Source organism: Nesoenas mayeri (assembly GCF_963082525.1).
Source record: "Nesoenas mayeri genome assembly, chromosome: 5".
Taxonomy (NCBI): Eukaryota; Metazoa; Chordata; class Aves; order Columbiformes; family Columbidae; genus Nesoenas; species Nesoenas mayeri.
In genome coordinates this window covers 10732151-10783347 of record NC_137548.1, presented here as the reverse complement: position 1 = coordinate 10783347, position 51197 = coordinate 10732151, and the positions used below count along the sequence as shown (strand labels likewise).

The following is a 51197-nucleotide window of genomic DNA, read 5'->3' as shown; positions in this document are numbered from 1 at the left end:
TCCTACTCAAATTAAACTTCTGTTGTGTTAAAATGAAGACATGTTGTCTTCTTCCCTTCTAAGTCAGAGCTTTGATTTTTTGTTAATTGAGTCTCTTTGATCAGAGATCTGAAAGACAATATTACACGACATATACAGCTTACTTTCAACAATGTCCTGGTTCCTTTTGATTTAGATCTGATTGTCTACTGGACAGGCAAAAGCATATTCACCAGAAAGTCATAACTTCTCTCTGGAAGGAGTGTGCAGAACCTAAACAGTGGAAGTTCTCTCCAACCCAAGGAAGCTGGACAACCAAGGGCTTGCGTCAAGCACCTACAAACCAACACATGCAGCTTGGGAAACCAATTGGAGAAACGAGATGTCTGGGTGCAGCTGAAGAGTTGTGATGATAAATTAGAGCCAGTGCACAGACACAGGCTCCTTCACAAAGACAACGCAACTGGCGGCTGGGGTTGGTTTTCCAATCTATGTAAAGGACATAGATCTATGTAAAGTACAGAGTGCTACAGATTAAGGTTTACAGGCTTTTTGAGAGCCTTCTAGTCAGGATCACAGTGAGGGCTGCAATGGCAATGTCATAAGCAGTGCCTGCTCTAGCCCACCTCATTAAGGACAGGAGATGAGTGAAGCCCCTTCGTCTAGGGAGAAGTCATCTCTTCATTGCAGGTCTTGGTTCTCATGGGGTTCTCTACAAGCCCAACATCTGAGAGGGCAATATGGAGCCAGGACAAGCAATCCAAGAGATTTTATAGACATTGGGACAATTATTTTGACAAAGTTGCTGGACAGGCTGAATATAAGAGGTGCTCTCCTGGATCTGCTACTCACAAACAAGAAGGAGCTGGTCAGGGAGTGACAGTCAAGGGCTGTGGAGTCTGAGATGGCAGCACTTGGGATCCTCAAGGAAAAGGTGCAGCTGTTACTAGTGGGCAAGCAGGGACTGCCGCAATGTGGATTTTTCTGAGACAGCAGGTGAGTCTCAAATAAACAAGCATTGGTTTACACTGCAGCTACAAAGTAATCCATCTGTTCCTAACTAAAAAATAAGCATTACTCAAACATTAGTCAAGCCTTATTAGGTGTATAATATCATGAATCTGATGCTGAGGTGTTTGTTGGCTACAGTTGCTCTGTCTTTAGTTCTTGGTAATGTTACAACTAAGGGAAGCACACAGATACTACAAAATATTTCCCACTTCCAGTTAAGCAGTTCTGTAGTCTATCTGTGTGCAAGAAAAACAGGACGTTTCACAAACAGGCCTTCATATTACAGAAGTGAGGAAGAGCCAGAGTAGATGACAGGCTCTGACTCCAGGGGGGCAGACTTCGGCTTCTTCAGCCACCTAGTAGGCAAGATATCTTGGGAGGCCGTCCTGAAGTGCAAAGGAGCCCTGGACAGCTGGCAGATCTGATACATCTTCAGGGACAACCTGAAAGCAGAATAGTAGTCCAATCTGAAAGGCAAAGCAGGACCTCAGCAGGCTGGAGGGGCTGACAGGAACCTCCTAAAATTCAGCAAAGCCAAATGCACAATCCTGGACCTGAGATGGAAGAACTACATAAAAAGGTACAGGCTGGAGACTGAAAAATTAAATAGTAGTGGTGCCAAAAGGGCTTAGGGGTCCTATGGACAAGTCAAGTCAGAGTCAGCAAAGGGCGCCTGCAGCAATGAAAGCTGAAAGTATGCTGGCCTGCATTAGCAAGACTATCAAACCCAGCAGGCAATGATTATTCCCCTCAACTTGGTAATTGTGAGGCCATATCTAGAATTCCGGGCCAAGTTTTGGGCCACCCTTTATACGAGAGAGGTTGACAACCTGAAGGAGTGCATACAATTTACTTCTGTTGGAATAGTTAAGTCATAGATAGTGGAGTGGAAGAAATTGCTTGGACCATCCCATCATCCCCCTTGAAATTGCGTTAATGTCACTGAAAAGCTGCAACACGATTTACAATTTAAGTTCATATGACCTGGAGCCAAAAATTCCCACCACTTTCATACAGGAAGCATGTTCTTCCTTTGGCTTACTGAGTAACTACTCAGGCATTTAAGCTGCATGCTTTGCCTCACAGTAATTGCACAGCAGCTTATTCTCAGCTCACACAGACTGTGCTTCTCAGCAGTTACTGTCCTCAGGAACTGGCTCATTGTGTTTTAGCCAGCTACCCTGCTAATTTTGTGTTACTGTTGGCCATGAATAATAAATCTCATGACAGCAGCCCTCAAGATTGACCAGATATTCTTGAAATCAACTTCAGCCTCCTGATACTTAATCTCACATGATCCTCAAAAGAAACTACCATATATATCTTCCAAAGATGACTCTTAGAAGTAAAACCAGTATCTGAGATAAACACCAATACAGGGCTTAATACAGATTTTTTTTTTATGCCAGAGCTTAATCTGCCCCCATTCCCACAATTAACCTCTTTGAGTTCTAGAGTCTATAAGGTGCGTGTCTCTAGATTTTTCTGTAAAATACCTATAACATCACCTTTTTCACCACACCTCCCCACTTCCTTTACCTGCAAAATTGCCCTCTAATCCAGATGTATCAACTGTATTACCTAGACACTAAACCTTAAATTGGTATTTAGTTTTAAAGCTTAATGTTTCCATTTTGAAGCATTTGAGTTGAAGAAGGCCTTGTATGCCAGAAAATGTAGGAAGACTAACAGAAAGGGGGAGGAAAATTTTAGAAATTCCTACCCCATCGTTGTTAACAACCAGGTGAAATATAAATTGGAGCTCAGTTAAGCTTACAATCTAAAATAGGATGGAGCCGAGTCTTCTGTTTCACCACTCTTTCTATTACATATGACAGCTCTTTTCTCACCAGTTCAGCTTTGTAGGTACTAAAGGACTGGAGGAACTGCTGGTATTGTGAGACCAGAAGACATCGCTGTTTTCCATAGCCGTATAAATTTCAGCATTACCCCGTGTATTTTGATGACACTAGCAATTCTACTACAGCCTTACCATCACCAGGGCTATGGGCAATAATACTGCTGCCATTCCTTATGAAGCACTGAAATGAAGTAGATGTGTCACCATTTCCTAAACCTGTTCCCTCTGCATTCTTCACTGCATCAGCCGAGACTCTAAAGTAGCCCCAATGCGTGGAAAATGTCCATTTCGGGATCATGGTATTCAGCTCCTGGCAATCACCAGCTTTTTGCAGATATGGCCAACGACAGCAGAGATGATTATCAGGATAAAAGAGACAGATATTCAGAGCTTCTGAGGTTGAAGTATTAAGTTTCCCCATCCTCTTTATTCTCATTTCTTTTTCAGAGGTCCCAGCTACATGGATAGAGATGGCATCGCCATATGCCCAACCAGGAATCCCTGTTGACCGTTAGCTAGTTGTTTTCCTGAGCACTTTTGGCAAGACTGTTGAGAAACAGAAGCTATTTTTCACAATTCCATGTTGGATCTGGCTGTACCAAGAATCATTTGATGGTCACGGGTTCCTAGGAAATACCAGTGCTTGAGGGTGAACAACCTCAAAGGGACAGAACAGCTCAAATAAAGGAGTTCGTGGGCTAATACTACCATATAGTCTACATGAGAGGACTGTATATGGATGCTTGATTTAACTCAGAAACCAGCCAGGACAGGTTGTGGCTTTGCAGGCTGCTGTTCCTTATGGCACAACTCCCACCGGTCCCAAGACCTTCCCACCATAATCCTTATTTTCTGTATTTCAGTTGTTAGTATTGAACCAGACTCCCCCCATTTGGCCCAGGGCTTGATGTGCAGCCTTGAAGGTGGAAGCTTTTCTCTCTCTCTTAAGGAAACGATTAGGGGGCAGAAATGGAGGGCGCGGTGGGTGCCTGTACCATGCTGTCTGCTGTTGGAAACACTTGGTGGGAACGAATCACCTCAGGGGCCAGGCAAGTGGAGGAAGTTCCCACATTCTTCCCCACGAGCTTTCTGGAAAGAAGAGGGGAGGACGCTGCTCTCCTCGCCGGGCTGACCCCGCGCCCTGTCTACCCGCCTCTCCCTTCCGGGCCTAGAAAGCGCCGCTGCTCTCCGCTTCTCCTTCAGGCGTGAAGGACCATGATGCTTCCCCCGGGCGGGCGCTGCCCCGCGGCCGCAGCGGCGCAAAGTGCAAGGGGAGGTGCCGGGGCTCGGCCCCACCGCTCTGCCTCAGCTCCCCCGGGCTGAGGGCTCCACCGCGCCCCCGCTCCACCTCACACCCGCCCGCAGCGCTCCAGCCGCAGCCGCCGGCCCCTCGCTGCCCGCTGCGGAGGGCGGCACGGCGGTTCTCCCCGCCTCCGGGGGCAGCGCTGCGGGCCGGGCACGCTCCACCCCGCTGCCTGCCCGAGCTGGCGGGGCGGGAAGGGGCGGCCCCGCACCGCCCTCCAACTCCCCTTTGGCCGGTGGCGCGGGAGGTAGCGGTTCCTCAGGAGCGGGATGGAGGCGGCAGCGGTGGGGCAGCCCCTTGCGCTGAAGCGCTCCCTGTCCGCAGTCCTGGCCGGCTGCCCCCCGGCCTCCGCCGGCGGCGCGAAGGCCGAGGCGCGGGTGCTGGTCATCAACACGGGCGGCACCATCGGCATGGTGCAGGACGTGAAGGGTGAGGGGGAGCGGGGGGAAGCGGCTGGCGGGGCGCTGGGATGCGGCGTTGGCGAGCGGGGCTGGGGCGGCCGCGTCCTTCAACAGCCGCGCGTTGTGACCGCGGGCTGTGGTTCAGCATCCCCGGGTTCCTCGTACCGGTGTGAGCAGCGCCAGGAGGGTGTGTGCCGTCCTCTCACCCCCTGTGCCTACCGGCCGCTTGTTTCAGTAGCTCATTTGATAGGCATTCTTCTGACAAGCGTGCCTCACAGCTAGTGAGAGCAGGTTTTGGCAGAGGACAACATGTTTCCTGAACCATGAGGGTTTTTTCCTCCCCTCCTTTGCACGCTGAAAATGAAACCAGCTTAAATGTACTAGTCATACAGTCCTTTTTTAGCACCAAAAGAGCCGCTGTCTCAGGCTACCTGGAGAGCACGTGCCGGGCGTTCCCACTGGGCCAGCGTGGGCTGTCGCGGGTGGCGGCCACGTCAAGGGTTTAGAAGTGGTGGCCTGGCGGCTGCGGCTGATGTGAGTGCGGCAGCGCACGGCCCGCCAGGTGTCCTGAGCGGGGAGGGCAGATGGAGCACCTGTACTCTGCTGCCGCTGGGCAGGATCCTGCTGCTTTCCTACCAGCTCTTGGCTTCCTTCAAGAAATCACTGAAATCACTGCTTCACCTTACCAAGGGAGGGTGAGACTTGTGCTGATGAAGAAGTTAGATGTGCTAAACCCCCTCCCACCACCGTAAAAATGTTTAAAACCTGTGAGGTGTCTCAGTGCACTGCCTGCGTTTCACTTGAAAGCCTTTTAGGTACCTGCAGGTATATGCTCTGCATTTTCAGGTGCCCCTAAATGTCAACAGGTAGATGCCTAAACTCACCTAACACCCCCTCAGACCAGAAGCTGGTTGGAGTGGCACCTAGGCACCGCTAGACTCTCCCTCAGCAGGCACAGATCACAAGAGATGCCAGAAGCATCAGCCAACTAATGTGTCCAGGGAGAAGAATGGATTTCAGGCCGGGTCTGACTTGCTGCAGGGCTGTGCGTTTACCAGTGTAAAGGGAAACACGGTAATGTGAAGGGGGTTGGAGAGAGGGATGCAGTCCAATTTTGATAACATCTGTTCAGTTCCTTCCTCTTTCACTTGGGAGGCAGTGGAGCATCCCGGGATTTCCAGAGCTGGCGTGTGTCTGTGTTCAGAAGTGTGGGTGCTTGTGTTGGTTCAAGCCTGCCTGTGAAATACCCTCTCAGCTACTCATTTGTAGGATTAAAACCCTTGGGGCTGTATCTCAGAGTTTCCTAGGTTAGATTTTTTTTCTAATACATATCCCTCCTTCTCAGAAGATGGCAGCTGGCTGATCCTTATTATTGTAGGAAAGATGCTTTAAGGAATTGTTCTATTTTGCTTTTTATGCCTGTTATCTTTATGTTTAATCTCTCAAAGTTGTAAAAAAAATTCTATTTCAGATGATGTGCAGCAACATTCCCATTTGTCTGCATAGTTTATACAAAAATAACTTACTACTTGTATTATTTCAGCTTCCTAAATGCCTTTTTAAGGAAATAAATTGAAATCACAACTAATTCTTTATAAATTAATTCCACAACCTCTTCTCATCTTGTGTCTTTTTTTGCCTTTTGCTTAACAAATGTCACTTACTAAAGCATGTGCAAACAATGTAACAGTTATGATCCAATGCTGCTGGCTTGCTACATCCTGGTGAGAGTTTTAACCTGCTTTTCTGGCAGCAGAGCAGCCCAAGCACCTCTTTCAGAATATTTGGCAGTCGTTAGTATTCAGACAGAAGCTGGCGAAAGGGCATGGGAAAGGCAGTATGCTTAAAAGGAGGGGAAATAATGCTCACTTCTTTTATTAATCAATGGATAGAAAGTGCTTGTTTACAACCGTACCTGGAACTACAAATGTTTTATTTCAAGCAAGGTGAACAGAAGTAGCTTCCTTGAGCTGCATGGAACCTTTCATAGCAGCAACTGCTCAAATTGAAAGGATCAATTTAGGCTTCTACATGACTAATTTCTCTCTAGGCTTACAAGCTTTTCTGTGGCCTTTCCAGTTGCCAGTTTCATTTTTAAAATTGGACAGTTTTGATCGGCCTAATGTATTCTGCAGGGAATATGTTCCTGTGCAGAACTGCACTCATGTCCAAGACTGATAACAATCAATTCCCTGGGCTGACTGTGCACGTGTGGAGCGATTATTTATCATCACAAGGGCTGATTGTGAACTTCCCAGAGAGGTTCTGCGGTTGATCTGTGCACGTGTGGCAACTCCAGAATGTCGTGCACCTGTTGGACTTTCTGCACACCTACAGGTTGCCTGCACAGGAGTCATTTTCAGAGGATGGATAATCTGTTTCTGTAAGTGGGATGACAACCAGAGTCAGCTACAGACTCAGTGTTGACGGTTTTGCTGTCAAATAGGCCATTGCAGTGCATTTTTTAAATTCATTCCTTCTGCTTCCTCCTACTTATTTCATTCTGTAACAGCCTCTTTTGGCCTATCAGTAGCTCAGTTCCAAAAGAGAATCTTACTGCACTCCTTAGTGAGGCTTCTGTGATATTAATCTTTGCATCAACTTTGTGTTCATGTTGCTCCTGGTTGGTGCTTTCAGGAAGATCATTTCCTTGGGCTTGTAGGCTGAATCTCTTTCCTAGCTTTTACCTCAAATATTAAGGGAAGAAGCACCGAACAAATAGAAGTAGAGCTAAGCTAAATCCCCTTAGAAAGATTATGTAGCTTGCAATAGATTCTGCCTGGGTAACTTAGTTAATTACCTGTCTTTCCTAGGCACACTAGACTGACAAACAGTGGGCTGCTGTAGTCCAAACCTTTTTCTCTTTGAAACCTACACACCTCACTTCTGAAAGCCCAATTACTACAGCTGCGGAAATGAATATTTTGGAAAACACTTTCTGCTTCTCTGCCTTTGCAAAATGTAGTCGTTATCTGGGGATCTGGCACCATCAATGTATGTGCCATTTGTATTGATGTTCCTGTAGGTAAAATGTGGTTTAGTGAAGTCCTTTGTATTGCTCAGTGTGGAGAGTGAATTAGGACTGGGGATGATGACTTGAGTGTGCTGAGGTGCAGCACGTTCCTCCCCAGCTCTGGTTTCTCAGGTGCAGAGACCTATGGACACAGCTACATCGGACTTCTTCAACTCCTCATTCTCTGCTGCAGCATGGACTATAGGATATCTTGATTGATAAGTAGCTGTAACAGTGTGATCTATATCACTGGCATGAAAAGCAGAGCCTTTGAATGTAAATGAGACAGAACTGTGCTTGTTCTCCTCGGCCACCATTGCTTGTTTGCTGTTCTGCCCTGGTCCCTCTGCTCTGTGACGCAGAGAAAGGACAGAAGTTGGTGAGAGCTGCTGGGACAAGTTGCATGGCCTGGCTCTTCTCTGCAGGGGTGAAGTTGCTTCAAATACTTGGTTAGCAAGCTTGGCTTGCAAAAGATGTTTTCCGTGCATAATAAAGTAGAAGTGTTCTTAGAACTGTTGCACTTGTGTTCCCCAGTGTTTGCCTCTTGGAACCGTAAAGCAGAAAACACTACTAAACGTGGATGCATTTAGGGGACACACCGGTTGTAAGTGGATCATCTTGGATACATCTGCAAAATGTCTTCAAAAGAAGGTTGAAGTTCAGTGCAAGCAGTTAAAGAAAAATCCTAACAGATTCGTGATTAAGGGGAACTGCCGTTTGTAGAGAAGGGATTTAAGAATATTAATGCACAACAGCTCTCAAGTTCTTGGGGCAAATACACAAAATAAACAGTCTAGTTCATTGTCAGTATTCAGGGTGAGATGAGCATTGAGCAAACAGAAAAATAATCAGAAAGCAGACAGAAAACACTTGATACTGAGCTGCGCTTCAGAGCCAAACAACTCTATACCCAAGCACAGCGGAAGTGCCCATTTGTGACTAAGCTAGGAACATCATTAATAGGAAGAGCAGGGATTATAGCTGAATGAATGAAACATCCAAAGCTTGAGAGTATGTTAAGTATGTTTTGTAAAACAAAGTATTCTGGCAGAAATCCAAACAAATCCATTCAAATGCTGGTGCCATCCTGTGAGAAAGCTGGCTATGAAGGGGCCTGCTACTTCATTTAGGGCAAGCCAGGAAGGGAGATTAGGGGGTTCTTAAGGATTTTTCCATCAGTTTGGAAAGTAAATGGGAAAAAAAGAAATACTATTAAAAATATTCTTTGTGTTTTGGAGTGTTTTAAATAAACATTGCTCTTTGAAGACGAAACCAAAAAAAATACCTATACTAACTTAAATAAGAATTGTGTTTAAACAAACAGAAGAGCTAGGATGTAGGAACTACCTGCCCTTGAATTAGGAATAACTAGAACTAGCAGAAGTAGAATAATGAGGTTTGAGAGTTTGTTCACCATCTGAAGAGGTGGTATAAAACCATCACTGAGATTAAACTGAACTGCGCAGTAACGCCAGTAGAATCTTGAAGTCTAAGAGGGAAATATACCTCTGATGGAAGTTCCTTGAAGGAAAAACACCTCAAAAAGTCAGGCTTAACAAGAACAGGATGGCTTCTGACTGCAGACACCAGTACTGTTGCCATCCTTCCTGAACAGGGTGTTGGGAGAGGAGTTGCAGGTTGGATTCATGCGTGAGCTCAGTTCCATAATGCTGAGGATTTTAACATCAAAAACTTAGGTGCCGTTCTGGCTAACAGATTTCTCTGTATATTTGTGTGTATATATCTTTGGACCTGTCAGTGCTCAATACCTACTGTGGGCTTTGCTTTAGCTTTGTCTTACTTATTTTTTTCTCAGTGGAAATGCTATTGATATAACCTGCAGCTTTCCAGCATAGTCATACCAGTACCTTGCTGTTTGTGCCAATACTGCTACAGGCTAAGAAGCTCAGGTAAAAATATCCCAACTTTGTACTACAAATTGACGCTCCCTGTTTTGTAAGTTTTCTGCCAGTAGGTAGAAATAGCTATGGCAAATGTAAAAAAGAATGGTAGCTTTTTGCTGCAATTGCAAAATTGCCTTCCTGCCCCTACTACGGATCAGTATCTACACACGAGCAATAACTAAAGCAGGTAAAAGATAAATATTTGATATGGATTTGTAACATTATTTCTCTTAAATAAAGGATTTATTTATTTCAAATCAAGAAAAGAATAACTGCAAGTAGATTTATTGGATATATTCTGTTTTAATGTTCTGGAAATAGACTTTAAATTCAATTTGGAAGGACGAGGAAAGAGCTGTGTAACTCAACTTCTTCCCTCCTTCCTGTGCCACTTTCTTCCTTCTGTGCCTGCTCCTTTATTTACTTATTTTGTTCTTTATTTTTAAAGGACTTGCTCCTGAGGCCAATAAATTAGTAAACAGCTTGAAAACAATGCCAATGCTGCATGACGAAGCATATGCCAAAGAAACAAAACTGAGCCACATCCATGAATTTCCAGATGACACTCTGGTGCTCCCGTAAGTACATTTTCCTTGGGGAGAGGGGACGTTAGGGAAGTATCCAAACATTTAATGTGAAGAATCCACTATGAGATTAACAAAAATGCTTAAAACGAAAAAGCCCACCATGTCTGACACAATAGAAGATGTCTGATAAATTTGCAATGAATTGTCTTACAACTGCTTGAGAAATAACTTTTAAATTAGGCCACAAGTAATCACTCTGGGCAGCTTAGTTCTGCATTTTTTTTTTCTTCTTTTGGCTATTAAGTTGCTACTGTGCAGGCATACAAATATTCTGTAGAAACTAAGAAAACTGTATATACAACTCCATGTGAATTATCTTCTGCATTTGTCTGAAAAAGTCACATCTAATTAATGCATCTTTGAATAGGCCTCATGCTTTAATTCTGCAGGCCTTCTGTGTTTAAAAAAACCCCTAAAAGCTGATTGTCTTTCGCAAATTTATGCAACATTATGATAACAAGCGATGGTCTTATAATTAATCTGCATTGCTTCTTAACTGTTGGGCAATGATTAATAAGCTTATAGGTTTTATTTAGAGGGCAGTATGCTAATTTGAGATATTCCCCAGCTGTGATGAATGACTATACCCCTGTAAACATGTTAACTTTGCACAATGGATGATTTTACACAGTCATTAAAAAATAAATGGGACTATAGCTGTTTTGCTGTAAGAGTAAAAATGGATATTCTTTTAATCTTTAAGGAGAAAATCAGAGCATACAAAGAAAACGTAAATTCTATTAATTTCTCTCTATTTTGCATTGAGGTCTTTGTGTGAAGGTTTTAAAAATAACCACTTAAAAGGCAGATGGCAGAAAAAGGGGTAAAAGGAAAAGAAATGGACTCCCAGTGGAGCAGTGTTGATGTGAATATACAGTTTGTGTTAAATTCGGTGATTATCCTAAGAAAAATGGAGCTCTGTTAATACTGTGCTTGTAACCAAATAACTTTTAAATACTCTAAGGGATTTGAAATATAACAAAACTATACTAATATATCCATTTGAGTCCTAAATATACTTCTCCTGGCAGATCTTTTCCATGAAGAACTGAAAAGCTTAAAACAATAATTCACATCAAAACCTGAGGTTTGAAAAACACTCTTGTCTTGTTTTTCTGGCACTGCTGAGTGTCGTTTCTGGAGGTCACTCATGGCAACTTGCCATCTCCTCCTTTGTGCTAGCCGAGTGATATTTTAACTAGGCAGTTGAGAAATATTGTGAGTTTCCGGTAAGAGAAAATAGGAGTATTTTGTGAACTTTGTATATCTGTGTGATAACCTTGACGTAAGAAGAACAACATGATCTCTGTTTAGGGAGAGGTATCAGAAGTCATAGACTAGGCTGGTCTCTGCTGTCAGTACATCTTGATTTATTTAAACAGCACAATCTCAGGGGAACTTTTTTTTTCGCAGAGTTTCAACTGAATTCCAAAGTTACTCTTAGCATGTATAAATGTGATATCCAACAAGGCAATTTTTCATGTGAAGACTAACTTCTTAGGTACAGTATGTTGGTTGATTATGAATGAAAACTACATATTGTTTAAATATTCTCTCTGCTATACACAACTGTCTTACAGGCCTCATAAGGAGAGCAGGTCTGCAGATTTTATTAGCTGATGAATTGATCACTGACTCTTGGTTTTGCATATTTTTTAGTTTCTATAAATACATATATGCATAGCAAATGGGAACAAAACGTGATTGCAAATGCCAAGGGAAGGTAATCAACTTTTCTGTGCCCTAAGCACGTATTTTGGGAACTTTTACTCATCCATGCAGTATCCTGGTCTTTCCTACAGCCTTTGTAAGCATCTGTCACAGTTACAGCAGGCAGGGAACTTTCCATCATCCTCAGGCAGTGGAAGAGCATTGAGAACACTCACAAGATGCTGTAAAACACGCTCCGGATGGCTCTGCCTGGGAGAGCTGACCCGCCAGCAGTTCTTTGTTAGCTGCTTGTTGGCCAGGGCATTGCTAAACAGGGACATAATGCAACTGATGTAAGAATGGGTGAAAATGGTGGATATTCTGCCCTCTTCCAAGCTTCAGAAAGGTATCGGAAAACAATAGTAGTAGGGTTATTTTTTTAATCCCAAATCTTAACTAGCCAAGGGGAATTTATATGCAGTTGACTTTACTCTGAGTGGTTAGAAAATCAGTGTGCAGAAATAGGCATATTTTGGGGGGGGTAAAACATGTGCTCTGTAGGTCCATTTGGCTGGCAAATGAAAGGTCTTTGAGGAGTCACATTTCTTGAGAAAGGCAGGTGGAGAAAGGGAGACCCGTGGTCCTTGGGGGTAAGGAGAGCAGCCAGGAGGCTTAGAGCTGGGACAGTCCCACTGTGATTCCATAGCCACCATCTCCTTCGATAAGTCCACCCAAAAAATTGGGATTGAGTACTTTCGTAAGACACTGGAGTGCCTAAACACTTCTTGGTCTTTGGTTTCCATCTGCTGGGCTACACACAGCCTGATGTTACATTTCTCAGCCCCACAGGTACTTTATCCTGTTCCTTGACTGTTCATCTTTGTTTTGTTTTGTTTTTTGTTTTTTTTTTTCTCTTGCATAAATGTTTTGTCTTGTTTTTGCTGTACTTGGAGCAGTCTTTTCCCAGCTGTCAGGGTTGCACTTGTTCAATGACCAATAACTGATTGCCACTGAGTTGCTAATAGTCCTGGGGTCTCTGTTTTCAACCCCTGTCAGTGTTTTAGGATCTTTGCTATTATTATATTAAATGCTTAAACTCCTCATCATAACAAGAGACAGCTGGTACCATATAGCAAACTTTCATAACAAGGTGGCAACGGGCCTAGTAGGCTGGGACTGGGGTTTTACAAAGTTGGCCTATTTACTAGCAAAGGCAACAGTTCACTTGAAGATCTCAACTAAAAAAGAGAGTTTTATTTCCAAATCTGAGGTCAGAGAAACTGAGAAGAGTGGATCTTCTGCAGGCCACAAAAATGAATCCCAGTCATAAGATTCTTAAGAGAAGGTACTGTTTCTGTCAGGGAAGATAACCCATTTATAAGGTGTCTACTTTTATTTATGAAAGGATCAAAAGGATCAAGAAGTTTTACAACTCTTCTGTTGACCCCCTATAAACATTGAGAGCTTTATAGATTCCTCTCAATAGCTTATGCAGCATTTTTAAACCTTAAGGCTGAGTATTGACTTTCGTTAGACTCAGTTCCAAACTTAAAGTAAAAGTCTAGGTTCTTCTTTGCTGTCTTTAGTTTTACCAGCTCCTCCCTTCCTCATAAATCACATTTTTTATTAAATTAAATTTAGGGATTTGTGCTTTAAACCACATCAAGCCATGAACTTCTAAACTTGAAATTTAATGTTCCAAATTTAAGACCCTTTTTTTGCCATAGACTTGGGGGATGAGGAGGAAAAGGGTGAAAACTACTGGTTTAGAGAGAAAATCAGAACTGATGAAGTGATACTAGCTCTAAGAATTTTTTTTCCAATTGTCTTTCTTTATAGTGTCTCTAAGCAAAACAAAAGAATTTTTTACACAATCTTGGAGCTCTCACCACTGCTGGATTCTTCCAACATGACACCAGAGGACTGGGCAAAAATTGCAAAGAAACTTGAGGTACTATGGTGTGGGATATGTGTGTTGCTTAAACAAAACCATCAATGTACCTAGTATACTTAGCAAGATAAAATAATTCAGCAATGCTATACATATGTGTTTGTTTATTTAAAATGCAAATGTCATGTATCTTGCTTAATTACTCACAAAGTGACAAGTCCTGTCCTTGCAAGGCTTGCCAATTTTTGTTTATTATTATTTTTTCCTTTTGAAAATGTTGCAAACTCATTAAGGTTATATAGGTCTTCCAATGGTGAGATGTGTCATAATTCTGTACAAGAAAATAAATAGGAAAATTGGAGGTCTGATTGAATAAGGTCTGTAATGTGTAGGTTGATATGCTCTAAAATGTTGACTAAAAGTCGCTGTCCAAAAACGTTGAATAAAATCCTAAGGTGTAGGTGACTTAACTGCAGGTTGCTTAGTTACACATCGTTCGAGTGTTCAAATAGCTTAATAGTTAGCTATAGACATAGAAAATAATTTCACGTCTTTATGCCTTTGTTACTCTGGACACAGACAGACTTTGACCAGCTTTGGCTTTGCAGCCAGTAGAAAAAACGCTATCGTGGTTAGGTTTCCCACAGTGGGAGATGTTTAAAGCCCTAGATATTCCTGCATATATAGATTAATTCATTACATCCTCCTCTAGATTAAAAAAATCAGCATTTCTTTGCTCCTGTCCCTGTGTCTGAACGTAGCTGTGTGCTTTTAAGAAAGAAATGCAAAGCATTAAACATACTTCACACTAGGAATTCATATACAGCTGTCAGAAATAAATAACCGTGAACCTGGTAAGATATTGCTCCTCCACTCCTGCTCACTCTGCGATAGCGGGCTTTATAGTGTAAATTTCCTCCTCTGACCAAGCTGCAGCAACGCTTGCAAACAGCGTAGTAATGCTGAGAATGCTGCTGACGATTCAGGTAACAGTCTTTCACCTTTAGATCCTCTGATCCTGAAACCACCAAACTAGGGATGATGCTCGTCCTATGGAATCCATCTTGCCAGGGCAGAGAGGAGACAGAGCTGGTGTCTGAGCAGACAAGGCTGTAGGACGGAGCGGGGACACAGGTGGGACAAGCCCAGGGACAAGAGAAGAGTAATACGAAAAATGCCATGCCATGCTGAACAAGGAGAGAAGCTACTTTTTTTCCTCCATGGCACGTTCGTTTTGTTAAAACTCCTGAGCTCCAAAAATGCTTCTTCCTCATACACAGAATGTGGCTTTTCTGTATGTATAAATATCCAGTATGTGTGATCCAAGTGAAAAGTGCTGAGAAGGGGAAAAAAAAAACCCTTTAACTGTCTGGCTTATGTATATACACTGCCACTTTGTGTTCATCTTCCACACGTACTTGGCACAGCTGTAATGTGCTGATGACTTTCCAGACCGAAACATTCTAAGATGTTTCTGTAGGAAATCTCCTTAATTGCCAGCCTGATCTTTTATGTTATGAAGCTTAAACTAAGCTACGTTCTTTAGCACCTAATAAGGTTATTAAGGCTGAATGTATTCATGAGTGTATTGATTGAGTTAGAGAGGACAAGTGGCTATTTCTGTGATCTTTGCCCTTCTGGAAACTTACTTATTACTGCATTGGTGAATAACTACAGCATGCTTTTTGCATCACACTGTAGTTTGGCCTACAAAAAGATCTTGCAACACTGGCTGTTGTTCTGCTGGCTAACTTGTTAGAAATCAGCAGAAATCCCCTGACACTTCCAGTAGGTAATGACATGTAGGCACAGGTATCAGTGAAGAAGTAGCAAAAGGAAAAGTAGAAATTGACAGGTGAGTTTAGAGGTGACCTTATTATCAGGAGATGCCAAGTGTGTGTGGCTACTGTAGCATAAGAAGTGTAATTAAAATTAAATCTTCTTTAATTCTATGGTAAACTCCCCTTTTTTTCCCCCATTCTGACACTTCATACGTCTGCTTAGACTTGTATGTCACCCTTTCCATGTTACCAAATTACATCAGAGACATTAGCCTCTCTCACTGCAGTGTTTATTGTGTGCATCACTCTTACAACAGAGGAACCAACTCCTTTTTCCTCCAAAAGCTAGCACATTGCTTTATTCCGACAGGATGAGCTGTGCGATTCGTGGCTTTGCATTAAAAAAAGTCCTGTGTGGGATGGTGTGTAGATTAAAGCTGTAAAATTCCTTTTTGCATCCGTATGTGCCTGACTGAGAGTCTAAGGCACTTTGCAAAAGCCAGCAGGTGTACCTACATTAACGGACATGAAGAAGCCTCTTCACCTCTATCTGTTGCAGGACTCGCTCAGTGCTACAGAAAGGATGACTTTTCAGCAGAAGAGGGCACTCTGACACTGGCAGTTTGCCTGTCTGCTGCCTGGATTAAATGGACTGGTTTTTTTCTATACATTATGATAGCCTTGGTTTGCCTAATCTGTTCCTGTAAATGATGTAATCCCTAAAGTAAAAGCGGCGACAAGAAATCAGACTATACGACTAATTTGCATATGTTAACATTCCTGTTTAAAGCCATTGCTAAGCTTTTCTTAATTAGCAGTCTTCTGGTTTTAAAATGCTGCATTAATATGGATACATAGAAGAATCTCTTTGACTGTTCCACAATTAGAATTACTTAGTTCTAGTTCTTACTGTCCTATTAACCCTTAATTGTATTTAAACTGAAACCAGGATAACTTTAGGAGGAATTATGTGTGTAGTACCCTTTAAAGTGTTGTGCTGTTGCTTACATCAGCAAAAGTAATGCAATCTATACCCCCTTTGCTGATGCCAATGCATTGCTCTAACCATGTGAAAACTGTCTCTCCATCTCCAGGAGCACTATGAAAAGTACGATGGTTTTGTGATCCTTCACGGCACTGACACCATGGCCTACACAGCTTCAGCCTTGTCCTTCATGTGTGAGAACCTGGGTAAAACCATCGTTCTGACAGGATCTCAGGTAATGGGCTTAGTTTGAAGTCAGAAGCCTCATTTTTGGTTTTTATATGCAAAACTAGGTAGTGTCCTGATGATCTCTGTATGGTTTAGTAGCGCAGGGTGGGCCTCTGGCCAGGGTGAGTGGTCACAGTGCTGACAGAAATTAGTGAGAATTGACGGGCTCACCAGCTGAGGATCTGCCCCATAATGTTATCATTAATGACTTCACAACTCTGTACAAAATCAGACTAGTAGTTCATTATGGCTGGGGCCAGATGCCTCAAAGAAAGATGTAAGAGCCTGTCATTGGCCATTGTGTATTAATCGGTTTATAAGAGAAGCATCTTTCCAACCTCAGGTGGCTGCTGGTTGTAAGCTGTCTTTTTTTTCTTTTAAAGCCCTAAAGCTTATTACTTTTTACTTCATCAGTTGTTATCCTGTCTAATGTTACTCATTGTTGCATTCTTTATAATTTTTTTTAAATAATCTCTAAGCATTTTTTGATCATTTCTGTTCCATAAAGCATTTAACATGGTCTGTTTCCTTTCCTCTAAAGACTACATTTATTAAGTGTCATTCTCTTAGCTGGAGATCAGCCCTTTGCATATTCTCTGGGGGGAAGGGGTTTTCTTACTAGAATAGCTTGTTTGAGTGTAAAATACAGCTCTAATCACAAAAGAGAGATGAGACATCATACTGTAAAATCCCCCTCTCCCATCTCCTAACTTCCCTTTCACATGTGGTCTATTTGAAGTCAAAATACAAAAGTCTAGGAAGGAGCAGGCTCCCACTTATTGTCTTGACATGGAGCAGTCTAGTTCTGATGCATCATATTCAAGGTTTTACTTTCTTTTTGGCTTTATTGCTTGGAGATCTGCCTGACATACGATCTAGAAATGCAGCATGTGATTATTTTTCTTTGCTGAAGCGAGCTCTGACTATCTGTTAATCGACAGGCAATCTGAAAAGGCATGGAAGTCGTCACTCAGCAGACCAAATTTCTGGTTTTAATCTTGTCCTTTTCTGTCGGTAATAACCTGCTGGCTGAGATTTTCTGTCCTATGAGGAAAGATGGTGCAAGAGAGCTGTTGTGAAGCCCATAGTGGCAGTTCTATATGATCTGGGACTTTTGCTTTTCCTCTTTACAATCACTTCTCCCATGCTCAGTCATTTTAACTATGTCTGCTTGCTGTTTTTTATATTTTTCCTGAATCAGTCTTTTAATTTGCTTAATCACACTAGAATAATCTCTATATTAGCTTTTGAGTGCTATTATAAAAGTCTGTTAAGCACAGAGGGAAACCCTGCCATCTGCTGCAGTCTAAAATAGTTTAGATGAAGAAGGAAACTTTATTTGTCATAAATCATAGTTACATAAATTATTTATGTGTTTGTATTGCATAAGTTGGACTCTTTTTTTTCTGCTGTGTAGGCTTTAATTAAGGTACAGGGTGTAATTTACCTCTCTGCTCTTCAGGTGCCCATATATGAGCTGCAGAATGACGGCCGAGCCAACCTTCTGGGGGCACTGCTCTTTGCTGGGCAGTTTGTGATTCCTGAGGTCTGTTTGCCTGTGAAAACCATCTCAGAAACTGCTTTTCTCCCTCTAGCCAGGACATGTATTATACTTACGTACTCAAAATATCCGGTAGGCGGTGAGGAATTGCACTTACATGGGAAGATAAATGGATTCCACTGAGGTAACAAAGCACTTCCATGGCAAAGCACGTGCCGTTTTCTCAGGAGTCGTATCCCCCATATACAATCTATAAAGACTATCAAGTCTGAAATGTAGCTTGCAGCAGTCTTGAAGTTAGAGGTTCCCTTGCAAATAAATGGGATCTGAAACACCTGTAAGTCAGTTTTTTTTAACTGAAAGTTACTTTGAAGTTCTAAAGTTGTTCTAAAACTGGTAGGAGTGTCTTCTAGCTCTAGTTCGTGAAGACTGAAGTATGAAGGATGATATCCCTAATGTCATGAAAGTACCTCCATGGTCTCAGCACCCTGCCTTTAAAGATGTTGGTGCTGTGCAGCCCAAAAATCAGAGACAAAACTGGTCCGGTTACACCCCATTTCACTTCTGCCTCTCTCCCAAAGCCAGTTCTTGTAACACAACAGCAGTAGCTGACTGGCCAAAGTCATAGTAACTTAGAACAACTTTGAGGTATCTGCTTTCCTTTCAATTCCAATGGACAAACTTTAAGGGACTTGAGAAGAAACCTAATTATTTATTTGTGGTAACTCTTTTGAAAGTTATCCTTGTTTTCACTAGGCCTTTTGTTAAGGTTTTGGTCTCTGAATTTAGATATAACTGATGAACTTATTGAAAAGTCCACACTGTTCCTTTCCTCTGTTTCTGAAGTGGACTCAGGAAAATTTGCTGTCTCCTAGCCCGTGCCTCATGAGAGGATTACGAAACTAGTTAGCTCTTGTTTTGTTCTTAAATTCTTAAACCAATGTGTGACAGATGTGCCAACTCTTTTTGAAAGGGTAAGAGTTGTAAACATCTACTAGCCTCTGAGTTGCTTTAAAGAGTTAGAAAACACTTTATAAAGGACAGACTACAGTATTTATCTACTGAATCTTTTAATTACTGGCTTATTCATAGACCTGTTTCTTTACTTGTCTTGCAGGTGTGCCTGTATTTTTATAATAAACTGTACAGGGGAAATAGGGTGACTAAGGTGGATGCTGGGAGTTTCAATGCCTTTTCCTCACCTAACCTGCCTCCACTTGCAAATGCTGAGGTTGATATTACAAGTAAGCAACATCATCTCTTAAGCCTTGTAATTTATGCCACATGCAGTAGAACTCTAGCTGAAAATAATCTGTGCCTATGTAGTCGAAATGCTGTTTTTAAACTGAAATATATTTGAAAGCCCTGTAGCTTGGCTCTACTTTATCTGCTTTGAAACTGTTTAAATATTAGTAAGACTGAGAATTTGTAACTCAACTGCATTTATGTATCGAATATAGATGCGAGCTATACTGACTTTGACTAAAGATCCAGAGTAACGAGAGGGAATGTTGCTCCTGTGTCATGAGAATGCTTGCTCTGCAGATAAAAACGAGGGAGTGAGGACTGAAACAACAAAGAGTTTAATCTCATTAATGACCATGCAGGGCTCCAAAATCAGCCAAAAGAGTCATTGCAGAGTTCTTGCACCTTCAACAGATTCTCTGTTTGATGCATGTCACTGTGTAAGATGTTTTACCGGATATTTAGGACGTGTCGAAACTGCAAGCACACTGAAAATGTAGGGTCTAGCAGACCTAGAATATGCTCTGTGTGATTTTTAAATTTTTCTTTCCCAAACCTACTCAGAATCCCTGTAATTTCTGTGTGGCTGGTTTTTAAGGAGAGGAAAAGCTACATGAAGATTTCGGTACCCATTTGCAAACTCATTAACACACTGATATCCGTTCTTGGATAAACGGCACCGTTTCTTTGGAGAGGGGAGAAGAGGGACACATTTCAAGTCCAGCTAAATGAGGAGTTGCTAAAAAACATACTGAAGGACAGTTTAAAAAAATGTAACACATTATGTGAGCTGCTTTTGGATAGGTTAGGTATACTAAAAAGAAGTAGGACTTGGTGACAAGTTCCATTAATTCCAAAAACAGGAAACAGGAGAGGGTTCCTGAATTCTTTTTCCAAGTGCTGTTAGTGGCAGTAGGAGCTCTCGCCCTGTGCTGTGCAGTGTGCCATTCTGAATGGTTTCTACTGCTAGGGAGAGAGACATTCTGCAGTTTGGAAAAACAAACTTATCCCTTCCACCTAATGAGTGGGAGTTACTTAACAAAGGTTCAGGATCAAAGTGCTGTGTTTGTATCAGCCAGATACGGAGTGAAGAAACCTGTGAAACACTGCAGTGGTCTGTAGGACATCCCTCAGGTAGGGAGTCTGCCACTGTTGTATTACTGTGCCATGTCAAATACAGCACTTCTGAAATCAACAGAAATCCTGTCCGTTGATGTTGCAGTAAACTGGGGAGAATCTACTTTCTTGGTTTTTTTATGAACTGCATCAAGTAGTGTATAAATAAATTCCGTTTACTGACTGATCAATAATGAAATCAAGCTGCAAATTGCATGCTATTTCTCTCTTGGATTTGAACAAACTGTTTTGTGATTCCTTGTCTATAGTAGAAAAATGAGAAAGTTATTAAGTACTTCCCTTAGCCCATATTGTGTCCCATTATCCTTTCAGCAGAATACCCCATTGAGATCAGTGAAGATTTCAGATTTAAAAACTGATGGTGTGACAGGCTCTATTTTTCCTTGTTTCAGTTGATTACCCAGTTAGGGTAGCGTCATTTATCCAAAATGACACTGTCAGGATTGAAGGATTGTTTCATTTTGAAAAAACATAGTTTATAGTATGGGCAATCTACTAGTGCTGCTTTATTTTGTCCAAAGTAATTGTTTGAAACATTGCTGTCTCCCTTGAGTTTGCTTGTACAATCCTCATTTGAAGCTTTCACGGCGACAAGAAACCACTCAGGCTTTTAAAAACAAACCAAACAAATCTAGCATCTTTTAACTTTTTTTTTTCCCATGAATGACTTTGTATAACATGTCTTAATCTTCCTGTAGACAGGGCTGACTCTTGCTGCTTCAGCGTTATGGACAGCAGCCTGAGGATGGCAGGAGGAGCAGGCCATGTGCAGAAACTCCTCCTCAGGATTCCTGGCTCTAACAAACCTGGGAATGAAAATTCCAGAGAAGCAGAGGGGGAGAGGTGACAGGATGGAGAGAAAGAGGGAGTGTAATGGGATCGTGGCTTGGTGCACAGGAATGAGGAGAGGACATGCTGTTTGAGGCCTGGCATGCCTTATAAAAGCAACTATTTACTTCAGAGAGAGAGAGGAGAAAGGAGTAGCTCAGTCTTCTTCCCTTCCCTGAGCTAGCTGAAGCTCTCTTCTTCATTTCTGATAGCCATGTTTCACCCTGTTCCCCCTTCAGGTGAGGCTCCCAGTGGACTTCTGATCTCTGTGTTCTCAGCCAGATCTTGGACTGTCTTAGCAATACCTAAGAGTCCCATTATCCAGTTTTAGATAAGCAAGTGTGTCAGCTTCCTCAAGGCTTTCAATTCAGCACAAGAAACTCCTGTAAGAAGTGAAAAATTCTAGCCCACTCTTGAAAAGAGTAGGAAACTCAGTGCCAATGGGAAATACTTCCGCAGCAGAATCAGAAATCTCTATATGAAATGGACAATAGAGAAATAACCAAAAATATTTCTATAATCTTAAAGTTGATCAAATAAAAGACCATGCCTTATTTCTCCCACATCTTGAAAACAAGAGAGTCAAGGAGGGCTATTTAGTTTGAAATATGTAAAGAGTCTCCGTATATTTCATAACTGATTATCCTGCTCTGTTCTCGATTGCCCTAATGAAGCAAATATGAAACTTGCTTTGTTACCATGGCTGGACTTTCTTCATCACATACATGTAACAGGTGGGAGTGGTGCACATGGACAGGACCGCATGATAAGAAACACGTGTAGGGGATGAGCAGAGCCCGTGTGGCTGTGCATGCAGATGTGGTGCAGCAGCAGCAGCAGGTTAGAAGGCTCTTTGGGTTGATCTGCCCGCCAGTCTGATCAGAGAGAAGCTGTTTGTCTCTGGCCAAGCCTGCATCTTGGTTGGCAGTTCTGGTTATTTATAGTAAAAAGCCCAAGTCATTTATGTATTAAGGCAAACGCCAACTCTCTTCGCTCAAGTGCTTTTTGTCGCCTCCCCACCTTGTAAGTAGACATGTTGATTCTTGCAAGGACACCAAGCAATTTAAATATTCATTTCCAAAGGTGTGCGTCGATTGTTTTATAACAAACTGCCAAAAAAGGGGGTCTGCGTTTGTCTGCATCCTTCAGGCATTTGCACCCATAGGTTGCCCTGTGCTCCCCACCCCTTGGCTGCTACCGTGCATTGTAATGAACACCGGGACAACGTATATATAATGGTGGGGCTCACCCGTGGCCCTGCGGAGAGGGGTGAGAGGAGAGCGTTGCTGTTTGTCTGGAGCTCTGCAGTCACGAAAAGCTGTATTTCTTGTTTGATTTCATAACTCGGAGTTCAGTCACCACTCCTAAGGGAGGTGTTGCTTTTAGTTGCTGCTTTCCCATTATAAATTGAAACCTGCATTGTGGTATAGGCGTTGTTTAAAAAAAGCGCCTTTTTTTTTTCTGCTTTCTAGACTGTGTAGAGCTGCTTCTCTTTTTAATGTTATTTTTAAGTCAGGTTGATTGTTTTTCCACACTAACCCTGTCACCATAGTTCTGTATGCGTGTATATGCAGGAATAGAGCTGAACAAGATAATGATGGTTTTGAGCTGTAATTTTAAAATCTGTAGTGTTTGGTAGGAAGGAGGAGATTTGAAATAGTGGAGTATCGTTTGTGATGGTTTTGTTTGGAAGAATAAACAAAAGGCCTTAGTATCTTGAATGCACTCTCCTTGAATAATGCCATCTTTTCTATCCCAAGCCATTTTGCATACAGTATATAAATAGCTGTTACCTCTATATTTTATGTACATTGCTTATGTACATTGCTTTTAAATGTTTCTGCTGTGCAAGACTGGTAGCTAGCTTACATTTGTACCTCAGCTTTGTATCTATATTTACATAATGCAGTACACCCTATCAGTTAAACTCTTTACAAGCACAGGCCATCCAAGTTAGAACAGGTTACTGTTTTCTATATTGTGCCAAAACTGAATATCCCTAATTAGTCACTCTTATCCACAGGATAAAAAACTGTTATGAACACCAATATACACAGCTTTCTGTACTTCACCTACTTGTATATGAGTTTCTTAGGTCAGAACTGTTAGTGAATTCTAAGATTTTTTTTTATAGTGTTTTTAAATTATTATCCAACAAAAGATTGCCGCGTGGTATGACTATAGCTGGTTCATTCAGTACGATGAAGATGCTTGAACTTTGTTATGCGACATAAATATTCTTCCCTTTTGTGGATGGAATATTTGAGATGGAGGATGCACAGGGTGTGTTCTAAAGTTTTTTTCCCCTGCGTGGCGCTCTGCCTCACTTGCAACAGTTCTGAATAAATCTGAGGTGAAGTCGGGCTTTTATGTACATTTGTTTGTTTTTGGCTCTTGCATCACACTTGCCTTCTGTTCAGCATTTTAGACTTGTTTGTCTAATGGAAAACTGACACCTGTGGAGTCTGCAGTACTGAGCTTGTTGTGTAGGCTGAGGAGGTTCATGACCAAGAGAATGTTAACTCAGGGACAATCTTTAGGGTTTTTTTTTGTTTGTTTTTGTTTAATATAGTTTGGAATTACATCACTGTAGTATGTCTGCATGCATTACATTTATCTTGAAGATGATATGTTGTTTGGTAGAGCGTGCTCCAAGAGTACAGGTATAGGCCTGGTATAGATCTAACTTCTGAACCTATCCTCTGATCTCTCTCCTTGGTCTTCTACTTTTGGCAATATCTTAGAGATCCATGCCAAGACAGGTTTCCTCAGTTCATTCTTCAAGTCTGTTACAGGCATTAGGGATGCTAATAGTTGCCAAACTTAGTAGTATGCATCTGTGAAGTTTTGGCAGGGACTTCTGGCTTATGGAGGACAAAGGGAAGAAAGCTCAGTTACAGCTTTATTGCCATCCCTTCATATAGAGGAGGCTGCTATTAAAGAATTAATCTGTGTGACAGAAGGTTGAAAGGATGGGATTTATTGCTAAACACTGCTGCTTCTTACAGCCCAGCGCTCATGAGTGACCGTGATTAGCCAGGCCTGTGAACTCCAAGCACAACAAACGTGTGGCTTTCTGCACTCACCCTGTGCCTGCCACAGGGCTCCAGCTTGCTCTGGAGGACTTCGAGAGCTACTTGGCTAAATAGAAAGTCCAGCCAGGTGTTTTCAGAGCCGTGCTGGCCAGCTTAGCACAAAGAAACAAACTATAGAAACAGTCTGTATTTCTGTTCTCCCGTAGCATTAGGAACCACCTGCTGCAGTGTGACTGCTTGGACAAACGTGACACTAAGCCGACTGCTTGTGGCTAGTTTGACTTACGGTATTTTTTTGGAAAGAACATACAGAAGCTCTAGTTGCTGACAGGGCACCGTGACTAGAAGGGAAATTTCATAAAGTCTTACAGGTGCCTACTGTTTTCTGTCCTGATTTAATGGCTTGTGTAGTTTTTAGTATCCCTGGTAATACGGCAATAGAGCGGAGGCTTTTAAACGTACTCCAAACTTTCTTGTAAATGGCTGTCTGCTGATTGCAAGAGATTGCAACAGTAATTGGTGTAACTCTCCACATGGCTGAAAGCAAATCGGTATTATGCACGCAGTTCTTTTCTCTATCTTGCTGCTTGGGGGTTTCTCCGAAATCGAAAAAGCTTAAATCACGATGGGGAAATGGGTAGCCTTATGGCATGGTCTGTTTTCGTCGAAGCATGATGCTTTAAGCTGTTGGCTGCAGTTTGTTAAACCTCTTCCCCTGCCTTGCAGGAGCTGTCAGTGCTACCCGTGCTGTGCTTCTGCACTGAAATACTGAAATTTTGAAATCAATAATGCATGACTTGGCTTCTAATAATGCAACACAAACAAACTATTAGTTAAGCAGCTGGCTTCTGGCTCTAAATGTATAATCACAGTTAATTGAATCCTTGCTATTTTATTTAATCGTTAGTAACTACCTAATAAACTCTGGAGGTGATTAGTGGCAACAGTAACTGCATTTGTCATCTCTTATGTCTGGGAAGATGAAGGTCTGTTTTTCTAAATATGAATCCAGGCTGGTATGAGGCCAACAATGAAGTTCAGGTCGGTGTGTGACAGGTAAATATTATCTCACCTGTGCTAGACCTGCACGCTGCTCTGCTGGCTGAGGCTCTCTGGGCACTCCGGGCTCGGGGAGATGGCGCTAACAGGACATGTTCAGCATCATGAGCTCATCAGGTCTCGTACTCAGATGCTTTTCACAGCTCTCAGACTTCTCTTTCGAAGAGGTTGTGGTAGAATTGTGCAGCTTTGTGTCTGATGGATCATCCTGTTCACTAATGGACATTGAACTAAAATATCCATTTTGCTATTAAATTGAAGTATACATGTTAAATATCTCCTTGAAGAGCACTACCTTAGAAATATTGATGAGTAATACTGATTTCTCTCGAAGTCTAGACTATTTGAGAATTAAAGCTAAAATATGACACAATTGAGCCTGACCTGGATGTGGCCTTTAAGACTTATTTTGTGGTACCTAATAAATATGGTGTGTTAGATCAGCTGCTGTGGTTGCTGTCTTAAATGGGCCTTTATTTCATCTTTTCAGAAATACATTGTCTTTCATTAATCCCTCCATAACAAACAGTTTTAAAGATAATGTAATCATGAAGTGCTACAAGCGTACTTAATATTATGTCTTAATATTAAATTTAAAAGGTTATTTCTCTTTAACAGTAAACTGGGAAACAGTGTGGAGACCCAATACCAAAAAGAAATTTCGAGTTCACACCAATATGAACAGGAATGTTGGGCTTCTGCGAATCTTCCCAGGAATCACTGCTGCTGCTGTAAGTGTCAGCACTTTGTTTGGAAGCGGGTGAAGTGATGCTCAAATACTTGATTAGTTAGCTGAAGCAGGAAAGCTGCATTGTTGTAGCAGTGGTTGGGGTTTGGAGGGAATGAAAAAGATGTCTTCTGATAAGTATTTTTTTTAATATCAGAGCATTCAAAGACTATTTTCATATGCCATAAAGCTTTTCAAATATCTTTTGTCTAAACCACTTGGGCTCTGAAACTTAAAATTAATTTCTTATCAGGGCTCATAAATAGGTCAAGTGTGCTTTTCTAGACAGGTGCCATGGAGATGCTCTCTTGCTCCATATTGAGGCATATTAATAGGTATCTTGTCAAAGAATACACGATGTGGTGGGTGGAGGGGAGTGTGACTATTTCTACAGCTCATGCTTCTTTTTTAAGGTTCATTTTATCTCACACTGATGGTTAACATGAGCCTCAGCATTCATACAGAGCTGAAAATGAGAAGTGGGGTTTTTTTTGCCTTGAAAAATTATTTTGCGGAGCTGTGGTTTTAAGCAGATTTGTCTTTAAATTTTTGTCTAATACTCGTTCCATAAAATTGACAGGTCTTTTGTGGCTGTTGCCATCTTAAATTGAATCCAGTAGTTTAAGCAGCACTCCTCAATTATATTACCATTCTTTTTAGGTGAATATGAACAGATGGAAAGGCAGAGGGGTGGTATATTTGCAATAAAACTCCAACTGCATAGTTAGCCTCATGGGGGCTTACAGTGTATTGCATTTAGCATATGTGATCAGCAAGGAAACGTCTAGGTTGCTTAAAATACATATTTCTAGGAAGAGGACTCTGCTAGGCATCCTTTTTCAGTGAGCCACAATAGCTACCTCATTAACAACTGGCTCAGAATGAATTAGTGCCTCCTTTTTTTTCCTGCCTTGAGTTAAATCAATTGAGTTTTGAGTGAAAAAAAACTCCAGGCTTCATTAGAATGTTCTGTCCTGAAAGGCGAGATACTCTCTCTCTTAGTTAGGCAGACATTTGTTAGCAAAACTCCTTGCTAAAGTTACAAATCTGGGCAGCGTTGGGGGTTCTAATCTCAATTAATAATTCTGCATTTATTTCGTAAGTGTAAATCCACCCTGCAACAGTATAGCCTGTTAACGGCACTTGAACAATAGCATCCTTTCTCACACTGACGTCATGATAGGCAAACAGCTTATTTAAAAATCTGTCCCTCTAGGAATTTTAAAGGAAGCTAATGAGTGAAATTCTCATTTTTTTAAAGCTTTTTCTACAGTCCCACTTATTGTAAATAGGTAGCACAGAAGGACATGAGAAGACCGTAAGATATGAGAGCCTGTAGGATTATAGAAGGAATAGGCCATTTTTAAAAACTCTGTGCCACACATGAAATTCTTAATGTGACTTAAACACACCTTTTGTCTCTCTTCCCTGTCTTGTTTTTAACCAGGTAAAAGCATTTCTTCAGCCTCCAATTGAGGGGATCGTACTTGAAACTTATGGAAGTGGCAATGCCCCAAACAACAGAGAAGACTTGCTGGAAGAACTGAAGAAAGCAACTGAAAGAAAAGTGGTGATTCTGAACTGTACGCAGTGCTTACGGGGGTCCGTTAAAACAGTCTATGCAACAGGGCAGGTAAGGGCTGTGCACACTCTACTGCTGTGTAAACAGAAATATCCCAGTGATACAGCTTGATTGTCTGCTTCTAGTAGTCCCAGTGTATAAAACCAGGTTCATTAAACTCTAAAGATATTGCTCATAAAATAACTATTTCTGAAAAAGCTTAAGCTGGAAGCATTTAAATATGTCTCTGCGAACAAGATCCTGTTTTCTCCTGGTCAGAATGGTTGAAACAGTCAGCTCAAAGCCCAAATTAGTGATTGCTTGCTCTTGTCATGTGCAGCACTCCTGGATACCTTGCATTAGGTTGCTAGTATTTCTCCCAAGGGGATTCCAGTGAGCTAAAGCTAGCTTAGGGGTCGGATGATCAAGCAAAGTAGTATTTGATAGGCCAGCAGTTACTTGGCTACAGTGTAAGAACATCAAGGAATCCTGCAAATCCAAGCAATATTCCAAATCCCAGTTTTTTATTTGACTGGCAGTACAACTAAATTCAGTGAGAGGTTGGAGAACAGTATGTAAGGAAGCATCTGTCTTACAGAATGGAAATGAGTTGTGTTTAACCCATGTAGGCTAGCTTAAAGCAGACTTCACGTAGATACTGTTAACATTCAGGGCATTTTCTAGTGAGTTTCTTAATTGTGTATTAAGACGTGACATCGCTGGGACTAATAAGAGCTCAAAGCCATCTGTGAGTATGCGTTGCACGTGGTAGTGTGAAGGAAGCTGGTTTAACTGGCCTTTATAACAAGACTAGCCATTAAATAGCCAAGAAGTGCTGCCAGAGGGTGACTCATCCCCTTGTTTTAGACACCTGGTTTTGCTGGGAGCAGCCACTCAGCTGGCAGAGCCTCTTCCATGACTGTAACAAAAACCTAGATACTCTAGTCTGGTGCTAAAACCTGCCTCTTTTAATACGGCTTTAGATTATATTTGCTTCAAGAACATATAGTCTGTTTTGAGGAGAAAGGAGATTGTAAGAGTTCCTTTCCACCTCTTCTGTATCCGAACTTGGTATTTTCTGATATGGGCAGTCACTTGGGTGTTGGTAAAACTTTAGCATAACTTAATGGAGGCCTTTTGAGAAGTATTAACTTTTGCAAAGATCCTGTGCTTTGGGGCAAATACGACAGGAACGCATGGATTATATAAAACAGTTCACACAAAAGGAACAAAGCAGTTAAGTTAATAAGAGACACCAAACGTATTTGAAAAACATGAAGATGAAGCCTAGCTTTTATGTGATCTTCTGCCTGAAACGAACTGCTAAAATGCATGGCAGTAGGAAGTTAAAAAACTTTTCTGTGCTCTGGTTAAAAGATTCTCCACGTAAACACCTCTAAAATGGCTTTTTGCACTCTGATCCAGACTGTTGATATGCTAAATGGAAAGATTCTGCTCAGGTCTTACTGAATCACTGCAAGGCTGTGTAGAAACGTATTCATTTCTGGCTTCCACTTTTTATATGGAGTATGTATTATGTTCCTCAGCATCCATTGATGAAGGCTGCCCTGTTCTCTTGGCATCTCTTGAGAACACTGGCAGAGCCAAGTCCTACAAAATCACTGCCTGCTTGTTCTTTCATTGCTTTCTGCTTTTCATAAGGAACTGCTCAATGGAGGAGGTATCATGAGTGAAAGCTGGAAAGCTGCTGTAATGTCAGCTTTACTCTTGATTTTCCTTTAAAATCTCTCACGGATCTGTGCATATGGCTTGGCCATTTTTTATTCATTCAAACTAGCCAGGTGGGTCAGCTGGGTCCCTGGCTTCCCTTGAAGTGTTGGTTTTAATTAACGGAATGTCTGGCCTCTGATCCATCTGCACAGTAGAAACTTAGAACTGAAGGGACATTAGGTATAGGAGGAAGCTGGGAAATCCCTTCCTCCTCCTTTTTCTCAGACTGGCTGAAAAAGCCCTAACTGCTCTTTGGCTAGCTCTGCAGCACAGAAAGTATTTCTCACCTTCTCTGTATGTGTTTCCCTATGGGACTTTAAAAAGTGTTAGTTTGGGGCTCTCAGAGGTGGTTAATGAGCTGATTAAGGCTCTGTATCTTGCTACAAATATTAGTTAAGTCATAACAAGTTTCAAAGCTTATATAGAAGGTAATTAAAAGTAAAATGCGGTGTAAAGAACCTACTGCAAGATGCTTAACTGTGAGGCATCACATTATGGCAAAGGTGATGATCTGTGATTTAGAGAAGCCCAAGTGTTTGCTCAGGTACAATTTAGTGACGAGGTCTGAAATCTGCTTTGTCTTTGCTGTTTTGCTCACTGTACACTTATGGGGCTTGCTGACCATAGCAAAGATCTTTCTGCTTTTTGTTTTGGTTCAGATAGTTTATTCTTATTTTAACTACCAGAAAGAGAAGTTAAAAAGGTCATTTTCAGTTGTTCTTGTCAGAACTGTGTAAATTACATATTTTAGTTGTAGGTTTAAATCATACACTGCAAGCACAGCCTGAAAGGATCTGAAAACACTCCTGCTGTGAGCACACTGTAGTGCTGGAATTCATCCAAAGCAATGCCCCATAAAAGAATGGTAAATATGTCTGTGTGAGAACAGCCTACTTGGCAATGTTCAAAATGCCACTGGGTTCAAACAGAGTAACTGCAGCTTTTCAATAGAGGGAATCTGACAACTCTGCAGATAGCTGATAGGGACCTGTAACCTTTCCCTTTTAGCATAGTAAGTGACCGTGGCAAGCGTTTGGGTGAATTCTTCAATGTTATTGCATGAAAAGGAATCCAAAGTAAAAGTCATTGTTATTCAGCTGGTGCTAGTATTTGCTTTGTCTTTAACAACTAAAATTACGGTAGCAGTAGGAGGAGCAAGAGAGTGGAGGCATGGCTGTATACGGTATTCTGTATAGCTACTTGTCATTCATATAAATTTTCTGTTCATGCAGGTATTTCTGAATGCTATGCTAATTGGAATCATTATTCCTTTTTATTCAGACTCTCGCTGATGTTGGAATAATTCCTGGAGGTGATATGACACCAGAGGCAGCCCTGACTAAGCTGTCATATGCACTCAGCAAGAGTGAGCTTAGCTGGGAGGAGAAAAGGCAGGTAAATATTTCAGTGTGACCTTGAAAGGCTCTAACTTTCTCATCTACTGTGCTAACTTCTGCTTAGCTGAATGCCTTGAGCTCCTCCCTTGCGTTTAAAAGCGATTGGTTTCAGAGCCATAATGCGAACATCACGTGTTTGCTTTTGTTATTTTTTTTTTCTTTAAGGAAAATGCTGTTAGGCAAATGAATGTATGTAGAGTGAGAGAGAAAAGAAGCCTCTCCGTAAGTTATGTGAAGACTATGACTGAGCCATAAAAATGCTATCTTTAAATGGTAGTAGTCTACCTTGGACATTTCTGTACTAAAAACCCATACGTGTAAATTCATATAGGAGACAGAATCCCAACCCTACTGAAGTCAGCAAAGATCTTGTCATTGATCTTAGTGTGGTGAAGATTTTATCCAAGACTCATTCACACAAAGCTAATTCTGAAAATAAATATTGCCTACAGCCTCTTCCTTTACAGCATTACTCATGACAGTGCTAGATTTTGTTTCTCTCAAAGGAGATGCACTTTATAAATACATATTCTAAGAACCAACTGTAACTGATTTTAAAATCATAACCCCTTTAACAATGTTCTTACTGTTCATTGGTGCTTAATCAAGGCTTTCTTTCTGAAATTATATAGTTATATATTATGTTCCATTTTTACAAGGAACATATAGCTCTGAATTAGATAGGGGAGCAGCAGTCTGCAGGAATGCATGTGTTTCTGTGCTTGTATGCGGTGAATTAATAATCCTGACACTTTGGGAGATGACATCATGATGAATCACTCTCTAGACTTTAGCACTGCATGCACATGTGTATCTTACGATGCTGTTCTGCTTTTATTAAAACTGAAACAAATTTGATCATTATTTCATGCTCAATATCTTCCAACCAGTAGCAGCTCTTGAGACAAACATATTTGGATATCTGTGATCGTAAAAGTGGTGGCTGGAAGTACCACTTACTGTGCTTAGAAATAGTTTCAGACTCTGAACTTTCAGTTGTTTGTTAAAGCTCTTGCTCTGGAAAATGAGAGGAGGAGGAGCTATGTGTTATTTTTCAACGAGGAGGGCAAGAACGTACTCTGTCCAAGAACATGCTTAACAGGCAACATAATGCTGAGTGAAGAGTAGTGGTATTGCATGTGTTTGTGCATATACTTGTTAGAAACCGAGGCTCTTCACTGGTACCCCTTGGAACACTGACTGATCCTGGAACATACATATTGAGCCTTTCAGTACTTAAAAGGAGCCTATAAGAAAGATGGGGATAGATTTTTTAGCAGGGCCTCTTGCAACAGAACAAGGGGTAACAGTTTTAAACTAAAAGAGGAGAGATTCAGGCTGGACATGAGGAAGAAATTTTTTACAGTGAGGGTGGTGAAACCCTGGCCCAGGTTGCCCAGAGAGGTGGTAGATCCCCCATTCATGGAGACACTCAAGGCCAGGCTGGACGGGGCTCTGAGCAACCAGAGCTGGGTGAAGATGTCCCTGTTGGTTGCAGGGAGGTTGGACTGGATGACCTTTGAAGGTCCCTTCCAACCCAAATGATTCTCTGATTCTACGATTCTATATACTAGCCTGTGGTTTTTTTTTAAAGCAGACTTTAGTCTTCTTGTGCAAAGGATTATTTGGCCTGGGACAGCAGAAACTTTCCCAGCTGGCTTCCTGCCTTAGGTGTGTGAGTTAAAACTTGATTTGAGATCCAGTTTGCTGAGGTGAGATAGCTGACTTACTCAGGTCAGGACTTAGTGATATGGCATTTTAGGTACCACTGGCACAGGTCCTCCTGCATCTTCATGTACTGCCCTTCGTAATGTGCTACACAGTTTTTGTGTGGTGGTGCTGGCACCTCCTTTATAAGGTTTGAAAAACAAAACAACTTTTGCAATTTCTTTGGGTTAAGCAGGATCGGTTTCCTCATTTGACTCACTGCACAGACCCACAAACAATTGTGTTGGCACAACTAAGGGAGCAGCACTCTGCATTGCCTGGGCAGGAATGAGTGGTAGAGACCAGGAGAAGAAGAAAGCCTGGAAATATGTTGTCTGTGGCAATATCTTCAGCTAAACATATCACCAAACAATAGTCTCCCAAGAGACGGAAGCTCTCCTGAAGCTGGCGTGGTTATTTTAGGATTCTCTTTCAACACGAGGCAGCAAAGAATGTGCCCCCAGACACATGCAAATGGCTGCAGAGCTGGTACGGCCGAGTAAGACACGTAGGGCTTTGCACTGGGTGCATTTAACACAGGTGCCAATTGCTAAGGTTACCTGTGTAAAGCAATGATCTCAACCTGTCAGGCTCTAAAAGTGCGCCAAAGCAGTTGGTATCCTTTGAGTTACACGTATGTGGGACTCTTCCAGCAGACAGCTACAGTGTTGGCGCTTGGAGTTTGGTTTTTTTTAATAAAGGGCATGCCTAGGCATAAGTAAACCTGGGGCATTCCTCCTTCCAACATCACATCTGTTTCTTGCAAACTTTCACAATCCTGCTTTTTAAAATTCTAATTGAAATAACTACATGCTTTATAGCTGCATCAGCAACCTTTCATGAACAAGTGCCAGTATGTAAAGTTGTCAGAATTGAGGAAACCAGTTGTTTTTTATTAATGACTGGCTTCTCTCTCTGTTCTCCAGATTTCTCAGAACCTGTCTTTTGGAGTATTTTTCATTTTCTTTATTGCTGTGTTCAAGCACTTTCTACACATGAATTGGCTGACATATTTTTTTCCTGGTTGTATTGGATGCACCCATCCTGCAAACTGTTGCACACCTGCTTTAATATTGAATGACTGGTACTACTGGTGACCCTGCATATTCAAAGCTGGCTCTGTGGCCAAATTTTAACAAAATCTGAGCTAGTGGAGCTGTTTAAAAATCTGTTGAAACATAGGGCAGCCCTGGGCTTTGTTTTGAGGCCTGCACACGCAGTCTGTGTGGGAGCACTGAGGTTTGGGAATGCTGGCAAAAGGCAGCATGTCAGAATACTCCGGTCTCCAGCCTCTCTCTGCTAATTACTCGCTATCTTTGTGTTTTTAAGTGAGCTGCAGCTTACCCCACTAGGGAACTTTTGTCTGCATACTCTAAAAATCAGGGTGTTATGTGCTTATTTTGGTTTCTTTGCTTTGGAAGACAAGTTTTGTTTGCCTGTCCCTTTTTTTCCCCCATTTGTCTTTTTAAACTTGCAATATTCATGGGACAGTAACTATTTCTTTAATCTTTTGTCTGCGTTCAATTAGTTTCCATAATTCCTCCAAACAATTTTCTAACTTGATCCCAAGGTTTTTTTATTAGACTACTACCATAGTTTTCCTCTGCTAACAAAGGATTTGATTGCTTGCTTTTCAGATGCTGAGTGAGAATCTAAGAGGAGAAATGACTGTTGTACCCACAGGAGCCAAGATCTCTCTGAGAGATAGCAAGTTTATTCAAGTGATTGCCAAATCTCTGAGTATCAGCAGCAAGGAGGTATATACTTAAATATTTAAAATTGAACTCATGCGAAGCTCTAAACTCAGTTAAATGAATCTAGCTTAAAGATGAGCAGCAAAGCTGAAAGAAAAATGGAACATTGGAGCTTTTATATTACTTTTTTAGTACTGAGTGTCCCAGCTAACCAGTTGGGTTAGAGAGAAAGGACACAATGACAAGCATAACATTAAAATGTTTTTAATTAAAAACATATTAACTTTTTTTTTTTTTTTCCTCTTTGTAGCCCCATCTTGAGTTTATTTTCTTGGCTAGCTGGTTGCAATAACAAGCCTCAGACAGTTGCTGTTAATTCAGGGTATTGATGATATGAAAAGTGCTTTGTATTTTCATGATCAGATGTATTGACAGTTTGGAGCGATACAAATAATAGCGGGTAAAACAGCTTTATTGTTGTACATGCAGTCATAGAAGGCTGATACAAAGGAAGCACTACACAAGTGTTATTTGGAGTGTTTGATGTTAGTCTCTCCCAGTTGGAAATTCAGAAAATACAGTATTGGGATTTTTAGTAGCTAATGAATATTGGATGCATGGTTCTTATTTAGTGAGTAGGAGAAATGGGAGGATATTTAGGCGGCTTATGGGTCTTGTCAGTGGAGGTTTGGAAGGTCAGGTTACACAAATAATCTGAACAGTCACCTGAATAAAGTTGATCCTGTCTTGAGGAGACGGGATTATGTGGTCTTTTCCAACTTCTACCAGAGCTGTTTCTCTTACTCTACTTGACGTGTAACCATGGCAGTAGAGAGATAGTAATTAGTGCGTGCACCTTAAATGGTGTATGTAGATATCAGCTAATTGTAGTGTTGCCAGGGAAGAATATAAACCTTCATGGATGCAAGACTGACAAAATATAAAATAAAGTTGAGACTTTTTTCCTTCCAAGAACTAAACACTACCATTTTTATATAACGAAATGACTAATTTGGAAATGTTACATGAAAGCAAGGGCAGTGTTTTTATGACTTGGACATCAACCATATTAGAGGCGAGGCTGATATTAAATGTTTAATTTTATTTGTTTCTCAGGAGTTAGAAGCCGTAAGAGATGCATTAATTCCACCTTTGGCTTGTGCTGCAGCTAAGCTGGGTGACATAGACGCACTAAGAGCCATAGCAGAAATGGTAATGTAAAATTAACAGTTTGTACAAAACACGTATTTTTAAATAGAGCTGTAAATGACAGGAGGAAACTATGCTCACTGGGAAGCAACTGCCTAAGTCTTAGAATCAAAGTGCTTAGACTAATACAGTTGGTTTCTAGGCTTCTCAGTCTTTGCCTTTCAAAACTGGAATGTCCTTTCCCCTATCTGGTTCTCAGCTGTTTACATTTTCTTTTGAACTGTGAAAATACAGGTAGATTAAAATGCAAGTTCTTATCTGCTAACTTGGAACACTTTAAAATGGTTTATGCTGCTTTCTTTTGCTTAACTTTCTTTATGCATATTCATAGTATCCAGCTTTTGGATGTAAATCTGTGATGATTAAAAAAAAAAACACCTTGAAAATTATATTTAAACAAAACACAGTGCAGTGCTAATTCAGGATTTTTGGCTCTCCCCATAGCTCTAGCCTGGGTTATACCTGGAAAAAGAAACAGGCATTTCCCTGTGTAATCTTCTACACCTCATTTTTTAAAAATATTTTCCTTGGTTTACCCTACCCTTGAGACTTTAGTAGTGAAAGGATAAATATATCTTGAAAATAACAATAAACTAAGACAAATAAAACTAGCAGGCTATAGGCACAAAGCTGCTGTATGATGTACTGCAATAAAGAGCATTACATTGCGGGGGGGGGGAAGTGTGCAGAAGATGGAATAAATAACCTTTTTGGTGCTAAAACAACGCTACAAGATATACTTTTAAGTAAGTTGGACAAGCTTAACATTTTGGTGGTACAATTAAAATATGGTGTATGCGTCTGCTGTTGTACCAACAACTTAATATGCAGCCATTGTCTTTTTAGCATGTGAAGGATCTCTCCTTTTGTAGGGTGGAAACTTGAGCTGTGGAGACTACGATGGCCGAACGCCACTTCATATTGCAGCCTCTGAAGGGCATTTACCACTAGTTGAGTATTTGTTGACATCTGGCGCAACTATTTATGCTAGAGACAGATATGGATCTACTCCACTGATTAATGCGATCAAGTTCAGGTAACAAAATAATTTATACACCACTCTATGTAAAGTGTATAAACCTTCTATCGTTTTGAATTTAAAGCCCATCCCTGTGTTTTGGTCTTGTTTTGTCTCAGCAGTCATGTGTAAATGATGACAGTTAAAATAACACAAACCAGTTTAATTTCAAAGGATATGACTAGCCTAATTTAAAATATTTTTTTTAAATAATATGAAATGAAAGCAAAAAACTTGGTATGCATGCAAAATTTTAGCATGAGGTAACTTATCACTGCCTTCCTGCCAAGACTTTGTCCGTAATTTCAGGACTCCACTCTTTGTTATGAGGCTTCCTTATAAAACAGAACCAAACTGATCACTCCTTTTGACTGTCAGAAGTGAGAATGCAGGACCAAGGGCTGTTTTCTTTCTGCCCTCCCCTTTCTCATCAAGACCAGACTGTTTCAATTGGCACAAAATATTACCGGTAGGTTGATTTGTTTTAATCTTTCCCTTCCACCGGTGCTTTCCTGACTCTCTTGCTGGGTGACTGGTTTTTTGATTTTTCCCTTCCACCCACTCGTAATTAAATGGGATGGCTGCATGGCTCTACCTGCTTTGTGGATTTCCTCTTCCTGTTGTTCTGGATGTCAGCAGTTCTTGAACGGTAGCCATGGACGTGCGATTTACTGGTCTTTTCCATGTTGTACCGTCCTAAGGAATGGCCATAGCACAGAATAGAAAGGTTATTAGATATCTAAATTTAATTTTAAAATGGTTTATATAGCCTGAGGATTCACAGAGCCATTGGTCTTCTAACGTGTTAGAAGTTGCATGCCCTAATCTCTTCTCGTTTCTTTGATCCACTTTCAGCTCCTTATCTCATATTGAGTCTGTATGATGGAAGAAGGTATTTTTTTCTGTAAAGGAGCTTGGAGTGATAGAATTTTCATGATCTTCATGGATGTCTGTCCCCAAATATCCCTACAGCTTTCCAATGCTGACAAGTTCACCTGGTCTGTCAGGCTGGAGTTGGCTCCCTGGGAGGTCTGACACTCCTGGTTTTGCATTGCCTGCAGGAATAACATGAAGGCTTTTTCTGTCTCAAAGACCAGATGTAGAAAACTCAACAGGCTCTATTAACTTGAGACTTGGAGTCCTGTGTGGCCACGCTGTGCTATTGCCATGCCTGCTGCATGGACCCCCGTGGATTTGGAGCTGGTGCTTTATCTCATGAATATATAAGCCCTCAATGGCAAACCCTTCAAGTCTTAAAGCCAAAACAAGTCCAACAGCAAATCAAACAAATAACCTTGCACTTGAATAGAGGTGGCTCTGGTCCAATGTGAGAAAATGCTAAAGCATTAGATACCATTAGATGTTCCTGTAAAGCAGGCACCTACTTTTTTTTACCGCACCCAGCTACCGCCTGAGGAATTTCACATGAGCTTGTTGTTTGGATTCCTTAGCATTGCCACTCCTATATTAGACTCCTACTATGACTCTTAAGCTCTTGAAAACTGCACACCCATTTCGATATAGGGAATTGTAAAAGGAAACTGCACCACAACCATTTTCAGTTTCTCTTTTTGTTTCTACTGTTGGAATGAGAGGAAGAGTTGACTTAGAACTAAACTCATAAATGAGTATTTATGATCTGCTGTGTACTCACACTGCATTTCACACTGGTAAGCATATAAAGGAAAATGATAAAGATCAGACAGCTGTATATGTGTGTAATTGGATACTCACTAAAAAGATTTCTGCTACAGAAATACTTAAATTCTATTTGTTAAACAGTTGCGTGCTGAAAGTGAAGAGATTATCCTGATGCAGTGTACAAAGTGGCGGAGAGGAAAAGGGGGAGAATTATCTTAATGAGCAGTCAATGCGTTAAACTGCTTAATATTGTAACTTTCTCAATTTTACTGAATATTGCATCAGCTTCATCCCATTTTCTGAGAATTAATATTTGTTTAATTGGCATTTAACTGCGGTACAGGATCCACTCATCTTAAAAATAGCTTTCTTCCAGGTTTTTATGTCACATTTCTCAGTGGCTTGCCTTTTAACCTAGCGTGCAAACCTACATAATGATGACTGATTTCTATTTTCCATTTAATAATTTGTAAAGATGATCAGGAGCTATGTCTCTTCTTAAAAGCTTCTTAACATAGCGCTGTCAGCTGCCAGACCAGCAATTTGATCTATATCAACGATAGTCTCTTAAATTTTTTTCACTTTAAGTGACTCTTTCTTTGTTTCTTTATATGGTAAAATGTGGAGTCCCTTTCTAAATAAGAAACAAACTACTGCATTTCCGCTTTTTCATTTGTAACTCTGCAATTTGCATGCAGTCTCGTTCACTTTATGCATGAAGCTAAACAGACCACTGTTAATTTAGGCCAGTTGCTTGACATATCAAAATTAGTAGCATTTCTTTAATTTCCTAGAGTACCCTCCAGGGATAATTCATTTTCCAAACAATAGAATAATATTTTTTTAATAACAGAAACTCTCTGAGCAGGAAAATGTCTTGAATAAAAATTGTGTATATTTTATGTAGTAAAAGCATTTCCATTTACTTGTAGAGCAGTGGTAAAAGGTTGAAAATGGGGAGTTGCTCATACAGGGCTGTGAGAACATCAGATTAGAGGCAGTAAAATTACCTCCCACGTAAATATGAATTTAAATACTTGATATTTTGCAAGGTTACATTTACATTACTTCAGGAAATCTAAGGCAGAGTGAAAATCTAACCACCACTGACTCCAGAAGTGCACTGAATCCTCTCCTTACAGTATTTAAGCATAAAATTCCCACTGATACCAGGTAGAAAACTGAACACGTGGAACCAAGCTGATCCTGCCATAACCGTTCCAGTTGCTGAGGGAGCCAGCATTAAAAGGAATGAAGCCAGTCAAGTTTGGCTGTACGGTATGCCTGCATTTCTTAAAGAGAGTTGATGGAAGGTGTGCACCCTAAGGCCCCGGTCCTGCAAACTCTTAGCCGTGTGTTCATCGCACATGTGCGATTCATCCCTTTCGAAGGTGATTCGCTTTTAGTAAGCGTTTGCTACATCGAGGCACTTTAGTTGCTCCAGAGCCAGAGCCCTCAACAACTGGTAAAAGTTCAGATGTCTTCATCTGGAACTCAAAGTTTGCCCATAGCAGTGAATGTTGAGGACCACACCGAATCATTTATTTTGCTATTAACCCATTAAAATATTGGTATACATTAGGGCTTTTACCTCTGATGCTATCAATAACAGAATCTATCAGGGGTGAGACATTAAAAACACTTTTTGTCTGTTTGCTTTTCCATTCAGAAAGCAGAAAGAATGACAGTAGTAGTGCCTAAAGGCTAACTTAAATATCATATGCAAAATAGTATTGTATCTATAGGCTAAGTCTGACCAAGAGCAACAGTTTGGTAAGAGTGCACTAAGAAAAGGGGCAGACAGGAACAGTTTGCAGGTGACAATAGCTCCTCATGGTTTTGCTTATCAGATGGGGGTAGACAGGAGAAGCAGCTGAGCACCCCAGGCTGATGTGGTGACATTGGCCATCCCTGGACACCTTGAACTTCCCTTGTCCAGCAGTTGCTCTGCTCTTGGTTTTGTGCTCTCACCTTAGAACAGGAATCACATTTGAACCATTCCCAATAAGTTTGTGGCTCATGACATCAGCTGAACTTCAAATCAGCTGAACTATGACCCTTGTGAGGTTTTTGTAAAGCCGCAGGAGAGGAGTTGTTTCTTAAAGAAACAACTTGTAAAGGCAAATACCTCTCTTGTGCCTAAGACATAACAGTATCAGAAAATTCACAGCCACCCTCTTGAAAATATGAGTATTGCTCTTGTGGTAGGTACAAGACAGCAGAAGTGGTTCCCTGAAAGCAGCTTAAGCTTCTGCAGAATGTAGATACCGTTTGGGTGCAAGTAGGAACAAGCTGTAGTACAGCTTATGTCCCGCATAGTTTTCATGTTGAGTGATGGGAATGTGAGGGGTGGTCTGCTTGCTTTCTTGGACGGATCTGCTCTTCATAGTCACCGTATTAAATTTAACACTTTTAAGTTGCACATTACTTTTTGCCCCTATTCTTCCTCTCCCTTGCCCTTCCCTTAACAAGCAGTGGTACACACACATCCTTCCCACCATGCCAAGAAACATGATTTTGAACAATTCCCAGTCATCGGGACATTCTGTTTAGAAATGTTTTATTGTAAGCGTTGATTTTAAACACTGATAGTTTAAATGCTTAAAGATTTATTTTATTTCGTACCACTTCCCCCCACCCCCCCAGTTAAATTTGCTGTATTAAATATGTGGGGTAAATGCTCCAAATCTATCTGTATCAAAAGAGTCCCAGTTAGAGCAGTAATGGCTCCATGGCATAGATGGGACATCAAGCGCCTTCTGGAGGATATATCACTACCAGTGAGGAGTGAGTAGTTTCAACAGGAGAAAATAAAAGCCTGGCTCTTTGCTGGAATCCAGAAATCTGGACTTCATAGCAGGGGCACGTTGAGGGAAGATACCACACAATGTTACATGCTTTGTGGCATCTTTTAGTGCTGTCCCATAGCATAGCTTTTATTTTAAAAAGTGCTAGTTCCATGCTGCAATTTTAAGTGTAAGATGGGAAATGAGGAATACTCCAGGGCAGTCATCAGAGAGTAAACAGACACTCCCCACGTTCAGTTCTGTACCCAGCGTGAGCCTGAGTGAGCAGACATGTTCTACTTTAATCTATTTTAGGTCAAATTTCTTTTCAGCTAATTACTGTTCTGCTTAAGACTGAACTAAAAATTTTAGACATGTAGAATTCATTCTTCACCACAGATTTAAAAATGGAAAGCTGTGCCATTATTTGCTGGCTCGAGAAGATGCTTGTGGATGATTGACCATGTCATAAGGGACCCAACTGAGAAAATATTTTAAATAACTGAACAAACTTGCAACATGTGCTGTTCCAGCAATGCTTTGCCATGAAACAAAGATGGGGGGATTTGGGGGGCTTTTTTTGGAGAGCTGTCAATTGAAACAAATTAGAATTTTAAAAAATCTAGTAGGTTAAATAACCTATGTTTGGAAAAGCAAGATTATTCTTATAGTATATGTACAGTACTTTGTTTAGTTTATAAATTGCGATCTTACATGAAACTTAAAAGCTTGCATAGGCTTAATATGGATAACTGTAAAGTAGCTTTTCATTCAAGATGGAGTTTTCTTAAAAGAAGCAGAGGCAATAGATAAACAGTTTAGTCCAGTTCTGAAATGGAAAGGCCCATGGCTACCTCCAAGAAAATACAAGCGATTAAGCAGAACGTGTATGTGAACTTATTTTTAAATTTGTAGTTAATACAGATGAGTTTTTAAGTAATGTGTTGGAAAAAAACATATATTTCCTATTACAATGATATGCCTAACTCTTTATGTTGAAGTGTTATGGTGTAGCAGCTTCCTTCAAAGAGGAACTGGGAAACTATTCCTGATCTATTGGTGTCACCATGCCCTTTTTGGAGAAGAAAAATTTTTGATTTGTGAACTAGATCATTTGTTTAGCAGAGGATCACATTGTCACCTTCTTATGGAACCATATTCTAAACTTTTTGCTAGGTCACTTGTGAAAAAAGGCATATTATGTTCCACCCACGATAGTACCTTTAGAGACTGGCCGCCTTCATAAGCATCTGATTGAGGTATAGGAGTTGGCTGGTAGTGCTTAAATATCTATTTGTCCCTTTATCCCAAAAGAAAGGGCAAGGAAGACCTCCTAAAGACTCCAGGTGGAAATAAATAAGAGAGGTATTGGGAGAAGGGTTAAGGAAAAGATGTGCTTTTGTGGGAGGTTTGTGAGAATACTTATCACAATTTTGAAGCCCTGAAAACCCAATTAGCTTCTACATTAACCTAAGAATTTCATTGCTTATCTGCAATACATGTTTTGTTTTGTTTGAGACTGATAAATATGGGCATTGTATTCTGTGAAATAAAGGGATGATGCTATGTATAATAATAAATGTCCTCCCTGTTTGCATGTATTTCAATCACTAATATTTGAAGTGTTAAATTAAGCTAGCACTAAGGTAAAAAAAATGATTTTAAGAGGAAAGGATGCATCCCTTTCATTTTCAGAGCTGAACGTAACCCTTCTGTGAGCTTAGAATGTGAATGATTTTTTCGATAGGGAGGGCAGATGTGTTTACTACAGCTGTCACCTTGGAGAAGATTAATTGGTTCTGTGATGGTGGTGAATATCAGATAAGAACTTTCATTGACTGTTTGTATATATGAGTAATGCTGGATTTAGGGGGAAAAATGCTGCTGGTCAAGACACTTTCTCTGTTATTTCTGTTGCTTTCATAAAGGCACCTAGAAGTGATTCATTTGTTACGAGAAACGGGAGCGCACCTTTCAAGCCATGACTTGGAGAACATTGGAACAACACTCTGCAGGTAAATGTGATATAAGGTGAAGTGGCCCTAAAATTGGGATGGATGGGGATGGTTCCTCAGAAGAGACTCTTGGATTTGAGAACAGTGTGTAGACAACTTCCAAGAAACAGTTGGGTCTCTGGCACATGACGTGGCTATTTCTGTGCTAGACTAATAACAAGGAAACAAATGAAGTGATGAAATTAAGAGTCGACTCTGTGTCGGAGCACCAGTAACTCAAGAGAACTCCAAAGCAGGAAGTATTGTGGGGATAAGTGAACTGGAAGCACATATGCCCCATTTTTTCCAAGCACTTTCACTGAGGAAGGGTGAGGAGGAAGCTGTGCAAGATGTGATTTAATAGCATCTCTATTTGAGAGTAAAGCTGCATGTAGTGCATCGTTTTTATTTTCTTAAAGTCCACTTTTCACTTACATAGGAATGGCTTCTACTCTAACTGGCATATAATGTCATTCCTAAAAATAACTACATCAAATAGACAAATAGGTTTAACCCCAAAACTTTTGAACAACTGCTTACCATCTCTATATTTAATTTTAAGAGGAAATAATCCTCTGTTAAAGCTGCTATTCAATACAGTTGCTTTTCATATATAAGGTGGCTTAACACAATGGATATATCATACGAAAACAAACAGATGCTTGATTTTCTTTTTCTCAGTACTGGTCCTGAATTACAAATTACTCTGAAAATTACAAGAAAGTTTCATGCATTTCCTAAAATTACTTATAGTTTTTTCTTAATTGCTTTTTCTCTTCTTCTTCTCAAAAACAACAAAACCCCCCTGAGTACCATCCTTAATATCAAGACTTGACAGGAAACCATGAGACTTGTAGGAACCAATCAGTGCTGTATGTTGTCTATAAAACTATAAGGTCAAGGTAAAGCTCGTGTGTGTTCTGTATAGAGACCGGACTCTGTCTTTTGAGTAATTCTGGAATCAGGAGATAGTCAGTTGTTGTAACACTCTCAGAGGAGGGTGGGTAATAAGACTTTTACCATATAGTTGAAATGTGCACTTCCCAGGGCACTACAAGTCATAGGACACTTGTGTTGGAAAAACCCAGAACTAAATCCTTGGTTTGTGTAGTTTCATCAACCAAGAAGGCGAGAGGAGTGGCTTAGGGAATGGCAAGTACATTGGCCCCTTGCTTAGCCCTGCTGCCACGTGCAGAACCAGTTTGGCTACTCGACCTGGGAGCAGTATGTCCAAAACAAAAAAAGCAGCAAACAAGAGTCCTTTAAACAAGATGTGGTTCTGATGCAGCTTGTTACAGCATTCAGGTTGTGCCAGAGGAGGTTTAGATTGGATATTAGGAAAAGTTTATTCACAGAAAGGGTTGTCAGGCATTGGAACAGGCTGCCCAGGGAAGTGGTTGAGTTACCATCCCTGGAGGGGTTTAGAAGACATGTAGATAAGGTTCTTAAGGACATGGTTTAGAGGTGGACTTGGCAGTGCTAGGTTAACGGTTGGGCTTGATGATCTTAGAGGTCTTTTCCAACAGAAACGATTCTGTGATTTTAAGGAGGATCGTACACCTGTACATCTGTATTCCACTATCTCCTGTTGTTCAAAGCTGGTATTTTGATACTAAACATCTAAGATATTTTGAACTTGTATTGATGGTAATACATTTAGTATAAAAACAATGTAAACCTTCCAGACAGAGGGCGGGAGTGCACGTGTGCGCAGAGGCCGAGCGAGGCCCCGGTGCGGAATGGCGTGCTCGGGGTGAGGGGACGATGCTCTGTCCCCTCGGCGCAGCCCAGGGGCCGGGCTGGGGCTCTCTCCTGGCTTGCAGCTGGAGCAGCAGCCGTGACCAGGGGCATGGCCACTGCCAGCCATCACGGCACAGCACGTACGGGGAGCACAGCCTGCCTGAGGCAGTGCTGAAGGGGCTGTGAGCGGTGGCTCTTCCGTATGCTGCTCCTGCAGCGCTGAAGGGCTTCCTTTCCTCCTGCTGTGTTACAGGGCCTGGCACAGTCTTTTACACTGAAGTAGACTTTTTCCACAGACCATTATTCAGATGACTAGGGGTTATTAAATCTGAGGTACTGGTCTTTGTCCTCCTCAAGTACTTCTTCTGGAGCATCCTCAGATGACCTGACTGACACATGCATTTTTTCAGCGTATTCTGGTTCACTTCTCTGTCCTACCTCTTACCTCCTCCTTTTAAGCCTTCTCTTTGCAGGCACTGGCACCTTCATTGCAGTTGATGAGGGCACATGGTGAAGCTGCTTATAGAACAAGCTGTTTATAACATTTTCCCTCTAATTTGAACTATTTTCCTACATCTTTCCTATCTTGTAATGTGCCTTAAGCTGCAATTTATACCAGTCTGAATTTGTCACCAAGGCAATATATCAGCTTCTTAGGGTTTAGAAGGTCAAAGCTACTTGCTTTCTGATAAATTCTGCATTCCTGCACTTCGGCTAACTTAACTTTTTCATCCCCTACAGTTCTCTCTGAATTAGAAGCTGTAATCATGTTTCCCCCTTCGCCGCTTACCTGTCCTCCGGCTTTCATAAAAGAGCATGAATGGTGATTTTTGTGTTCTAATACTGTCTCCTAGGCTTCCTTCTGTTTAGCCTCATGATTTTAGAATAGAATAGAATACTTGAGTTGGAAAATTTTGGATATAAAAATAAAATGTGTTGCTTTGGCACTGGTGATGTTTGAGACGGAAAGGAGTTACCAACCAGAGCTGAGAGTTGGGCAGTATCAGCAGGAACTCTTCTGCAGAAGTGGAGATGCACACAGATGCAGCCAAGATGATCTAGTTATTAAATCTTTCATGGTTCCATTGGCTGGTTTCTTTTTTTAAGTGAGAGGTGTTAGTCTGATTTTTCAAGTGACTGTTGATATTTGGTATCTGGTTCATGGATTTGTTTTGAAATAAGAAAGAGGTCTCAGTGTTAGTAATCTGTTAAAAATGTCAGAGTCTCTTCTCATATTGCAGTGGTATTGTCATCTGTCTGCAAAACCAAACCATGATGAGATAAATTGGAACACTCAGACTTATTCTGAAGGCTTGTCAAATTCTGGAGTGGGTAAACAGTTGCTTTGTGTTTGTTTTTTACAAGAAAAAAGCCTGTATATAATTGAGCTACCCTGTACAAAGTCTGTACTTCACAAAGTGAAATAGGGGCATAAAGCCAAACCAGCTTTCTCTTTCATATTCAGATTCATAAAATGATATGATATAATATACAATATGCAGCCTTTCAAAATCAGCAACTTTCCAAATAAGATGCCTCTTCAATTTAACATAAACGTGGGGGGTAAGGCTGGGGGAGGAAGGATAAATGTGCCTCTGCAGGAATTAGGACCAAGCTTCTGATGCCGGCTGTTTTTCAAAGAGGTCTGTCTCAACTGAGAGAGATGTGGAGATACTGGCTAAGAGCAGCACTCCCAAATGTGTTCAGGATAGAACAAGCCATGCCTTGTGCTGGACTTTTAACTTGCATTTTGAGGATTTTAATTAAAAAAAAAAAAAAAAAAAGGAAAACAAAACAAATTTCTCTTCTGTAAGCATGATGATAGACCTAAAAAAAAATAAAACAGTAAGTCTTTCCTGATCACATTATACAGACACTGAAAAAGGAGAATCGCTACAAAACCAGAGCTTTGTCCCTGGGAAAGATGAAGTCTAGTACCTGAGGAGGCAGGAGGGAACCCCAAGGTGTCATTTCACTGTACTCATTTCTTTCCAGATCTAGAACTGCATTGGCCCTGGTCCTTCTAAACCCTCTGAGACCTGAGCAGCTTCACTCCTGGCACCTTGACAATAACAGAGCAGCTCCTCTAACAGAGATTGTTTGATACTGGCGTGACAGGAGGCACAAAATCAGGGAGAGTAATTGTGTTATCCCTGTTCTTCATATCTTAGATCTGTCATCATCATGGCTACATCTGCTGTGCTGAAATGGGTGCATAATCATTTTTTCTAAATGCAGGAGTATTGATAGGCAGCATACCTGGGATTATCTGCCTTAGAAGGTGTCAGAGTTTAGTAAACTGGGGTAAGTAGTTCTTTGTTGACAAAGCAGGTTTTAAACATCCTGATAAGTGTATATTGAAGTTATTTTTATTCCATTTCATGATATAAAAATGATGGACTTGCTACTTAGAGGCTGCACTTCTAGTTGGAATTGCTGGCATAAATATCTTTGAGAAAAATACAGAGCAAAGGTCCCTGCAGTGTATGTTGAGAAGTCCTATGTATCTATTTGACTATATGAAGTACACTTAAAATGTAAAAACAAAATATGGATGCATTTGGCTTGACTACAGAGATCTGGAGTTGGAGAAAATGTTTTGTGGTGTTCTTGATTACAATCAATTTAGTGAATAGTAGGTACCTTCTATTTAGAGTGGTATCTAAATTTTCTTGCAAGCTACATTGCTTTTTGTTCCCCGGGTCACAGTCCCCATAGAATACATTTCTCACTTGATCAGTAAATGGCTGCTGCAAAATTGAAGATACTTCTGTGTATTTGGATTGCTGTAATGTCATGGAAGGAGACCACTTCACAGTGGTGACCTCTGGCAGTGTGGGTTAAATTGCTCTTCCTGAACAGGTGCTATTAGACAGTTAATTTTCAGGTTAAGTGCAGCAGTCCTTGTTTGTTGCTTGCAGTGATGCTAGCTGAACTGCCCTGGGTTTGTAGGTTGGTAATATTTCTAAGTGTGCTGGTCTCTGCTCAAAGTGGTTTCCGCTTTGCACGTGGCTGAGTGATGAGATTCTGTCTGGCAAATGCAGTGCTATCCCATCCAGTGCTGGAGATGCTTCTAACTCTCACTTGCTAGGTAGGCTTTTTTGGTTTTTTCCTTAATTCTGGGACCTTCCAGTGTCAACGGCAAGAGACCTGTCTTTGTAAATAAACATAGTTCTTGTGTTCCAGAAGTGCCTGCTAAGCATTTTCTTCTCTGCTTTACTAATGCTTACACTTTATTAATGCCTACTTTTTCCTGCGGTTTCCTTAAGGACTTCCTTCTAAGCTTCCCATTAGACCTCTTTTGCCTTCCTTGTTGTTTCTGAGGGGTCTTTTTTTTGTGATGGCAGTTTTCGCTAATGATTTAGCGATCCTTTCCTTCATGATATCAGACTGAAGCACTGTTAAACCTCATAGCACCCCACCACCCCTTCCCTGTGGCCCAAAGACCCCAGCTGTAGGTCTTCTGCCCTGCCTCGGGGTTGGTGGCGTTGCACAGAGGAACGCAGACAGACACCATTTGCTTTCCGTTTTCATGCCCAGCCACTGGAACTGCTGCAAGCAAAAGCCTCTCTCTGACTTTCTCCTCAGACTGCTGCAATTAGAGGCTTCGACTCCCCTGAAAACATTTTTTTTCAGGTACTTAAGAGATTTAATCAACGACATAAGTGATTTCAGCCTCGCAGAGAAGTGAGTGTTGCAGCCCTGATTTCAGGGTTTTTTCCATAAGCTCACCTGACTGCCCCTTGCATCTTCCAGCCTTCTCCGCTCTCCGCCAGGTCTGCCTGGCTTGGTTGTCACACCCAGGAGCCCGTCACCAACCTCCATGCCTGCTGCCAGCAGGATGCCTTTCCCTCACAGCGAGCACTGTTTCAAGGCAGCAAACTCTGAACTTATTAAGTCTGGGGAGGGTTCCCCCTCTCTTAATGAGATTCAGCCTCACTTGATGATTATCAGTGCGGTTCTGCTGAAACAGTCTGCAAGCACGCGGCAGGCTCCGGTCTGAAGCCTGACAGATGTCGATATCTTGACAAAACTGAAGATAATCCTCCAGATTTGCTGTCCCTTCAGCCTTTCTACAGGCTCGGTACAAACAGTAATGCTTTTGCATATGTACAGGCTGTTAGCCCTTCTTTTATCAAAATAAAAGTTAAAAGTGGACCTGAAGTATCATGGATGAGACTACCAGCTGATGTGCGAAGAAACAATCTGGTGTACATTTCTCTGAAAAATTTTAACTCATTTATTTGTATATGATTTTGATCCTTTCTATTGCTCATTATATATGGCAGAGGTCATCTTTTAAAAGTTGGGTTTTTTTGCTTGCTACCCATTTAAATCTCCCAAATTATCTTATAAAACCTAAAAAAATGTAGCTAGGTTACCATCCACATGCTATCATGCAAACATGCCGTTGTAACTCCTGATAGCAACCATAGTTATGCTGACTTGTGCAGGGGGTTTCTCAGTGGTTTGAACAAGGCACATCTCCCTGTGCTCTCTCAGCTGCATCCCGACTCAGCCATTGCCCTCCCCCCAACTCATTTCATGAGATAAATATTGTGTTGTGAAATATGAAACTGCATGACTTTTTTTTCCCCTTTGGTCATAGTCACACCCACTATGTGAAACTAGCCTGTTGTAAGTACTTCTAGCACAGCCCTGTTAATTTAAGGAACTGATTCATCAAGCTGTGTTGCTTGCTCAGCTACTCCGAGCTGTTGTAATAGTGTTCATTTACTTACCCCTCTACCCTGACAGCCATGTTGAGCCTGTTCTGGTTCGGTGTTTGCCTGCTCAGCTAATGGACAGGGCCCAGGAGTGCGCTGAAATGAAAGATTTAGAACCTATATTAATTCAATATTAATTTTTTTCCCCAGCCTTTCAGCTGAAGGCGATGTGGATGGGCTGTATGCCTGGCACCTCGCTGGTGCAGACCTGGAGCAAACTGGTTACGATGGCAGGAGTCCCCTACAAGTAGTAAGTGTGCATACGGCTGTACTCCATTTGGCATGCTAACTGCGTCAGTAATAACACACGCTGTCAGATAATATTAGTTTGGGTAAAGTAAATGCTGCTTTGGGGACTACCAACCGGATTAGAGTCTCTTACAAACTCAAGTCTGGTGCTGTTCCGAAGTAATAAATGGTTGGAGCCAGAATTTTCTCGTCTATGTCAGAGGAATTAAAATTTAAATTGGATTTTAATTATTTTGTGGTAACATATTCTTACTTCCCACAAGTAAGCATTTGCATGTCCTGGTGCACAGGATGGCAGGATTTATTCATCTTTCTACTTACAGGCAGAGGCTACCGGGCATAAGGAGGTTCTTGACTTCTTTAGACAAAAGCGGTGAAGAAGGTAAGGTCTCATTTTCAAGTGCCAGATTTCTGAACTGTTGAGATCAGCATACACATGTATGAAGGGGGATTTTGTACTTAAGCCCTCGTTCACCCTGGGCCGTCCAGGCTGGATGGCAGTCCCTGACTTGGTTTCTGATACTACTCTGAATACTTTAATCCTTTTTTGTAGAGCGGGGCTAATGTTTACTCCTCTTTCTGCCCGAGCTTGGAAGTGCTTTTTTATGGTGCATTCCACAGTGCAGTTCTGAACTTGGTTGGGAACAAAAAAGCTACCGAAATAAAACCACTGAGGGCAGCAACGTCTTGTTCTGTTGGCCTGTTGTGATAAATTGTTCCATCTTGCCTGAATTAGGGAAGAAAAATGCATTTTATCAGGCATGTTACCAGGCCTGGTTTGCAGGGTGCCATGCCCACCACCCGGGCTCGTACCCTTCTGGCAGCAGAGCCGTGGGGCCACCGCAGCCCTTGTGCCACACAGCTCAGGAGAAGCTGCCGTGGTACCCACAGCGTTTCCACCTGCACACTCCCTCTGGCTTTTAACAGAGCGCCGAACGCTAACCCATCTCTTAGCATAACGTAGTTAACCTCCATGGGAAACATGGGGCAGGTTCTTAGCAGACAGGAGATGGTTGTTCTCCAGACATAGCCTGCAGAAGGGTCCCTTTCAGCAGAGAGCTCTGCCGAGGGCTTGCTCCTCCTCTGGGCACAGGACAGGGCAGTGCCATGGCCTCTCTCTTACTCAGACCTTACACATAGCTGCCTTGTTCTCTCCGACGCAGGCACCCAGCGCGAATCTCTTTTGTGCTGCTAACACACGAGGTGTGTTTCTCTCGCTGTGTGCGTGTGAGGCGGATGTGAGCCTCCCATTCAAAGCGTCACATCTGACAAGTCTCTCTGTAGGAAACTTGTCTGGGTGTTTGACCTTCTCCAGTGCTGTGGTGTAACTGGAGGCATTTAAAACACTTGCCTTTCATTTCTCAGAACTCCTTTCTGATGCAATACCTTGTTGATTTAGATATCATCTCCAATATATTGGCAAGCCTAATCCCAATTTAAATATTGGGAGGATATGATCTCCTTTACTTAATAAAATTAACACAAAATTTAGTTAAAGGTTTGCTGCATCCATGGCTACCTTGCCACTTGTGTGTCCCATTTCATCAATGAGATTGAATTCATGTGTATGTAAGTGGGGAACTGCACCTGGAACCATGACATTTTTTCATCACTGTG

At 41.3% G+C, this 51197-nt stretch overlaps 1 protein-coding gene across 1 annotated transcript; it reads left to right on the top strand.

Annotated features, from left to right (window-relative positions):
- Positions 1 to 4423: 4423 nt before the first annotated feature.
- On the top strand, positions 4424 to 49957 carry ASPG (asparaginase; the record flags this gene model as incomplete). Its single annotated transcript, XM_080344621.1, has 15 exons — positions 4424 to 4583; positions 9921 to 10050; positions 13549 to 13660; positions 16476 to 16601; positions 18057 to 18140; positions 19213 to 19339; positions 26018 to 26130; positions 27574 to 27759; positions 30700 to 30813; positions 34160 to 34279; positions 35333 to 35428; positions 36298 to 36461; positions 42799 to 42885; positions 49482 to 49581; positions 49904 to 49957. 15 exons carry the CDS (start codon positions 4424 to 4426, stop codon positions 49955 to 49957), a joined length of 1773 nt encoding a protein of 590 aa, XP_080200747.1.
- Positions 49958 to 51197: the final 1240 nt, after the last annotated feature.